Here is a 71441-nt window from a genome sequence, read left to right on the forward strand (position 1 = left end):
ATATTATCCTACAGTCTTCTGGCTTCCGTTTTTGCTGCTAAAAGGTAATCAGTTTGTTGACTTACTGCTCTTCAGAAGGTGACCTCTCTTTGTTCCTGGTTGCTTTGAAGATCTTCTCTTTGTCTTTGATGTTCCACAATTTTATTATCATGTATTCTTCAGATATACCATCATATGTCCAGGTATGGAGTTTTGTTTTTCTTTGTTTTGCTTGAGAATCATTTGAATTCCTGTATCTGAGTATCACTCTATCACTTCCTTTCCACTATTTTCCAAATTTCTCCGCCATTATATTTTTAAACATTGCCCCTTTTCCACTCTATTACCTTCATCTGGAATTTTTGACTCATTCCGCTTCATTCCAGCCCCCAAGATTCATAACCATTCTGTTATATTTCCATTGTGTTGCCTCTCTGGGCTACATTTTGAATAATTTATTTGTAAAAAAAATTTGTGTCTTTATTCCAGTTAACTGATTCTTTCATTGACTGTGTTTAATCTGCAATTTAATTGATCTGTGAAGTTTTACATTTCAATTGCTACAGTTCATTGATTCTGCAACCTTTTTTTTCACATTTTAACACTACTAAAATCAGGATACATCTTACAATTGGTGGCATTGTGCAATGACAATCGGCAGTATTTTTGATGGCACATAAAATTATGATGCATCTTATAAAATCAATCCTGTTTTATAGTCAACACAATATGGTATTCATTTTTCATTTTTGGAAGTTCTACTTGATACTTTTTTTGATTCAAGCCCAAATGACTTGAATTTCTTATCTATTTTAGAATTAGTCAATTATTTCTTTAAATGTATAAGACAGATATTTTATATTCTGTGTCAGATAATTACAATTCCTAGACGTTTTAAGCCTATTTCTGCTGCGTATTCTTTCCGCTGGTTCTCACTCATGGTGCGCTTTCTCTCATGTCACGTATCCGTGAACCAGTCATTTTCCTTGAACATTTATCTGTGGAACTCCCTTGAGGTCTAGGCTGAAGGTGGGTTCTTCCAGAGGAGATTTGCATTTATTTCTGTAAGTTGCTGGGGACACTACCAAACTGAGACCACCCTAAATTAAATAGTTTAAGGTCATTTTTTTAGACTAGACTGCATAGTTAGCATAAACTTAAACCACAAACTCAGGTTGGGGGCTTACTTGTGGTTATGAAATCTTAGGTTATATTTTTCCCAGCATCCTCTAACACCAAAGTTTTAAGTCCCGGACAAGAATAGCATGTTATGTGCAAGTGAGTCGTCAGAGTTAAAGTCTTAAGGTCCCAGAATTGTTGGGAAAAAGGAGAGATACTGATAATTTTTCAGATTTTGGTAAATATGCATGTTCAACGAGCTAGAGCAACAACTAGAAGCACAGGTCGAGTGCATATAACTTCCAAACAGGTAGCAAGGGTAAAGGTGAAATGAGATGAAGGAGGAAACACAAGCCAGAAAAAGATGAGGAAAACAGGTCTACAAAAAGGAATTTTTAAAAGTAGAATGTAAAAATACCCCAGAGCCTAGAAAAAAAAAAGAACAATTTGAAAGGGCATAAAAAGAAGAAGCTTGCCTAAATATAACTGCAATAATACTAAATGTAAATTGATTCAACTCTTCAGTAAAAGACAAAAACAATCAATATTATTTATTTATGTATTTATTTTATTTATTTTTTGAGATGGAGTCGCACTCTGTCGCCAGGCTGGAGTGCAGTGGCACAGTCTTGGCTCACTGCAACTTCTGCTTCCTGGGTTCAAGCAATTCTCCTGCCTCACCTTCCCGAGTAGCTGGGACTACAGTTGTGCACCACCACGCTCAGCTAATTTTTGCATTTTTTAGCATAGACGAGTTTTCACCATGTTGGCTGGATGGTCTTGATCTCTTGAGCTCGTGATCTGCCCACCTTCGCCTCCCAAAATGCTGAGATTACAGGTGTGAGCCACTGTGCTCAGCCCAATATGATTTATTTAAAATGCTAGCTATATGGCCAGGTGTGGTGGCTCAGGCCTGTAATCCCAGCACTTTGGGAGGCCAAGGAGGGAGGATCGCTTGAGGACAGGAGTTCGAGACCAGCCTGAGCAACACAGGGACATCCTGTCCCTACAAAAAATATAAATAAATTAGCCAGGCATGGTGACATGAACCTGTGGTCTCAGCTACTTGGGACACCCCTTCTCAAAAAAAAAAAAAAAATCGGTAATAATTCTAACAAGCAATGTGCAATCCTCCGTGTTCTGAAGTAAGCAGGTATATGCAAACCTGCCCCCAAAGCCTTAGGAAGCTCAGAGATCCAAGAAAGAGGCTGACAAATTTGTTTTTTAGAAAGAAACATTTAATAGGGACTTACAAACAGAAGCCATGTCTGTGTCTTAGGTTTTGGTGAAGCAAGCTGGTAGCTTCCTGCGCCATTACCCCCCAGACCCATGGCCCATACCACAGAGACAGGATAACTCAGAAGGGATGTGTAGGACAGTTGAAATATGACAGCATCAAGCCTGTGCCAAGCCAAGGGTAAGAATCACGGCAAGCACATACTCCCACACAAGGAACAACAGACAAACTGGAAACCCTGAGGCCTTCCCCGATCTGGGGGCAACCAGAAGTCAACATGGCAGATTAGCATCCAAGATGGAGTTTCTTTGGCCTCCATACTCCTTGGAGACAATCAGAAAACTATTGGAAATTGCTAGCATTCCAAACAAATCTAACAGTATACTATATTCTTAAACGAGAAAACTCAATGTCATCACGCCACTGCCCTCCAGCACGGGCGACAGAGTGAGACCCCCAACTCTACAAAAAGTTAAAATTAGCCAGGTGTGATGGTGTGTGCCTGTGGTCCCAGCTACTTGGGAGGCTGAGGTGGCAGGATGGCCTGCACCTGGGAGGTCAAGGCTGCAGTGAGCTGTGATCGCACCACTGTACTCCAGCCTGGGTGACAGAGTGAGACCCTATCTCAAAAAATAAAACAAAAATAAAAAGAGAAACTCTTGCACATGTCACCAGAACATATGTACAAGGTTGGCTGAATAAATGTCGATGACATCGTACAATGGAATACAACAGAGCAGAGAAAAGGGGTCAACTACAGCGCCATGCAGCCACATGGTTGAACCTCAAAAAATGTAACGTTGAGTGAAAGAAGTCAAGTCGGAACACACATAGTGTTTCCATTTATATACATCCACAAAACAACATATCGTTTAGGAATACGTCCATATGCGGTAACTACAAGGAAAAGAAAGAAAATTGTTAGCATGGATTAGTGGTTTTGTCTAGAAAAGGAAAGGGAAGGAGTGTACTTGAGGGACATGTGCAGGCTACTCAATGTTACATTCTCGTTCTTAAGCTGAACAATAGGGTAAGAGTGTTCACTTAATTTGATTTTTTTGTTGTTGTTTTTTTTGAGATGGAGTCTCGCTCTGTCGCCCAGGGTGGAGTGTTGTGGTTGGATCTCAGCTCATTGCAATCTCCGCCTCCCAACTTTAAGCGATTCTCCTGCCTCAGCCTCCCAGTAGCTGGGATTACAGGCACCCGCCCACCACATCCAGCTAATTTTGTATTTTTAGGAGAGATGGGGTTTCACCATGCTGGCCAGGCTGACCTCAAGTGATCCAACTGTCTTGGCCTCCCAAAGTGCTGGGATTATAGGCATGAGCTGCCCGGTCTGGCTATTAATTTTATTGTTAACAGCCACTGAAGTTTTATACAGGATCTTGTACATATGATATACTTCACAATAAAACATATTTTAAAGGAAATATGGGAAATTTAATTTACTTTTTATGGTGAGAATCAATAAAAAATACCCAAAACTGAAAAATCAAGAAGTAGCAATGTAAGCACTTTACCAGTCTTATGAATGTCGAACATCAAGGCTAAAAGAACTCAACATGGTTATTGCCGGAGAGCAAGACCTAGGAAGAAAGCGAGGATCAGGTCTCTGGTTTTTTTTGTTTTTTTTTTTTTTGAAACAGAGTTTTGCCCTTGTTGCCCAGGCTGGCGTGCAAGGGTGTGATCTTGGCTCACCGCAACTTCCACCTCCCGGGTTCAAGCAATTCTCCTGCCTCAACCTCCTGAGTAGCTGGGACTACAAGCATGCACCACTATGCCTGGCTAATTTTGTATTTTTAGTAGAGACGGGGTTTCTCCATGTTGGTCAGGCTGGTCTCGAACTCCCAACCTCAGATGATCCGCCCACCTCAGCCTTCCAAAGTGCTGGGATTACAGGCGTGAGTCACCACGTCCAACCTTCTGTTGCTTTTTATAACAAGTCTTGTAGAACTCTGACTCTTCATACCACGTGCTGTGTAACCCATTTAATTACAGAGAAGTTGTAAAAATGGCATTCAATACCTAGAGTAGTCCAGTTCATGGAGACAGCAAGTGAAATGGTGGTTGCCAGTGGGCAAATGGGAAGTTGTTTCATGAGGATGTAGTTTCAGTTTAGGAAGATGAAAAAGTCCTAGAGATGGATGGTGGTGATGGTTGCCCAACAGCGCAGATATACTTAATGCCACTGAACTCTACACAACAAAATGGTAAATGTTACGTTGTATATATTTGATCACATACACAAAATTAAAGCTTAAAGCAAACAGCTAAACAATAGAATTTGAGCCGAGTTAGGTAAAATGTGAAGGAGTTAACTAGACAGAGCATGATGGGGAGATTGCAAGAAATCTGACTCTAGCCCTGAATCCCTTCCTCATTAAAGGTATTAATTCCCCTGTCTGGCTGGGGACCACCCTGGGGGTCTCCAGAGATTGAATGAGGTGCTCCAATATCTGCAAACAAAAGTTCCAAACTAAATTATGTGTTAGTCTCCGAAAGTCCCCTTTGGGTGCTTTAGGAAGATAAATACATCGAGTGTAATCTTTAAAAACAGAACAGGAGCACGATCGTTCCCATTCTAAAAGCATTCTTTGATTATTGAGAGGATTTGCCACTGTTTCTTAAAATGGAAGCTCTTAAAAAAATACACTCAAAATGTGATTTAATTAACAAAAAATCCAGGCTTATCCCACCTTTCAGAAATATGTCAAGCAGGTGCTTTCAGGAAGTGGAATATTAAAAGTCCAAGAACACAATGAAATGCCAAAAAGGCTGGTTAATACTGCTCTGGACTAGAGTTTCGAAATCTACTTTCTCATGCAAATCCCAGCCTGGGGCCACCCACCGTGGGGAACCCCAGCCTACTGACCCTATCTCCCCAGTTTAACTAACCATGCCTTGTGCCTCCATCACACAAACCAGAGATTCTAATTCTTTACAGGCATCTGCAAACACAAAGTCTTCATAAGCTAGGGCTGCATCATATTCATTTGTGACGTCCCAGGAATCCTGTGTATAGCCAGGCCCAGGACCTATTTGTTGACTAATTTGTTGTTTCACCCATTCCAGTGACTCCCCAAAGCTCAGGGAAACAAGCCTTTGCATCTGGGCCTTCACCCTTGCCTGCTCCACTCAGCTCTGCCTACGTCAGCCCAGAGCTCCTAAATCTTTGCCCCAACCTGCTCCCCATGTTTAGTTACTGGACCTCACTCTCATCCCCACAACCAGGGACCTCCCTCCCCTGGTGTCATCCTCAAATGCAGGCCTCTAACACCAAGGTTTTGCCTCCGTCTCCACCAGGATGTACATCCCTGCTCAGACATGGGCCCAGCAGTTGATATAATTCTTGGGCAACCCTCTGCCACATGGCTGCCTCCCCCCTGCCACCAGCCCAGGGCAGCAAGAGCTGTGGGTTGGAGTGCCAGGGCATGTCACTTGCTAAACCCCTCAGAGATACTGGGAGGAAGTGGGCTGGGGCTGGGGCTCCCTGGGTGGGTGCCTAGTGTCTGGTCCTCTGGGACCTACCTAATGACCACCATGAGATGCCCGAGAGCACAGGCGGAGGGCCTGCTCCCAGTGAGACAGTGGGTTGGTAGCCTACAGGTGAAGGAAGGGGTGCAGCTGCAGCCAAGGCGAGCCCCTTGGACCTGGAGAGCCTCCATACAGCCCCGTGCGGCGCTTTCAAATACCTCACCATGTAGAGGAAAGGTAAAGGTGACCCACACGCTTTCCCTGTACAGGGGCCAGAAAATTTTTTTCTGGAAAGGGCCAAAAAGTAAATGTTTTAGGCTTTGGGGATCCAGAAAGTAAGACAGAGCTACTGTTCTCACTGAAGGGCCTGGTTTTTTCTTTAATTAAAAAAAATTTTTGGCCGGGCGCAGTGACTCACACCTGTAATCCCAGCACTTTGGGAGGCTGAGGCAGGCAGATCATGAGGTCAAGAGATCAAGACCATCCTGGCTAACATGGTGAAACCCCATCTCTATGAAAAATATAAAAAATTAGCTGGGGGTGGTGGTACACGCCTGTAGTCCCAGCTACTCAGGAGGCTGAGGAAGAATTGCTTGAATCTGGGGGATGGAGGTTACAGTGAGCTGAGATCGCACCACTGCACTCCAGCCTGGTCAACAGAACGAGGCTCCATCTCAAAAAAAAAAAAAAAAAATTTGTAGAGATGGGGTCTTGCTATGTTGCCCAGGCCAGACTTGAACTCCTGGGCTCAAGGGATCTCCCACCTCAGCTTCCCAAAGTGCTGGGGTTACAGGCACAAGTCACTGTGCCCAGCCTGAAGGGTCTTTTTTATATTTAAAAATGTAAAAATATTTTTAGCTTGAGGCTAGATTTGATCTGCAGGCCATAGTTTGCCTACCCGGTCTACCTGAAGAGGCAGGCATTCGTTTATGAGATTATTCAAGTCTATTAGAAAGCTCAAGGTAAATCAGAGTCAAGAATTAGAAGCATTTTCAATCAAATCCAGTGATTTCCAAAGTGAGGCATTCATTTCTACCAGGGGGTAACGAAAGAAACTATTAAGACTAGTTATATTTTTATCTCATTCTTTTTATTTCTATTTTTATGTTTTATAAAATACATGAGTGCAGTGGCATTTGAACATAATTTATAAATACATAATTACATATGTTGGGTGTCACAAGCTAGTTTTTTTTTTTTTAATTATAGGGATGCAGGATGAAAAAATCTGAAGACTTCTGCCTAAAGTTCTTATGTGAATTTATTTTGCAAATGTATTTTGCACACCGCCGTGCCTTTGTTTCTCTAAGTGCCTCTTCTCTCACGTAGTGTTGGGTGGCAAAGTATGATTTTTAAAATGAAAATTTATTTAAATTCATGTTGATAGATATTGCAGAATTTCACTGTCCTTGAAAGCTATGTATTATGAAGTGAAAGCTATTTCCTGAGCACCGCTATGAGCAAGGTTCTGCTTTTGTAACCTCATGTCTGGTTGGGAAAAAAAGGGGCAAAAGTTTTACCACTGTTTGATCAAAGTTCACTTTCAAATAATACTAGACCACTTCACATGTAGTACAGATACCTTATAACAAAGTGTTCCCAATTTTTTTCTCCTGCCCCTTATGACATCGCTGAAATTTATTTCACTTATCCATATGTTATAATCACACAATACATTGCTACTATTATTGCTTTAAACAAATAGTTATCTTTTAGATAAATTGAGAAAAAGAAAATAAGATTATTTTACTTTCATTTATTCCTTCTCCTTCCCTTTATGTATATCTGAATTTCTGACATACTATTTTCCTACTCACTGAAATACTTCTTTTAGCATTTCTTGTAGAGCAGATCTGCTGGTGATAACTTCCCTCAGTATTTGTCCGTCTGAGAAAATATTTATTCCTTCACTGTCTTTCTTTCTCTCCTTCCTTCCTTCCTTCCTTTTCTCAGACAGAGTCTCACTCTGTCACCCAGGCTGGGGTACAGGGGTGCAGTGGTGTGATCTCAGCTCAGTGCAACCTCCACCTCCTGGGTGCAAGTGATTCTCCTGCCTCAGCCTTTTGAGTAGCTGGGATTACAGATGTGTGCCACCATGCCCAGCTCATTTTTGTATTTTTGGTAGAGAGGGGGTTTTGCCATGTTGACCAGGCTGGTCTCAAAGTCCTGACCTCAGGTGATCTGCCTGCCTCAGTCTCCCAAAGTGCTGGGATGACAGGTGTGAGCCATCGTGCCCAGCCTATCCTTTGCTCTTGAAGGATAATGTCACTGGGTATACAATTCTAGGTTGGTGGGTATTTTCCTTTCAACACTTTAAATATTTCACTTCACTTTCTACTTGCTGGCATAGTTTCTGACAAGAAGTTGGCTGTAGTTTTTATTCTTGCTCTTTATAGGTAACATGGTAAAGTGTTCCCTCTGGCTTCTTTCAAAACTTCATTTTTTATTTTTCAGTTTATGTTATGCCTAGGTATAGTCTATTGGTATTTATCATTCTTGGTTTTCTCTGAGATTCCTAGGTATGTGTTTGGTGTCTATTAATTTTAGAAAATTCTCAAGCATATTACTTCAAATATCTATTTGGCTCTGTTCTCTCTTTTCCTTCTGGCATTCCCATTACATGTACATTACACCTTCTGGCATTCCCATTACATGTACATTACACCCGCAGTTCGTGGGTGTTCTGTTCTGGGTTTTTTTCTTCCTTTCTCTTTTGCATTTCAATGTGAGAAGTGTTTTTCCCCCTTCAATTTCACTGATTCTTTCCTTGGCCATGTCTATCTTACCAGTAGTGAGCCCATCAAAGGCATTCTTTGTTTCTGTTACAGTGTTTCTGATTTATAACACTTCCTTTTGATTCTTTCTTAGACTTTCCATCTTTCTGCTGCTTACATTACCTGTCTACCTTTTCCCTTAGAACACTTAACACATTTATCATTGTTATTTTATTTTTATTTTTATTTTTATTTTACTTTTTTTCTAGAGACAGGGTCTCACTATGTTGCCTAGTCTGGACTCAAACTCCTGGGCTCAAGCAATCTTCCTGCCTCAGCCTCCCAAGTACCTGAAACTTAGGCATGAACCACCACACTCAGCTTTAATGATTGTTATTTTTAACTCTCTGCATGATAATTCCAGAATCTGTATCATATTTGAGTTTGGTTCTGTTGCTTGCTTCTTCTCTTCAGACAACTTTTGCTTTGCTTTTCCAGAGACAAAGTCATATTCTGTTGTGCAGGCTGGAGCGCAATGGCACTATCACAGCTCACTGCAGCCTCGAACTCTTGGACCCAAGCGATCCTCCTCATCAGCCTCCTGAGTAGCTGGGACTACAGGCACGTGCCGCCACACCCAGCTATAGACAATGTTTTTGATTTTGATTTTGGGTTTTGTTTTGTTTTGCCTTTTAACATACCTTGTGTGTTTTTGTGTTTTTTTTTTTTTTTTTTGAAAGCTGGACATGATATATTGACTAATAGAAACTGAGGTAAATAGGCTTTCAGTGTGAGATTTTATTAGTCTGGCTAGTAGTTGGGCTGTGTTTAATGTTTGCCGTAGTTATTGGTGCCAGAGGCTTCCAATTCCTCGGCGGACTTTGGTTTTGTCTCTCCTGTTGTCTTTTGGCTTCCCTAAGTACTCCTCCTCTGAGAAAGTCAACATCTTGCAGCTCTTTTAGCTTTAATCCAGTTTCATTATACTCGTGCCCTGTTGGTGTGGTGGTAAGATGGGCGGGGGGCGGGGTGAGGGGATGTTCTATCATCTTGTGATTATGAGATGAGTGGGTCTCTGGGCTGTGACTTTCACAAGTGTTTCTTAGCTTCCCCCCCACCTTGGCTGAGATAGGAATATTAGAGAGGATTGGATTTGAATAATTTCCTTTCCACCAAGTAGAGAAGGCACTGGTAAAGTCTTCTCCCAGCAGAGTGGGCCTTTGTTATGAAGAACACTCTGGGCATATTTCAGAATGGTTACCTTTCCCCTACCCTGCCAGAAACACCAGAGAGTTTTTCTTGGTTCTTCATTATGAAAACCTGGTGGAGTTTCTGGAGGTAAGATCCACAATCATATTGGAGGAGCCCCTCGGCTACAGGCCACCAGGAGTTCACACTTTCAAGCAGGTTCACACTCGGGCTCCAATTACATCAAAATTACCATGTAAGTGTTTTTACCAGCTTATGGCGTTAACAGCTTCTGCTCCGGGTACACAGATCACAGCTGTGTACCTGGAGCAGCAGGTTTGCCTGTCTCTCCAGATTTGGGGGTGGCAGTTTGCCTTGGGAGCTCGGTTCTCTGATAGGTCCAAGAAAAGTCATTAACCTTCAGCATATTCAGCTTATTTCTTGTTGAAAGAGTTTAAAAGAGTTTCTGAACTCTTTACATGTCAGCACTAAAGCCAGAAGTCCCCAAATCTTTTCTAATAGGTGGTAAGCCTACCTGCCCTTTGCTCTAGAAGGAACATTACATCTATTGTAACAGTAAACAAATCTGCCCTTCACTCCAGAGGAAAATACTGTCTCTATCTTCCAAGGTTGTTTGTTATTCTAACATCCTTGAAAAGATCATCTGGAATAATCTAGATATGCAGAAGTATAAAAGGCCTAAGGAGAATTGTCTCCCAATGGATGTATAAAACGTTGGGAAAATGGCGCCGGACATAGAGTTTAAAACAGTAGTCTTCAACCTTGAAAGGCCATTAGCACCACCTGGACAGATTTTTACAAAACCAGTGCCGAGATTCTGTTTCCATTGGTCTGGGGTAAAGCTTCAAGCATCAGTAGTTCTTAAAAGCCCCTGTGTGATTCTAATGTATAGCCAAGGTGGAGACCACCTGTCTAAAAGTTGATGAGGTGAGACATAATTAGTCATATATTCTTTAGCTCAGTGCTCCCCAAGCTTTGCTGTGCATGTGAATTACCTGGAATTATGTTTAATGCAGATCCTGATGCAGTAGGTCTGGACGAGAACCACAGATTCTGTTTCTGACAAGCTCCCTGGCTTTGCCTGATATTGTCATTCTATTTGAGCAGCAGGATTTTGGCTCACTGAAAACAGACTTCTCATTATAACCTGTGTCTACTGCTAGACTTGCAGGCTTCAGGCTTTATATACATGTAGGTATACATATATGTTCAGGAATGTATCATGTAGGGAAGGAGAAGATAGCCTGACTCTGGAAAATGGTTCTTGCCGTAAGAGTAAGGCCTGTATTTTCCCAGGACCACAGAAATACCCTGGGCATTGAGATCATGAGAAATTTGAGAGATGCTTCAGGATGTTGAAGGTTTAGAACACAAGGCTGTCAAGTCCTAAGCAACAGCTGCCCTCTGAGCCTTACATTGATCACATATCAATGGCAGCTGTTGAGGAAGAGTCTATGTATTTGGATCCAAGTGGCAGAGAAATAAAAAGTAAAATCTTAATATTACTGGAGTAAAAGCTCTTTCTGGTATGAGCGGCCCAGAAGAACATTGATCAACGTGTTTCTATTTCTTCTACTGGGAGTAAGGGAAACATCTCTGGACATCCTCCTCCCAATCTCCTGATTTAACTTCCAAAGGTTATGATACGCTCAGCCTCCACAACAGTAGGGCTGCCATCTGGGCCTTTCCATCTCTCTGCAGTGCTGGCAGCAAGAGGGAAGGAAATACCCTCTTCCAGGTCCAGCGCTACTCATGAACAGGCCTTCCCCGGCCCAGCGAAGTGTCCACTTTCCAGCTTGAATTAATCTCTTTCTGGCTATACGTGTCCTTCACTGGTTTTCCAGAGTAAACAGAACACTCCTAGATAGGAGTCAGGTTCCAGAAAGCCCACAAGGACATACAGAGACATGTCTGGTAAATACTGATTGTATGGGTGGCCCTGGGGCAGGAGGGAGGGAGGAAGATCTAGTGCCTTCTTCTTTAATGTGTCTTTAACCGAGTTAATAACCTGTCCACCCGCCCGCTGCCTCTGGAAGCATTTTAGAAATACCACTTCACAGTGAGGAGACAGGTTATCCTTTCCCACTGGGCCTCGTGTGTCTGAGCTTTCCAATACAGATTTGCTGAAAAGAGAAGAGAAGGTCTTTGCTTTCCCTGACCTCTGTGCTTCTCGTATCCAACAGAAAGAACAATGCCATGGCGAGGAGCTCAGAGCTGAGGGAGGAAGATTGCTGCAGCCAGTGAGCTAAGCAGAAAGAATATTCCAGGCGTCTTTGGGATCCGATGTGGAATTGGTCCCACTGCAGGTATTCATTCAATACCTTTTTTGGTTTTTTTTTTTTTTTTGAGACAGAGTCTCGCTCTGTGACCATGCTGGAGTGCAGTGGTGCGATCTTGGCTCACTGCAACCTCCACCTTCCAGGCTCAAGCGATTCTCCTGCCTCAGCCTCCTGAGTAGCTGGGACTATAGGCACGCACCACCACACCCAGCTAATTTTTGTATTTTTAGTAGAGACAGGGTTTCACCATGTTGGCCAGGATGGTCTTGATCTCTTGACCTCGCCATCCACCTGCCTTGGTCTCCCAAACTGCTGGGATTACAGATGTGAGCCACTGTGCTGGCCCATTCTTTACCTCTTTATGATGTATCGTTGTGTGCTTAGGTGCCGAGAATTCTAAATGAATAAAACCTTGGCTCTGCCCATGAAGGGCTTAGAAGCCCAAAACTGGGACTAATGGTTTTCTAAGACTAGGCCGAATTGCTTAACTACTCAAACAGAATACTTCTATTTGCTTGTTGAGACAAGTGGACATTTTGTCATCTAAGAATGTGAGAATCTAATAAAAATGGGGATAGGTGGTTCTACAGGCTGTGAATCCCTATGAAAAGACATGAAGTCCCCAAAGCTTGGAAATAGAGTCGTCAGCCCATTCCAGGTGTTTTGCATTAAAATATTAGCCATAACTCTCCCTGGTGGCAATCCTGAGCCCAGACCCTTAGGGGGAGAGCCTGTAGGAACAGCAGGATACCCCTCCACCAGTGAGGCAGACCTAGCTTTTGCTCCCTAAATTCCCTCTCATGAGTGCACAACTGAAAACCGCAAGGTTTCAGGAGCCGGGCACAAAATACAAAAGTGTGAGACCAGAGGAGCTGCAGGAGCTGTGTGTGTTTTAAAGGCATTCAAATTTAAAACCAAAGTCAGCAGAGCAGCTCCTGCCGTTTTGCTCCCTTAGCAACAATCCGTGGAGCTGCTCTTGACAATCGGCTCCGCCATGTCCATCGCCTTCAGTCTGAGCATGGTCCTTTGCCTCTTTAACACTTCAATTCCTCAACAGTTAAATAAGGATGATAATACCCAGCCTGCATCTATCACCTGGTGATTGTGATAATTTAATTATCCGACAGCTATAAAGTTACTTTAAAACTGTAAATCACTACAAAGCTGCAAGCAATGTGTAACCAATATCAAGCCTTCCTTATCTCTGAATGTTTAATTTATGCTCTCTCTTAGAACTCAGGGACATACATTCCAATGTATTTTCCAAAATTCCACTGATAATGTTTGTTGGAAAAAGTACTTTTTTCCTGTTGCCCTGACTTGCTGAGAGTACGGCTTTTGCAATTGTTAACCAGCTGCCCTGCAGCAAATCGAATCAACAAATATTTGCTAGCTGCTGAGCTAAGCCTTGTAGGAGATACAAAAAAGCATGAGATTCACTTTCTGCTCAAAAGGAGCAGATTGCCCAGCTGCACCACAGAACCTGTGTATTGTAGAAGAGAAAGCTGCCTATGCTCCCTGGATGCCCCCAATACACCTGGAGCCTTACTTCAAATACAAGAAACAGCTGGTGTTCATGATTTAAGGCTCCGTACAAATAGCAGAGAGAATTTATTTTACAAGCTGCCTGGGTTGGCAAAATTCCAGAATTCATCAAATAGAAAGATAAGGATGATGATGATGATGATGATAAAAATGATTCTGTATAATTGGTCTTTCCATAGCAACATCAAAGAAGCGCAATCTACATAGGACATTCCAGAGTTGGAGCATGCCCTCAACTTCACCCAAAATCGATTTATCACAGGGCCTTTCCAGGACCTCTAAAACCCAGCGACCCCTGTGTTTGACATAGTTGTGTTTGGAAGTTGGGCCATTGAAGGTTTCAGGCAGTGATCTTTTGTCTTAACCTCTTAAAGGGGCCTCGATATCTATAGAGCTTGGGAAAGTTCCCAGAGAAAGAATCCCAATATTTCAAAACCTAAATAATAATAAAAACTACTTAACATCCAGCTAGTGTTTCCCTGTGATCTGTGGAGATCTTTGTTATTACATTTCATGAACAATCTGAAGCAAATAAGTCTCTCACTTTAGGGAAAATGCTGAAGACCTGATTTATAAATGAATTTCCACCACTCAATGAGAATAATTCTTTTATTATTTGCTTGTTTGTTTTTGAGACAGGGTGTCACTGTCACCCAGGCTGGAGTGCAGTGATGCGATTGTGGCTCACTGCAGCCCCAGCCTCCTGGGCTCAAGCCATCTTCCCATCCCAGCCTCTCAAGTAGCTGAGACTACAGGTGCTCGCCACCACACCTGGCTAATTTTTGTATTTTTTCATAGAGACAGGCTCTCACCCTTTTGCTCAGGCTGGTCTCAAACTCCTGGGCTCAAGCAGTCTGCCCACCTTGGCCTCCCAAAATGCTAGGCTTACAGGGGTGAACCACCAAGCCCAGCTGAGAATAATAATTTTTTTAATCTTTTCTTTTTAAAATTTCACTTTAAGTTCTAGTATACATGTGCAGAACATGGGGGTTTTTTGCAGAGGTTAAACGTGTGCCAGCTAAGAATAATTCTGACACCTACCAAGAGCTTCTACTGCCAGGTAAATAACTGAATGCTTTCCTATTCACTTAGTTAATTCTCTTGATAAGTCATTGCAGATACTATCGTTATTCTTTTAAAGATGAGAAACTAAGGAGTCCAGAGGTTATATCATGGGCCAAAGTCACATGGGTCAGTGAAAGATTTGGTCCATTCCACGGCTTTCCACCACCTGTGATCCAGAATATAGAAGGGGCTATGGCCTGCTCCCTGCCTCCAGGGGGCTGCATCTCAATGAAGGGCACTGATGTCAAGTGGACAACGTATAGACCCCAGCGAATCGCAGATATATCCCTCATTCTGTCAGCTACTTCACAAAGATCTTCTTTTGGTCCCCAAGAGAATTGGGTGCAACACCTGGAGGTGGCTTTGAGAAACCCTCCTCCCCAGTACTGCAAAAAAAAAGAGAACTCAAGACATTTTTCCCATGATTGATAGATTATCCTTTTTCTATCCTCATTGATGTCTTACTGGTGGAAGATTCCCTACAGACTGATTTGATAAGGTATGAAAGCCTTTCTTTTTTTTTTTTTTTTTTTGAGACGGAGTCTTGCTCTGTTGCCCAGGCTGGAGTGCAGTGGCATGATCTTCGCTCACTGCAAACTCCACCTCCCAGGTTCAAACAATTATCTGCCTCAGCCTCCCAAGTAGCTGGGATTACAGGTGCCTGCCACCACACCTGGCTAATTTTTGTATTTTTAGTAGATATGGGGTTTCACCATCTTGGCCAGGCTGGCCTTGAACTCCTGACCTCATGATCCACCTGCCCCAGCCTCCCAAAGTGCTGGGATTACAGGCGTGAGCCACCTTGCCCAGCTGTATGACAGCTTTTCAAACTTAAATGTGTTTTAGAAATGTAAGTCGTTGTCAGGCATGGCGGCTTATGCGTGTAATCCCAGCACTTTGGGAGGCCAAGGCAGGAGGATCCCTTGAGCCCAGGAGTTTGAGACCAGCCTGGGCAACACAGAAAGACCCCATCACTACAAAAGATTTGTTTTAAAAAAATTGCCTAGCAACTCTGGAGGCTGAAGTAGGAGAATTGCTTGAGCCTAGGAGGTGAAGGCTGCAGTGAGCTGTGGTTGTGTCACTGCACTCCAGCCTGGGTGACAGAGGGAGACTCTGTCTCAACAACAACAACAAAAAAGCATAGTTTATAATACTACCTTCCCTAGCTTTCCAAATCTAGACAGGCTCCCCTAACACCCGTCACTCTCCTGACAGCAGTCTGTTTTCTTTTATTTATAGCAGCTCTCCTTACCTAAATTAATGTCTTAATTTAGTTGTTTACTTGAGTACTTCCTGTCTTTCCAACTACAATGAAATTTCATGCAATAACAGATTTTGTCTTTTTGTTTGCCGTTGCAAGCAACTATCTAAAACTGTCTCAGGAGCCAGGCGTGGGGGCTCGTGCCTGTCATCCCAGCATTTTGGGAGGCTGAGGTGGGAGGATCGCTTGAGCCCAGGAGTTCGAAGCTGCAGTGAGCTATGATTGCCCCTACTGAACTCCAGCCTTGGGACAGAGCCAGAACCTGCCTCCAAAAAAAGAGAAGAAAAAGAAACTGTCTCTGGTACACAGTAGGTACTCAATAAATGCATGTCGAATAGTACAATTTTTGTTTGAAATTTGTATCTTTATACACATTTTTTAAATTGGCTTTCAAGTCCACAGAAATAATTACAATCCACGGTTAGTGGTACACTTATCATTGATCTATGCATGGTCCCCTTTTAATTATTTATTTAGCTACTTAATTAGGTTTTTTTCAAAAAATCATACAATAGGCTTAGTACAGTGGCTCACACCTATAATCCCAGTACTTTGGGAGGCCAAGGCAAGAGAATTACTTGAGGCCAAGAGTTCAAGACCAGCCTAAACTACATAGGGAGACCCTCATCTCTACTTAAAAAAAATAAAATCACATAATAAACACCTGAAAAAACAGAATTTAAAGCAAAAGCTAAGGTTCGTCCTCTAACCATAGGGCTCTGTCCCTCTCTCATCCTCTGCCCTTCCCCATTTGAAGGAATCATCATTCTGGAATCCCAGGTTCCTTTCCTGTTGTCTTAGTCAATCTCTCTAGAAGCAGAACCCACGATGGAGAGTCTTATGCAAGTGATATGAAGTGGAATGGTCTCAGGAGGAGAGTGAGGGAAACAGGCGGGGCAGAAAATAACAATAAGCAAGGATGATTTGCCTGAAATCATCTGGAGCTCTAGCCCCACCCCAAGGGAGCTCTGGAACATTCGTTGCACCAAAGTGTTGATCCCACCTTGAGGCAAAGAGCTAGCTGTGTGTACTCCTGAGCGAGTCTGCCATGGGTAGACATTTGAGATGATGGTACAAGAAAAAGCAAGTGCTAGCCTCCTGAATGAGGCAACCCCTATTTGGCCAAGGGCAATTCTCTAGAGAGGGATGCAGCCGTGAACATTGACAGCCAGTGCTTGACAACCACTGAGGATCTGTACACTCAACCAGGAAGAGGGGTCTGGGCATGTCCACTGTGGCTTGCTTCTCTTTTTATAAAGTTTCATCAAAATTTGTATGTCTTCTTTAAAAGTATACATTTTTTTTTTCAGTTGTTTGGATCTTTCCAGAAAGGAAATCATACCAAATTTTGTTTGGACTGTTGTATAATATCTCGGTATGTGAATGTACCACACCTTTTTCACCCATTCTCCCACTGATGGTCTTCTGAGTTATTTTTAAGGTTTTACTAGTGTGAACAGTGTTGCTACGAACATTCTTGTGTATGTCTCCTGTTGCACAATTGCAAGAATTTCTTGAGGCCATGCCTAGGGCGGAATAGCTGGTTCCTAAGGTGTAAACTTGAGAATAATGCCAAACTGTTTTGTGAAGTTGTTTTACTAATTCAGCTGCCCACCAATAAGGAATGAGCCCCTGCCATCCACATGGTCTCCAACTTTTGATTTTTGTAAATTGAATGAGTTTAAAATGGCATCTCAGGCTGGGCGGGATGGCTCAAGCCTATAATCCCAGCACTTTGGGAAGCTGAGGCGGACGAATCACTTCAGCTCAGGAGTTCAAGACCAGCCTGGCCAAAATAGCCAAAAAAAAAACCCCCGTCTCTATTAAAAACACAAAAATTAGCTGGGTGTGGTGGTACATGACTACAGTCCCAGATGTTTGGGAGGCTGAGGCAGGAGAATGGCTTGAACCCGGGAGATGGAGGTTGCAGTGAGCCAAGATTGCACCATTGCACTCCAGCCTGGGCAACAGGGTGAGACTCCATCTCAAAAAAATAAATTAAATAAATAAAAATGGCATCTCTTTGCAGTCTTGATTTGCATGTCCTTTCACATGTTGAGCAGATATGTCTGCTTCTTTTTTTTTTTTTTTGGAGACAGGGTGTTGCTCTGTCACCAAGGCTAAAGTCCAGTGGTGTGATCATAACTCACTTCAGCCTCAGACCCCTGGGCTCAAGCAGTCCTCCCACCTCAGCCTCCCAAGTAGCTGGGACTACAGGTGTGCACCACCACACCTGGATAATCTTTTTCCTTTTCTTGTAGAGACATTGGGGGCGGGGTCTTACTATGTTGCTGAAGCTGATCTCAGACTTCTGGGCTCAAGTGATCCTTCCTCCTCAGCTCCCTGAGTAGCTGAGACTATAGGCGCTTGCCACCACACTCAACTAATTTTTTATTTTCATTTTGTTTTTATTTTCTTTCAAACAAGGGTTTCACTTTGTTGCCCAGGTTGGTCTCTCACTCCTGGGCTCAAGCAATCTTCCCACCTCAGCCTCCCAGAGTGTTGGGATTACAAGCATGAGCCACCGCGCACAGCCTGTGCTTCCTCTTATGTGAAATGCTTGGACGTACCTTTGCCCCATTTTTCTATTGGGTTATTTGTGCTTTCTTTATGGATTTGTTGAAGTTCTTCATACATTTTTTGTCTGTTGCGTGTATTAGGAATATGGTGAATATCCTCCCTGGCCTTTACCATTTCTCCCTTTCTATGGTATCTTTTAATGAACAAAAGTTCTTAATTTCATTATAGTATCTGGCATTTATGTCTTGTTTAAGCAATCTTCCCCTTGGCCAGGTATGGTGGATCACACCTGTCATCCCAGCACTTTGGGAAGCCAAGGTAGGAGGATTGCTTGAGGCCAGGAGTTCAAGACCAGCCTGGGCAACACAGTAAGGGTCTATCTTTCTATAGAAAGAAATAATAATAAAATTTTTAAATAAACCTTTCCCTTAAAGAATCTGAAGGACAATCTCCATCTGAGGGGAGTGATCACAGTTAGGGCCAGGTTACAGGCCAGTCACAGAGGCAAGCTTGGCTATGCTCACCAAGGCACGTCCCTGTCTGAGGCAGCCCTGATCAGCCAGCCCTGATCAGCTGGCTGGCTAGCAGGTGTGCTCTGGCTATAGAACTGGATATATCATGCTATTAGAGCTGGGTGCTATTAAACATTCTAATCATAGACTTTAATTAACTTTCCTTGCTCTGACGCCCGCTCACTAAGCAACCTTTTGATTATAATTTGGCTTCCCATGTATCTTGCCTACAGGGAGAAAATGTTCTGTTCAGGCCGACGTGAGGATCCAATCCACTCAACAGTTACATGCCACGATGTAAATTAATAAATTCGCATTCTGATTTTATCATCTGCTTCATCTGAGCTCTGTAGGCGTGAGTCAGCATCCCCTAGTTTAATCAACACGGACACTGAGACTATCAAGCTTTTGAGCTGAAAAGCTAAGAACCAGATCCGGGACCAGAGTGAAATCACCAAGGTAACGATGCCCTGGAGGCCCCTCAGCCTGATGAAGGAGGACTTCTTACGTGTCATGCGACACAGACAGGGATTAAAATCGACTTCTGACATTATAAAGAGTTGCATATTCAAAACCACGGCTTGCTTCTATTCAGGTGAAGACGAAGAATAGGAGATGATCGTGAAACTCACATTGAATATTTATTGGCTTATAAGCGCACACCAGATGCTATACAAATCCTAGGCAGGAGGATGAGATTTACAGACATGTTTGAAAAAAGCAAAAAAACAAAAACAAAACAATAACAACAAAAGGACAGATGGTACGTGCTGAGGTGAAATTAAACACGAGGCATCTGCTTGATGAATTCTTGTTTTACTTAGGTACTTGTGGTCCGGGATACAAAATAGACACACACACACACACACACACACACACACACACACACACACACACACACACACAGGACAAGGAAACACAGGATACCCCAGAGCCCAAACGGGACTGTGCCAGGCAGTGAGATTATCCAGGCCACAGGAGTGATTTAGGACCTGTAAGATGAGGCCTAGATCTTTGAAGTGAGTTCAAAAGGCAAAGTGGATATGAGCCCATTAAGGACAGATGGGGATGATTTCGCCATCCTGCAATTTAGATCGTCACTTCACCCAGTCTTCCTGGGTGAGTAGCACCTACGGTGACACAGCTCCCCTCCTACCAACCTGGTCACACTAAATAACAAAGGGAAGAGAGGGGTAAGAACTGTATTATCTAGAAATTCTCAGCGCAGTGATGGAAAGTGGTCTTCTACGTTGTATTCAGACCTAAAAAAGGAGGGGAGGGAGGGAGAGACCTATACTCATAGCCCTACAAGATTCGCTGCTTAAAGAAAAATATTTTCCAGGAAGACTGAGAGGAATTAAAGGTAATCCTGCGTCATCTTTGAGACCCACCCAAACACAAGCGGCATCTTCTACGGCGCCGCCAGAGCAAGGTCACTGGCTTGGCTAGATGTGGGTGAGGCTAGAGAATCACCTCAGATGTTCTTTGGTTCTAAAAATGAGGTAGAGAGAGACATGCCGCCCAGGAAGGGGTTATCCTGAGTGCAGCTGCCCAGCCAGCAGTGCGGAAGGAGGGACAGACAAAAGGCTCATCAAAGACAGCGGGACCAAAATTGAGCGGGCTGGCAGAACCGCTCCGGGCAGGGACACCACAGGACACGCGACTCCAGGGAGCTGGCTGGAGAGGGGCAGGCCTGTGTGCTCTACAGACCCAGAGGGCTCTGATTCACACGGGAAGGAATGAGCTCCTTTAAATGAGTGGCCTCAGTGTGGGCACATGTGGGTACAAATAAATGTAAACAGAGCGGGGCGTCGCCTAGTAGAGGTTGTCCCGCACATGCTCCATGATGGTCTTCAGACCCAGCCAGGTCTCCTCTGCTGTGGGGATGATCTGGTTTGCTGGCAGGAGGAAGCCATAGGTCCCGGTATCTCGCAACTCAAATGTGAATGCAAATTTGATGCCGTTATCATAAGCCCAGTCGATGCTGCTCCCACTAGCTGGATCTGTAAGTCAGAGGACAAAACACTCTTGAAGCCCAGTTCCCTCCCGGGTTAGATGGGAAGGGGGCAAGAGCTCTGCCTGCCTGGGATTCCTTTAGGAAACCAGAGTTTGCTCCTCAAGTCATCAGTCCTATGACAAAATCATCAGCCTGATCCCTATGTCTCAGGGCATCCCACATTGGCCTAAGTTGTGCACTGGTCTCAAGCCAAGAGATCTGAAACCCCCTCGCCCACCTTGTTACTAACTTACTGTGTCAGTCTTGTAGGCCTCTCAAAACCAATCTCTAGAGAGAGAGAGTACAGTAGGCAGCCTCCAAGATAGCCCCAATGATACTTGGATCCTAGAAGTCAAGTCTTTGTGCAGCTCCCTCTTACATTAAATAGGGCTGACGTCACCAGTGTAACTGACAGGATGCTGCAGAAATGAAGCCGTGTGATTTTCAAAGCCAGGTTATAAAAGACACTGGGGCTTCTGCCTTGCTGTCTGTTGGATTACTCACTCTGGATAAGCCAGCTGTCGTGGTGTAAGGACATTCAAGCAGGCCTCTACAGAGGTTCATGGTAGTGAGGAACTGAAGTAGTGAATGAAAAATGCAAGCTGACATGGTTTGGCTGTGTCCCCACCCAAATCTCACCTTGAATTGTAGCTCCCATAATTCCCATGTGTTGTGGGAGGGACCCGGTGGGATATAATTGAATCATGGGCATGGTTGCCTCCATACTGTTCTCTTGGTAATGAATAAGTACACTGAGATCTGCTGGTTTTATAAGAGGAATCCCATTTTGCTTGGTTCTCATTTGCTCTTTGCCTGCTGCCATGTAAGATGTGCCTTTCGCCTTCTGCAGTGATTGTGAGGTCTCACCAGCCACATGGAACTATGAGTTCATTAAACCTCTTTTTCTTTATAAATTACCCAGTTTCGGGTATGCCTTTATCAGCAGTGTGAAAACAGACTAATACACAAGCCTTAGGTTGACTGTGGCCTTGGAAGACATCTTGACTGCAGCCTCATGAAGGATCCTGAACCAGAGCCATCTAGCTAAACCACTGAATTCCTGCCCTACAGAAACTGCAAGAAAATGCGTGTTGATTGTTTTAAGCTGCTAAGTTTTAGGATTTTTTTATTTTAACATTGCAAGAGATAATGGATACAGACATGGGGGCACAGCCCTCGGGACTTCCCCTTGCCAAAGACATATTAAAGGCAAGAGGCTCATTTTTCTGCTTCTTCCCAGTCAAATTCTACTAGCTCAGAAATTGCCTAAAAGTGCAAAGCATAGTTTTTTTTTTTCTTTTTGAGACAAGGTCTCACTATGTCACTCAAGCTGGAGTACAGTGGCATAATCGCAGCTTACTGCGGCCTTGACCTCCTAGGAGCAAATGATCCTCCCACTTCAGCCTCCCAAGTAGCTGGGACTACGGGAGCACACCACCACACCCAGGTTATTTGTTATTTATTTATTTATTTATAGAGATGGGGGGTCTCACTATATCGCCCAGGCTGGTCTCGAGCTCCTGGACTCAAGTGTTCATTCCACCTCAGCCTCCCAAAGTGCTGGGATGAAAGGTGTGAATCCCACGCCTGGCCTAGATGATATTAAATAATAAAACAATGTCAAGAGCAGCTACCATTTGTTGAGCATCTACCATAAGCCAGGCTTTATACCAGACACTTCACATTTATGATCTCATAATCTTCCAAAACCCAGTGAAGTAGGTTTTATTGTCCTTGTCTTACAGATGAGTAAATCCAAGCTCAGAATGGATAATTCACCTAAGGAAATACAGATGGAAAATGGCGGAGCTGCAATCTAAACCCAGGCCCATCTGATGACAAAGCCCAGGCTCTCCTGAACCGACCTCAGATCCAGTTAGTATATTGACAAGCCTGTTTCATGGAAACATGGGTCCTTTGGCTTTCCCATGGTTCCTGTGTGATTCCTGAATAGCCTCTGTGATTTTTCTAGAGATGCTTCCAGTGAGACTCTGTGCTTCCTCCCTGTGTGGTTCCCACGGCCTTTCTCTACCTCGAGAAAATGCTGAATGAAAAATAATGGTACCAGAAGTTTCTAGAAGTTACTTACATGGCAAGTGCAAGTATTTCAGAACGCATCTGAGCTTCAGGAAGGAGGGAAAAAGGCTTCTGCTGAGCAGTCAAAATGACCAAGTTTGTGAACTTCACTTTATTTGGGTCCCTGCTCAAATAAAGTGGGTCCCTACCCACTCTTTAAAAAAAAAAACGGGAACACGCTATTAACACTGTTCTGTAGGCTGTATTTTTCAATTAACAATTGGGGAGTATTCCCTTTTACTGCACATAGGTCCACCTCATTCGTTTAAGGGCTGCGCAGCGTTGTATTGTGTGCACACACCAAATGTGTATTCATCCTGCATTCTCCTGATGGACATTTTAGATGCTTACAAGGGTTGGGGCTTAGAAAGTGATACCCCAAAGCCTGGTGTTTTGACATGCTGAGAGCCTTCGAAAGCTGCCTCTGAAACAAGGTCCCTCTAACTTCTTGTTCTCCACACCCCCACCACCAAGCACACGAGGGGCTCTCTCTCTCTGTCTCTGAAATTTCCTCATCTGATGGAGAAAGCGTCTTTCCAAAAGAAACACAGTTGTCTTAAACACCCTCCCTAGAGTTCTCATCAAATTACCAAGAAAGACAAACCACCAGAAGAGATGAGACTGGGAATCATCACCACCCCCAGATGGACTTCATCTATTCTTCTGAGGGCAGCTCCGAGAGACTACCTGAGGGACTCTATCTGCTTAATAAGGCAACTTTTGTTCCCATGCTGCTCTGCTCCCCACCTTCCTGTGATGTCTGCCTCCCACCTCCCCAGTCCATACATTTCCTCCCTCCTGTATGAAGAAAAGTGTATAGGTCAGGCACGGTGGCTCACGCCTGTAATCCCAGCACTTTGGCAGGCTGAGGTGGGTGGATCGCCTGAGGTCAGGAGTTCAAGATCAGCCTGGCCGACATGGTGAAACCCCGTCTCTACTAATAATACAAAAATTGGCTGGGATGGTGGCACATGCCTGTAATCCCAGCTATTCAGGAGGCTGAGGCAGGAGAATTGCTTGAACCCTGGAGGCGGAGGTTGCAGTGAGCTCAGATCGTGCCATTGTACTCCAGTCTGGGTGACAAGAGTGAAACTCGAAGGAAAGAAGGAAGGAAGGAAGGAGGGAATGAAGGAAGGAAGGGAGGGAGAAAGGGAAGAAGGGAGGGAGAGAGGGAAAAGAAAGGGAAAAAAGGGTATACAAGCTTCTGTGCCCCATTGGGTTACTGGGTAGTCATTCTCTTGTGATTCTCCTATGCCGTGAACACTAAAATAAAATTTTGTATGCCCTTTCTCCTATTGATCTGCCTCTGGTCAGTTGATTTTTCAGTGAACCTTCAGAAGGCAAAGGGGAAACTTTCCCTTGGCCCCTATGCACACTGTTTGTGACTGTAGATAACACTGTCGTGAAGACCTTTCTTCCTCCATGTCAGATGGGTAATGGGTAATGCACCAACATTGTAACAAGGTTGGAGGAAGGGGCATGTCACACATGAGCGTGAAAACCCAATCACATTTATGAACCACAAAAGTACACAGAGCTACTCATCCACGAGTCAGATGAACCCAAAGAACTTGTTTCCAGGCCCTTCCTGGAGAAGAACCAGTGAAGAGGAGGGAAAGGGTTGCTAGAGGCTGTTGGCCGGAAGCAGTACAAGCTACTGCTGACAGTCTGGCAGGAGGAAGGAGACCTAAGGAGCACGGTGGCTCACACCTGTAATCTCAGCACTTTGGGAGGCCAAGACAGGAAGATCACCTGAGGTCAGGAGTTCAAGACTAGCCTGGCCAACATGGTGAAATGCTGTCTCTACTAAAAATACAAAAATTAGCTGGGCATGATGGTGGGTGCCTGTAATTCCAACTACTTGGGAGACTGAGACAGGAAAATTGCTTGAACCTGGGAGGCAGAGGTTGCAGTGAGCTAAAATCACACCACTGCACTCCAACCTGGGTGACAGGGCAAGACTCCACCTCAAAAAAAAAAAAAAAAAAGCAGCAGCAGCAGCAGCAGCAAAACAGGTTGTAACCATTTAGCAGAAGGTCCAAACAGTTCAATATGGCAGAGTAGGCCTTTAGCATCTAAGAACTAGGGTTGAGAAGTCCAATTGGCCATGAAGAAAGGGGCTTAAATTTCTTCTACACGCGCTGTTTTAGAAGGCAGAAGAGAGTAAAATCCACCTTAGAATTATTTTCCTCTAAAATGGCTGATCTAAGAAAGGTCAGCCCTTGAAAAGACAATGTCGACTCTGTGTGACACACACCACAACCTATGGCGCTGGCTAGAATGTTGTTATACAAAGATTGATTGCTTTTTTTGGAAAACGAGGAGGACAGACAAGGCCTATAAAGAATACGAATGACAGGCTCTTAGAAAAGGTGGAAATTGCATGTCTCCCAGACAGCCCTCGGGAGAGCTTTCCTCCTCTTCTTTTGGAGGAATCTGATGGGTATCTCCGGGTTTTGACAGTTTATGCTGGGGAGGAGAGAGAAGAATGTGTCTGATGCAGGAGGACAAGGCCATTATTTAAGCTGGTGTTTGACCCAAAGGCCAGGACCCTGATGACCCCCAAAGATCTTTGGAGAGAACGTCCTCAGAGGGCTCCTACCAAGTCTCTTTTAACTGTCTTTGGCCCCTCACTAAGCGCTCTAATTAAGCAGAGGATGGAGAAAGTCTCCGGGTGTGTTCTCTGAAGAGTTCCCATTTAGCCACGCTAATAACAAGAAACCATGAATTATTAATGGATTGTTGCTGCAATTAGCAACACAAACACCAACATCATCTGATGGCATCTGAAACAGAGATGGAGTCCAGAGGAGGGCCCAGGGGGTGGATGGAGAATCTTCCCAGAAGAGGGGGTCTGAAGCAAAGCCAGCTCAGAGTGAGTCAAGTCAGAAGGGAGAGTGAGCGACAGTGTTGAAGAGGAAAGAAACAGCAGCAAGTTTGCAGGGGTTCTGAGGGTGGATCAACTATTGGGACACTGTGATAGAAAAGGCAAGAGAGGGGAAAGAAGGGCGCGGTGGCTCACGCCTGTAATCCCAGCACTTTGGGAGGCTGAGAAAAGCAAATCACCTGAGCCCAGGAGTTTGGGACCAGCCTGGGCAACCCTTTCTCTACAAAAAAAAATACAAAAATTAGCCAGGCGTGTTGGTGTATGCCTGTACTACCAGCTACGCAGGAAGCTGAGGTGGGAGGATCACCTGAGCCTGGGGAAGTCGAGGCTGCAGTGAGCCGAGACTGCGCCACTGCACTCCAGACTGGGCAAGAGAGTAAGACCCTGTCTCATGAAATTCAGAGGAAAAAAAAAGGGAGGGTACCATCTTAAAGGGGATAAGAGCTGCACCTCCCACGTTTATACAGCCAGGCATCACTTCACAGTGGAGGTACGTTTTCATCATCGTGCAATGTACTTACACAAACCTAGATGGCAGAGCCTCCTGTACACCTAGGCTATGTGGCGTAGCCAATTGCTCCTACGCTGCAAACCTGAACAGCATGTGACTGCGCTGAATACTGCTGGCAGCTGTAACACAATGGTATTTGTCTAGCTCAACAAATCTAAACACACAAAAGCTGCAGTAGGCCAGGTGCACGGCCTCATGCCTGCCATCTCAACACTTTGGGAACCTGACAAGGGAGGATTGCTTGAGCCCAGATAAAGACTCCTTCAGGTATTTTCTTCTCACAGTCTAAAGATATGCTCGGCCATGAGGCGCTCACCTCCATCTCATCCTCTCCCATGCAAGCCCTCCATTCAATTCTCCTTCAGCCCTCTATCTGTCTTCATAAATGCTACTCCCCCAATCCCACCACTCTTTTACCTTAAACACCATTTTTTTTTTGACAGAGTTTTATTCTTGTCACTGAGTGCAATAGCATGACCTCAGCTCACTGCAACCTCCACCTCCCGGGTTCAAGTGATTCTCCTGCCTCAGCCTCCCACGTAGCTGGTATTACAGGTGCACATGACACCCAGCTAAAGTATTTTAGTAGAGACTGGTTTCACCATGTTGGCCAGGCAGGTCTCAAACTCCTGACCTCAGGTGATCCACCCCCCCTCAGCCTCCCTAAGTGCTGGGATTACGGGCGTGAGGCAGTGCGCCCAGCCTCAGCACCAATTTTAAACCCCAACGAACACTCATGCTCTGATCTAATTAAAAGTTCTCTCACTGTATTTCACCACCTTACTTCCACTCACATATAGGGAGCCCCAAATTACTTTATAGATGGCAGCACATCGACAAGCCCTCCCTCCAAGCAGGATATGCCATTATTGAGGGATAGCATGATGATACCCACTCTCTCCCACCTATAAGAGTTGTAGAGGCTGCCCCCTTGCCTTTGGGCACATCCTCCCAAGAAGCAGAATCAGTTGCCCTAATAAGAGCACTAATTCTAGCAAAAAACACCCAAGTTAATATACACACCCGTTCTAAATATGCCGATAACATCATCCATTCCAATGCCCAGATTTGGAGCGAGCAGGGTATCTCACGGCTGAGAGAACTCCTATCATTAATGGAAAACTAATCTATCATCTATTAAAGGCCACTTTACTTCCAGAAAAGGTTGGAGTTATTATCCATTGCAAAGGACATCAATCAGATAAGAGCTACATTTCTTTAGGGAACGATGAGGATGATTATTGGGCAAAACACGTCTCAACCAATCATCCTTTCCCTAATACCTATTTCTCCTCATATGACAGATCCCCTCCTTTTATCCTAAACACCAAATACAGCAACTAGCTATGGAGGGGGCGCAAGTCAAATCCCCATACTGGTTCATATGAAACAAATTAGTTCTACCAAACCCTCAAAAAACAACTCTTTTATGGGATATCCACAATCTCTTCCACAGAGCCATTCCCCACTACAGTTCTTAAGTTCCCATATACGCATAACCCCAGATATAAAGGAACAGTTAAAAGCCATTTCCCATCAATGCTCTATTTGCCAGAAAGCATCACCCCATTCCAAAACCAAACCCCCTTTTCTCTCAACCCATCAAGCCAGGGGACACCTTTCAGGACAAGACTGGCAAATTCATTTTACCCATATTTCCCCAGCAAAAAAGATTCCATTTGTTTTTGTTCTGGTTAATACCTTTCGGGATGGGTCAAGGTTTTTCTCATCTAACAAACAACCTTCTACTGTCAGCTCCAAATTAATAACAGAAATCATACCCAGGTTCGGGGTGCCTCTTTTTTTTCCAATCTGATAAGGGTCCTGAATTAACTTCTCAAATTACTCAAACACTTGCACAAGCCCTACAAATCACCTGGAAGCTACTCATCCCCCATCGACCTCAATCTTCAGGAAAGGTTGAAAAAAATGAATAACATTCTAAAAAACACCCTCACCAGGTACTCACCAAACACAGACAAACTGGGTTACACTTTTACCTTTGGCCCTTCTAAAAACTCGGGCACTCCCATGTAAACCTCCAATGCTCAGCCCCTATAAACTCATGTCTGAAAGACCACTCGCCCCTTTTGTTCCACCTAGAGTCAAGCCCCACCTCTTCCCACCTCTCTCATTTCCCCTCTTCTGTACACCATCCACTGTTTTATTTGGGAATATGCTGACAAATGCCTGGCACAACCTGTAACCGACTCTTCTAATCCCTCCCTACAGCCAGGAGACGGGGTTCTGTTAACAGACCCCAGCCCTACTCCCAGCTCCCCGCTCACACCTCAATGGAAAGGACCTTACCAGATCATCTTCACTACGCCTACGGCAGCAAAGCTCCAGAGACTCCCCAGCTGCTTTCATGATACTTCTCTCAAGAAAGCAGGCTTCCCTTCACCACACACCCAAACAACCACGTCTAAAACCCCTTCAGCCTTCTCTTGTATCTCCACATGACCCACTTCCCTTTGCCTCGCCCAAATCCCGAGGAAAAAGGAAGAGAAATCCACATCAGTTGCTTATATTTCTTTCTCTCCCAAATTTTCATACTTCCTAACCAACCTCATTAGAGACCTTCAGTGATACCCTTACAAAATTCCCACTATACACCCTGAACAGCTCCTTACTGGACTATGGGACCTATGGCTTCAAGGAACTTTCCAGAACTTTACTCCTAGGCAAATAACTTTTTTCTCCTTTTGTTTGTTTCTTTCAATATAAATTCCCTGATCCCATCAACCTCACCAATACAACCACTCCTCGCCACTCTCAAACTGGAATGCTCTGTAAACCTTGGCACGATTCCTCTTGCTACAAGCTAACTGTTCCTTTGCTCCGGAATGCTAGATGTGTTTATGTCTGTCTTTTCAGCTTACACAGCCCTTCCTACACCCCTGCATGACCTTTTCACAGGAAACATAATCCTGATTTATAAACCCCCAAAAGGAGCTTCCTTTTTTAAAAGAACTGACACCCTGGTCAGCGATTATCCCACTTCCAGGACCAATCAGGCCAACAAATTATTTCAAACCTATTACAGCTCCCTACAATGCCTCAAGCCCCAATGCCCTCCCATTGAAGGGGCCATAACTAAACATGCCCCCTTTTACAACAGCCTCACTTTGCCTCTAAGGAAAATTTCCCTGTAGGGTTCTTAACACATAACCAATGCAAATGCACTGTCATTATTAAACACGCCTCTGACCATCAAACTAAGTTGACTACCAAGAATCGCCAGAAGCAAACGGTGCAACCCACTGGTTTTACAGCCTCTCCCTCAATCAATGCTTCCAGCCTAACTTGTGCATTCCTAGCGCCCACCCTTTCCCATGGTTCAGTATCAATAGTGCAACATCCAACCGCCTTATTGTGTTAAAAAAAACACTTCCTATTGTCCATCTGGAGTAATAAACCACAAGAAAGAAAAAACACCCCATCTTTCATTCACTTGTTTTCTTTCCGTATCTCCGCCTGTACTTACAACAAAGTCTTGTTCTTTTGGTGAGGCACCAACACATGTCTCTGTCTCCCCACCAACTAAACTGGAGCCTGCACCCTAGTTTATCTTTCTCCCCCCATTAAACTAATTCCTTCTAATCAACCTTTTCCCTCCGTCCAATAAGTTTTTAAAAAGAGGGCCATCCGCGTCATTTCTCTGATGGTGGCCTTAGGTGTGCCCTCCGAACTTGGATTGGGAGCAGGCAGATTGTCCACCTCTTTAACATACTTTAAAATTCTTTCAGCCAGGCTCAGTGGCTCACGCCTGTAATCCCAGCACTTTGGGAGGCCGAGGTGGCCAGATCACGAGGTCAGAAGTTCGAGACCAGCATGGCCAAGATGGTGAAACCCTGTCTCTACTAAAGATACACACACACAAAAATTAGCTGGGTATGGTGGCATGCGCCTGTAATTCCAGCTATTTGGGAGGCTAAGGCAGGAGGATCGCTTGAACCTGGGAGGCGGAGGTGCAGTGAGCTGAGATGGAGCCATTGCATTCCAACCTGGGTGACAGGATGAGACTCCATGTCAAAAAGAAAGACAAAAACAAAATCCAAAAAAACTCAACAGAACTACAGGGTTCTTTAAAAAATATAGCCCAGCCGGGCGTGGTGGCTCAAGCCTGTAATCTCAGCACTTTGGGAGGCCGAGGCGGGTGGATCACGAGGTCAAGAGATCGAGACCATCCTGGTCAACATGGTGAAACCCCGTCTCTACTAAAAATACACAAAATTAGCTGGGCATGGGGACACGTGCCTGTAATCCCAGCTACTCAGGAGGCTGAGGCAGGAGAATTGCCTGAACCCAGGAGACGGAGGTTGCAGTGAGCCGAGATCGCGCCATTGCACTCCAGCCTGGGTAATAAGAGCAAAACTCCGTCTCAAAAAAATATATATATATAGCCAAAGCTTTATAAAAGCCCAAGACCTACTAGACTCCTTAACTGGAGTAGTCCTTCAAAACAGATGGGGAATAAATCTTACAATAGCTGAAAAAGGGAGCCTCTGCCTCTCATTGGGTAAGAAATATTGCTTCTATCTCAACCAACTGGGCCTATTAAGAAACGCTGCTGAAAAACTTCTAAAAAGGGCTGAAAAACTAAGGGACTAGCAAAACAAACAAATTATTGGTTTGGAAACAAAACCATAACACAGGTCATCCCTTTCCTGGGCTCTCTTCTAATAATATGCCTAGGACTAATGTTCTTACCCTGCCTAATCAATCTTTTCCAAAGCTGTTTAATCAACAGAATCATGGCCATCTCACAGACTACTGCCCAAAAACATCCGCAGACAGCGTTACTCCCACAGTCAATCCAGGACCAAAAACCTCTCCATGCCCCCTCAGCAGGAAGTAGGCAAAAAGAACATGCCACCCTTTGTCCTTTTATAACTATAGGGTCTGGATTGACACAGCAGGAGCATCACCATCTTGGGCAAATACTGCCCTTTTAAGTTATCCATGATTAAAAACCAGCCCAAAACATCAGCCCAATAGGTAATGTCAGTGTGACCAGAAATATTCAAACCCTAAGATAAACTTCCCCTCTGACCAGAAACATGCCAACCCGAAGATAACCTCCCCTCTGATCAGAGACATTCCAACCCGAAATAAACTCTCCTTCACACAGAAAGATTCTGAACCTGCAACAGGCTCCCCCTCCCTAAGCCCTTAAATACCCCTAAACTGTAAGAGAGAAGGCTGCTGACTGAAATCAGCCAGAAGCCCCTCTCAGATTTACTCCCAGAATAAATCTGCCTTTGACTGTTAAACCACTTTTCATCTTTCTTTCCTCTTTCTCTAATTCTTACAAGAAGAGGGCTTGTGCAGAAAAACTCCCCCTTATAATAATCATCAGATCTCAGGAGACTTACTCACTATCATGAGAACAGCACAGGAAAGGCCTGCCCCATGATTCAATTACCTCCCACAACATTCAAGAGGAGATTTGGGTGGGGACACAGCCAAACCATATCAGATGGATCTTGCTATGTTGCCCAGGCTCTATGTTTGTTCATCTCTTATAGGAAGGTGAGGGAGTCTCCCCCAACTCCCCTACCACCATCAGTTTACCAACTGAAAGGTAGGTTTCCTTTGAAAATGGAAGGGTGGGCATGAGGAATTTTTGACATGATGTTGATGAAGAGGATTGCATGCAGCAGCTGTCACCACACAGGCGTGACGTAGTTCAGTCTATTATTAACAACAAAAACAATCCGATGACAAATAGGAAGTCTAACTTGCAGCTCTCCTCCTCTGTTTCGAGTCTCCTCCCAAAGCGCTTCCTAAATAACTAATAAACACGGGGAGTACTTACAGACAGTAGTGCAGGTGGGACCCACTTGGTACTCAGTGCCCGACACGGAAGCCAGAGCTTTGGCCGCACGCCTCGCCAGCTTGTCCTGGAAAGGGGGAATCCGCGGAGTGAGAAAGAACAGATCCTGAAGCTTGACCTCCCTCAGCCGCTCTGCTCAGGGATGGTTTGGAAGATTCTCAGCCCCTCCCCTGATTTCCTTTCTGGTTCCCTCTTTCACCTTCGCCCAGACCCAAGGCCCAACTGTAAACCGAGGGAGAGGCTGTGGTTGCTTCAGCTCTTTCTCCCACCACACCCTCAGTTCTTGACTCCCAGTTTGGGGAAGGAGGTGAGGAAGGAAGGGGCAGTCTGTGTGTTATGTACTCGGACTGGAAGAGATGGGGCTGCTCATTGACCCGCTAGGAGTCTAGTAAAGGCACCACCCTCTTCGCCTGTCCTGAGGAGGGGGACGTCACACACAGGGACATGAGGGAGGCCAAGTATGTTCTAGAGAAGGCTCTCAAAGAGTCGGGTGTGGCAGAGTGGAGAAGGAGGAGGACCACCACAGGCAGATGACCGCTGTGTAAAGTGCCTGCCAGAGAGGCTGCGTAGGGGTGGGGCAGCAGAATCTAGCCCCAACTTTGCTATGAGCCCAGGAGGGGCTACGTCTGCCCAAGGTTCAAGGGCTGGCTGTGGCCCTGGGCAGCTACCTGCAGTCACCCTGCAGATGCCAGCCCTGCTCCAGATGGCCCGCGTTCTGGATGACACACAGGGCACCCCAGGCTGTGGCCTTCGCCCTCCCTGAACTCTTCCTTCACTAGAGTGAGGAGCTTTCCCCTTGCCCACCCGGGTGCCTCCCACAGTCCTTGGCAGGCAGTGGGTCCATAATACACTGCAGTAGAAAAACAAGGGAGAAGGAGAGGCAGGGGCGGGCATGGTTCTGGGAACTCACAGCAGACACAGCAGATGACGGCATAACCCACAGGGCAGGGAGAGAAGACTGGGCCTTCGATGAAACATGCCCAGGCTCCTGGACCTTCCCTATAAAGCTGCAGAGCTACCACCTTAGCAGCACCAGAAGGGTCAGGAGGCCCCGGGCTGGGTGGCAGGCAGCTGTGACTCACCAGTTCCTCAGCATCAGGGGCCTTTTTGGCTGTGTACCCATAAGGATACATCATCAGCTGCGAGTAGCTGTGCAGGTCGATGAAACACTTGAAATTCCCATGTTTTTGGATGAAATCTACCACCGATTTCACCTCCACTTCCGAATTGGCATGGGGTCCATGGTACACTTCAGAGCAAGGGTCGTCGCTGGCTCCCTTTCCTGTTGGGGTCAGCCCAAGCAGAAACGTTAACTCATAGTCTAAGAACACAGAAGCTAAGACACTCAACCCAGAGGAGGGGCCGAAGGTATTGGCCACAGACAGGCCACGGAGAGACGGCCCTGAGCGCTAGTCCACGGTGGGCGCGGACTGCAGAGAGGGCCCGGGAGAGGGAGGGTTGGATGTTGGGTCTGCTACAGCTGAGGAGAAAAACTGTTAGAGTTGACCCGGCATTGTACCAATGGGAGTTGTCATAAATAATTAATATCACCCTTGAGAATGAGTTGTAATTAATAAGTAGTCTAGATAATTAATATGAATACCAATAAATAATGGAAATGACTCCATTTATTCTGGTGTCAACTTATTCTCTTGGTTCAGATCTTAAAGGCCAAGTGTGTCAGAAATAATCAATTGTTGTAGCTAAAATCTCGATTATTTGACAGGTATTTAAAAACACTGCCTTCTGTATTACTTCATAATGTAGCTCCCTCAGGTTTCTGGGAAGGGGGGTGTGCACACGTGCGTGTGTGTCTGTGTGTGTGTGTATGAGTGCGACTGAAACCACCCCAGTGGTGGGAATATCTAACTTAACTCTGAAACCCTGAGTTTCAAAGTTTTGTTTTTCCCACAGTCATTATTTTCCCCCAGTGGTTTTTGTGGTATTTCCATACAAGTAAAAGAAGTACATTAAAAACAAACCACCAGGGCCAGGCGCAGTGGCTCATGCTGTAATCCCAGCACTTTGAGAGGCTGAGATGGGAGGATCTCTTAAGCCCAGGAGTTCATGACCAGCCTGGGCAATATGGCAAAACCCCATCTCCACAAAAAATACAAAAATTAGCCAGGCATTCTGGTGTGTGCCTATAATCTCAGCTACTCAGGAGGCTGAGGTGGGAGGATCGCTTGAACCCAGGATGTCAAGGCTGCAGGGAGCCGTGATCGCACCGCTACACTCCAGCCTGGATAACAGAGCACGACCCTGTCTCAACAAAACAAACAACCCATCAGCACAGCCTAGGAACAGTGAAAGAGAACGGTCTAGATTTGGAATTGGAAGGTGAGTTTAGATCAGCATTCTGATCACCCACGTCATCTTGAGATTGTCTCTGGGCTTCAACCATCTCATTTCAGATCACAAAATTCACTCGCTAGGCGAGAAGAATAAATACGATAAATACGGGAAGGTATTTGGTACACAGTCAGCACTTTTGCGGAGGGTGGTTTTTAAATCAGAGCCTAGGTCTGCTAATTCTCTTTTCCTTTCCCTGACAGCCAGCTGCTAAGGTTGACATCTAAATGTACTGGAGTGGGGTTTTCATAGCACAGTCTTGCCTATTGGGGTGACAGTGCAAATTGCTCCCTGGGAGGTGCTGCCAGGGGTCCTTCTGCCCACTCACAGCTTGCCCAGGCAGGGCTGGTAAGGTCAGGGATAAGGAAGCTTCCCTGTTTCGTATGCCTAAGAGTACGGTGTTTTAAAAATATTAGTGTAGACTGCAATCTCAATGTAATGATGCGCTGCCCCACCATTCTCTCGGGAGGACAGACATTACTATCATTCCCTTTCAAAGTAAAAAAAAAAAAAATACATTTTAAAAAACAACAAATGGCCAGGCGCAGTGGCTCACGTCTGTAATCTCAGCACTTTGGGAGGCCTAAGCGGGTGGATCACGAGGTCAAGAGATCGAGACCATCCTAGCCAATGTGGTGAAACCCCATCTCTACTAAAAAATACAAAAATTAGCTGGGCATGGTGGCACGTGCCTGTAGTCCCAGTTACTCAGGAGGCTGAGGCAGGAGAATGGCTTGAACCCAGGAGGTGGAGGTTACAGTAAGCGGAGATCCTGCCACTGCACTCCAGCCTGGCGCCTGGCGACAGAGCAAGACTCTGTCTCAAAAAGAAAAAAAAAAAAACAGCTCAGGTGCAGTGACTCACGCCTGTAATCCCAACACTTTGGGAAGCCGAGGCAGGAGGGCAACCTGAGGTCAAGAGTTTGAGACCAGCCTGGCCAACATGGCGAAACTCTGTCTTTACTAAAAATACAAAAATTAGCTGGGCGTGGTGGCCCATGTCTGTAGTTCCAGCTACTCAGGAGGCTGAGGCAGGAGAATCACTTGAACCTGGGAGGCAGAGGGTGCAGTGAAAGTGAGCTGAGATCCTGCCACTGCACTCTAGCCTGGGCAATGGAGCAAGACTTTGTCTCAAAAACTAAAAAAAGGCCGGGCTCAATGGCTCACATCTGTAATCTCAGCACTTTGGGAGGCCAAGGTGGGTGGATCATGAGGTCAGGAGATCGAGACCATCCTGCCAACATGGTAAAACCCCATCTTTACTAAAAAAAAAAATACAAAAATTAGCCGGGCATGGTGGCGTGTGCCTGTAGTCCCAGCTACTCAGGAGGCTGAGGCAGGAGAATCACTTGAACCCAGGAGGCAGAGATTGCAATGAGCCAAGATCACACCACTGCACTCCAGCCTGGGCAACAGAGCAAGACTTCATCTCAAAAAAAAACCAACAACATGGCCGGGCACGGTGGCTCAAGCCTGTAATCCCAGCACTTTGGGAGGCCGAGGCGGGTGGATCACGAGGTCAAGAGATCGAGACCATCCTGGTCAACATGGTGAAACCCCGTCTCTACTAAAAATACAAAAAATCAGCTGGGCATGATGGCGCGTGTCTGTAGTCCCAGCTACTCAGGAGGCTGAGGCAGGAGAATTGCCTGAACCCAGAAGGCGGAGGTTGCGGTGAGCTGAGATCGCGCCATTGCACTCCAGCCTGGGTAACAAGAGCGAAACTCCGTCTCAAAAAAAGAAAAAAAAAACAACAACAAACAAAACACTAAGTCGGAGCCTAAGGAATGCGCCTCAGTCTCTCAGTGACACAGCAATGAAAACAGAGTAGAAACGGGCTCCATCCCGGCCAGCTCAGGGTATGGGTAGACCAGGCTAGCCCAGGGCAGCAGGATTTGAGAACTGTCTCCCCACACCTACCTGCAAAACTAGCGTTCCAGTTTCTATTTGGGTCAGCACCAAAGCAGGGGCTTCCAGGATTTAGGGACCGTGTCTTCCTCCATAATCGATTCTGAAAAAGCCACCAAGGAGAGGACAAACAACCTGAGGCAGATCAGAGCACTGACGAGGGCTAGGGTAGAGATGACACACGGCCAGGGCAGGCTGCTTGCAGTTCTGCCAGGAGGGCCTTGGGGCTCCAGTCCTCACTGACTGAGCAGTCATCTCTCCTCCGCAGACAGAGGAGTATTTCTCCTTCTGGCTCTAAGAGAAGGACTTCTTCCAAATGTACTGATGAGACCCTTATACGCTAGAACCAGTCAGATACCACCTGAATCCACTGAACAATTTTTGGCTTTGGCAGAAGTGGAACAAATGGACACTGTCAACCTCGATGATAACGGATGTAACTGGACATGCACAGCCCCTGTTTCTTGCTAGCCTAAAAAAGATCCCTGAATCCAATCAGGCTCTAGACCCAGCAATTGGTCAATAGGAAACACAGGGGATAAGGGAACAAACTAAATGACACAACGAAGAAGCCATCAGCCAAATTCAGAATGAGAGACACTGTACAGGACAAATTCTTCTCCCCTAAATGAGTGACACTTTTTAAAGGTGTGTGTGGTGCTGCTGTAGAATAAAAGAGACCACAGAGACACAGCACCAAGTGCATGTGTAGACCTTGTGGGGTCCCCACTTGAACAAATTGACTCTTAAAAGACTTTTTTTGGGGGACGGAATCTTGCTCTGTCACCCAGGCTGGAGTACAGTAGTGCAATCTCAGCTCACTACAACCTCTGCCTCCCAGGTTCAAGTGATTCTCGTGCCTCAGCCTCCCAAGTAGCTGGGATTACAGACATGCACCACCACACCCGGCTAATTTTTGCATTTTTAGAAGAGACGGGGTTTCACCATGTTGGCCAGGCTTGTCCCGAACTCCTGACCTCAGGTGATCTGCCTGCCTCAGCCTCCATTTTAAAGATAACTGTGAGTGTTAGATGATGTTAAAGAACCTCCATTAATCCTTTAAAGGTGATAGTAGCACCATCGGGGTTTTTTAAGGTTTTTTTTTTTTTTCTATCATCAGTTAGAGATGCATACTAAAGTAATTTGACGTGAAGTAACATAATGTGTTGATTTGCTTTAAATACGTCAGGAAAAATGTGTGGGAGGGTAAGGGATGAAAAGAAGATTGGTAAAATGTTGGTAATTGTTAAGATTCATGATGGGGGTTCATTAGACAATTTTCTCTAAGAAAAAATATCCCTTGGTGATTCTCAGCTCTGAGGATGACTAGAAAATGAAATCCCAAGGAAGCTCATAACGTGCACATTTGTGGAAATCCTCTCCAAGGTCAGACAATTAGTTCCTGGCAAAGCAAGGAATTCAACAATCTCCAAGCCCGGCCCACTTGGGACTACTCACTTGAGTCTGAGTATACACATATCCATCAGGATTGGCCACGGGCAACAAGAAAATATCCATTTTCTCCAAGATGGAGGTGATAGCTGGATCCCTCTGGTAATCAGATGCAATCTAAGCAGAGACAACATGCTTGTCAGCTATCCCGTCGCAGGCTGGGTCATTAGGTCTGAACCATGTATCTTCTCAAGATGCCTGGCAACCAGCTAGAATGGATGCTCCTAGAACGGCATCTACCCTCAAAAGCCTCCCTGCCACCCTCAGAGGCTCAGCTCTCTGCACGGCTCTCTGAGCCCTTCAAAGCCTGGAGAGGCACGGCTGCTTGGGGACATGGCTGCTGATGACATCAATGGCAATGAGTCCTGGGGCACATGCTTTATTCCTTCCTTCCAGGAGGAGGGAACCACACACATCATCATAGCTTTCAGGAATTTGAACCTCCAATGAAGAAGGACGGAAGATGTGTTCTCCACATGCACCCCTCCTCCACTCCCAGCAGCCTTTCCAGGAGGTGGAGATGGCACGAGGTCCCCGAGGGCCTATGGGGCCTCGTCTGGGTGTTGCTTTGCTCCCTTTCTGCAGGAGCACAGGCTCAGGCTCAGAGGCTCAGGCCCACTTCTGCTGCATATCAGCTTGCTCACCACCACGAACACAATCATTTGGCCGCAGTGAGCTGACCAAGGGGCTTTGACCATTTGCTTCTCCAATCTGAAAGGGCCCACAGCAGAGTGGGTCTTAGCAGAGCACCCTCCCACCTCATGCCCCAGGCCCAGCCACGTGGTATGCTTCAGGGCACCCCGGGCCCATCAGCATTCTTGGCGAATACCAGGCGACATGACCTTCCTTGCCGTCCAGATTGCAGTGGCCTGGGAGATCCACTCTCGGGAATGGATGCCTGCATTCAGCCAAATGGCCGGCCGCGGCACGCCTTCCTCCGTGCTGAACTGCGGAAGGGAGAAGAAGCTCGAAAATGACCTGCCTGCCCACACCTCTGCTCCCTTTTCCTCTCCCTATCTCTCTCCCATTCATTTAATTCATTTAAGATAATTCAGGGACCAAATGTTCCTAAGGGCACCATCTATTTATTGAGTTTATCCGTGACCAGGAAGCTTAATTGGTTGGCTGCGGGGCCAAGTGCAGCTCCAGGCAGCCTGAATCTCTCCAGCATTCGGAGCAAATGGAAGAGGAAACAATCGTTACTGTGGATTATGAAGCCGGTGCCATTAGAGATAATGTCATGTCTCTTGAAAGACCTCAAATGGTATCCCAACAGCGAGAGACAGAAGGGTACACGAGCCAGGCTGTTTGGTCGATACAATAAATGAATTTGTTTTAAAATTAAAAGAAGGGAGGCTCGCCATAGCTCTTTGTAAATGACAGTCATGAATCCTGGCTCCTGCCTCTGCCATAGTGTTGGGCCCCCTGGGGTGAGAGCTCGATGCTAATGAAGCCAGGGTCTCCATCAGATTGGCAAATTATTTAAACGTAATTATTCTAGAGCAACCAGCTCCACAGCAGGTCTCCTCCCACACTGGTCACTTGCCTGGTACTATAAGCCTGAGTTCTTTGGGACTTATACGAAGCTAAGGGTTTGGCAGATTCTTAGCACCATCAGTTGTTCCATGGGTTATATGCCCAAATTCCTTCTTATTCATTCAGCTGGATTATTTATGTAATTTATGTCACGACCATAGTTCTCTACCTCTTTTAGACCTGAATCTGTTAGAAATATTTGGAAATGAGGCTTTGTGCAGCCAAGGATCAGAAGCTGGGCTTAAAATTACACCAACCCTCCAAGTAGCTTCCTAGATTGATTTTCCAATAAGTACCCCCTGAAAACAGAATAGAAGTCTCAGGCCTATCCCAACTTGTCCTGCTATTTACAGAGGTGAGAATGAAAGCAAAAGACTCTGTCCCATCTGAGAGCTTTCTGGAATACTAATCGCCTCCTTCTGATCCTGTCTTTCAGCCACAACTTGGAATGGGATGCGTTCCTTCTAACACCCCCCCATTAGACAAAAGCAGGGGACTCTGTCAGACCAAGTTCCACCCCAGGTACAATGTGTCCTGACCTCGCATTCCTCCCTGAAGTCAAGGAGTTCAAAAAGCTGCCCTTTGCAGAGGTCTGAGGTTTGGGTCTTGGATATGGGGACCCAGGAGATCCTTCCAAGGGCATGTGGCCTTACCTTCAGTACATACATCGGCCGGTTTTCAAACGAATGTCCAATCTTCACCCTGCTCGCCAGGTCAGGAAAGTCTGAGGCAATGTTGTCCATCTCGTGGTAAATCTGAAGCACGAAACAGTGAAGCCAGGGACATTTTAAAAATCTGCTCAGCTCTGGCTGGGTATCTGCAAACTTTACCTTTCCGGTCTGAATTACCTCTTCCAGTACCCTGATCTTGGAGTTGACCATATTATCGGCATGAAAATCCTGATCATGAGAAGCGCTTGAAGAGTCCTTTTCTACAGTCTTCTAAGAGAGTAGCACACTTTATTTGTTCACAAAATCGTAGTCCACTAAACTAGGTATAGAGACTTTTCCAGACATTGCTCTAACCGTGTGTCCTTTTGCTCCGTACTAGACTGGACAGTGAAAGACAAGAAGCCAGGCGCAGTGGCTCATGCCTGTAGTCCTAGCACTTTGGGAGACTGAGGCAAGAGGATTGCTTGAGGCCAGGAGTTTGAGACCAGTCTGGGCAACATAGTGAGACCCTGTCTAACATTCAAAACCAAAAAGTATTCATGAAAAATGTGGAGGAGGGAAAAAAAGAAAGAAATTTAAAAATGTAAGAAGAATAATAAAATAAAAACAAGCCAAGTGCGGTGGCTTATGCCCATAATCCCAGAACTTTGGGAGGCCAAGATGGGAGAAGCACTTGAGCCCAGGAGTTCGAGACCAGCCTGGGCAACGTAAGGAGACCCCCCCAACTCTAGAAATAATGAAAAAAAAAATTAGCCAGCCGCAGAGGCATGTGCTTGTGGTCCCAGCTACCTGGAAAGCTGAGGTGGGAGAATCGTTCGAGCTTGGGAGGTTGAGGCTACAGTGAGCCGTGAATGCACCACTGCACTCCAGCCTGGGCAACAAGTGAAGCTTTGTCTGAAAAATAAAAAAAGAAAGAGCTCCAAGGCTCTTAAAAACAGTACTCTCCAAGCCGCTGTGATCACATTCTCTACTCAAAAAAAATTAAAAATTAGCATGCACCATATGTATGTACACACACACAGACACACACACACACGATGATACAAATATATTATGTACATTATTAAACAATTGAAATGGTTGTGTTAATAGTACACAGAAATATATGTAGAAATATAAATAGAAGTTGTAATCATTTCTTCCTTCATCCTAGTGGACTATCTTGCTTATACCCCATGGATACACATGCCCCGCTTTAGAGATAATTCTCTAAAGGCTTTGTGAACGCAGTGAAGAAAGGTAAATAAATGGCTAAGGATACCCTTATTTGCTCTTAGGAAAAAAGTTTGATATAAATAGAATTTATCCATCTTGGTTGTTCAAACCACTTGAGGGCCAAAAGAAAATAAACAAATGTATTTGTTTTGGCTTTAAGACTAGAAGAAGAAACTCTACGGAGGAGGAAAATGTGTAATTGATACAGAACAAAGTCAAGTTTAAAGGGTTTCAGATTTGCCATCAATACGGTAGACTGAGCCGCAGCAAGAAACCACCTCTAAATACACAGGCCAGCCAGGTGAAATACAAGAAAAATGATTCACAGCCAAGTTTAAAAGCTGAACAAGAGGAAACTGTAGGTGCCAGAAACAATGAAGGAGCTAACTAGGAAGGTGGAGAGTGAGAGCTCATGCCACAGAGCCCCATCTCCGCCTTGGGTGCTGCGGGCTTAGGCAAACCTAAACTAGGAGAGGAGACACAGGACCCAGCATGGGACAAAGAGCTGGAATTTGAGAGCTTGGAAGGGGCAATTTGGGCCTCAAATAGGGCCTGGAGATTCTGCCCACTCTACCCACTGACCCTAGAGAGTATAGGAAAAGCAGGATGGCTGCTTTGAACCTTGAGAAAAAAGAGAATCACCAGGAAAAGTTAAAACACCAAGCTCCTGTAATCCCAGCACTGTGGGAGACCAAGGCGGGTGGATCACGAGGTCAAGAGATCGAAACCATCCTGGTCAACATGGTGAAACCCCGTCTCTACTAAAAATACAAAAAATTAGCTGGGCATGGTGGCTTGTGCCTGTAATCCCAGCAACTCAGGAGGCTGGGGCCGGAGAATTGCCTGAACCCAGGAGGCGGAGGTTGCGGTGAGCCGAGATCGCGCCATTGCACTCCAGACTGGGTAACAAGAGCGAAACTCCGTCTCAAAAAAAAAAACAAACAAAAAAAAAAACACCAAGCTGTGTCCAGGTGTGGGGTGCAAATTCACACTGCCCGCCACACAAATAATGGCTTTGGAACCAGAATCTCTGGCGGAAACAAGCATGAGGTTCCCACTAGAGACCTAAGAAAGCCTAAGTGGTTATAGACTGTGAGGTTTTGTTTGTTTGTTTTTTTGAGACGGAGTCTTGCTTTGTCACTCAGGCTGGAGTGCAATGGCGCCATCTCAGCTCACTGGTTTCAAGTGATTCTCCTGCCTCAGCCTCCCAAGTAGCTGGGACTACAGGTGCCCACCACCATGCCCGGACAATTTTTGCATTTTTTTAGTTGAGACGAGGTTTCACCATGTTGGCCAGGCTGATCTCGAACTCCTAACCTCAAGTGTTCTGTCTGTCCCAGCCTCCCAAAGTGCTGGCAGTACAGGTGTGAGCCACTGCACCCAGCCTAGAATACGAGCTCTTAAAAGCTGTTTTTAGAAAGAACTGCATATAACCAAGCTGGGAGGGTGGTGGCACACCAGTCCACAGTAGAGGGTGTCACAGTGTGAGGACAAGATTGCTGTAAGCCAGGCTGCAAAGGGCACCTCAAACCGGAGAAACCAGAGGTGAGTGGGTGAGACAGTGAGGCTCCAGCAGCCGGCAGATGAGGGGATGGCCCCTCCAGGGTCTTGGGTGACATTTGCAATTGGTTAGCTCAGCTGGCAAGGGCCCCACATTCATGAGGCTGACGTCATGGGCCTGATCCCTATGTGGGCTCTGAGCTCTGCATTCGTCCATGGCCTGGGACTGAACTCCTAACTTTATCCAGCTGTTTCGCACATGTATGCCATTGGTCACAGGGGGATGAAGACGCAGTGCAGTTGGAAGTGTATTCCATAAACAAAGCTACTGACAAGCATGGGAAAGAAGTGGAAATAGTCAACCTTTGAAATCCTCTCTCAAGAAGAGAAACAACTCAAAGCATATGCCTTGATGTATTAAGGTACACGAAGGGGAACACTCATTTAGATGTGGGGGTGTGTTCCTGAGCGCGTGGTCTGCAGATGAATGAAGACGACGACCCTGAGGGGTGTAAGAGAACTGTACCACGTTCATGATGCAGTTCGATTCGACAGTCTCTCTTGATTTCCTAAGTTCCAGTATCCTAGGAAATTATTCTGCCTCAAGTTTTTCATTTGAAGGTTTGGCTTACCTCGACAGCCATCGATATCAAGTGGTTTCTAACTAAACATGGCACCAAAATGCATGATGGAACAAATATATACATTATAAGTAGTCATGATAAATGAGTGGAAATATTTGGTTAACCTTGGAAATCGCCACTTGTCTATCTGCCTGGAATAAGTAACATTTTATGCTGGGTAAGTAAAATAGAGGGCTTATGGTAGGGTAGAAGAAGGTTGAATTACGACTAGAAATGATTGCAATTATTTTCATGGTGTTCTTAAGGAGTGGCTTAAGGAAAGACGGATGGCTGAGGGGGGAAATGTCAGGTTGTATTTCATGACACTCTTAGGTGCTGGTAGGAGTTAAGCAATCCAAGAACTAGAAAGGAATTGAAATGTACATATTTTAGCCCCTCAGTGAGGGGATATTGTGCTGAAGACTAATGTCTCCCGGAAGTAAGGCGGTAGAGAACCTTGATCTTAACTCACTCTGAAACACTTACAGCTTCCAGAGAATGGTAAGCCCCATAGTTGAAGTTATTACTGCTCCGTTCTTGCCCTTCATTCTGTTGCATTTCTTCATCTTCATTGTCTAAAAGGGTCTGAAAACACACAGCAATGTTGTGAACTGATGCTCTACAGATGCAGGTTTATGGTTTTTCTGCCATATCTTGGCACGTGGGCCAGCCAAGATGGCGGCCCCTTCAGCATATCAAGCAGTGCAAATGTCAAGGTTTAAAAGAGGGTCAGATTTCTTTCATATCTTTCTAACATTTTACTTCTTGGGCCGTGGCTGGTGCCTGTAATCTCAGCATTTTGAGAGGCTGAGGTAGGCGGATCATGACGTCAGGAGATCAAGACCATCCTGGCCAACATGATGAAACCCCATCTCTACTAAAAATACAAAAATTAGCTGGTCATGTGGCACATGCCTGTAATCCCAGCTATGGGAGGCTGAGGCAGGAGAATCGCTTGAACCAGGGAGTCGAAGGTTGCAGGGAGCCAAGATTGCACCACTGTACTCCAGCCTGGCGACAGAGCGAGCCTCCATCTCAAAAAATAAATAAATAAATGTACTTCTTGGTTTCCAACTTACATCACCTAATTCAAAACCCACTTACTCCCTGGAAGCAACATATGTGCTCTTTGGTTATTCTATAGTATGAATTCTCTAGACATCAGGCCGCATCTGGTATCCAGTGTCTCTGAAATACGCAGCTTGGGAAACCATTCAGAAACAAAGACATTCTTATAACCACTCATACTTTGAAGGTTCCTGGCAGATGTCTGTGACATGTGAGGATGATTAATAAGCTCATAGCTGCTAACGCCATCAGGAAACTCCCAGGCCAGATCACCAATTAGTCCACAACCCACCTCGGCGAAGGAGAGAGCATGAGCCAGACCCTGTCCTGATGTTCAGATATAGGTCGTGAGGCCAGAGGATGGTGTTCCCTCTGCTGGGGGCTGTCGACATTCCCCCTGTCTCAAAGGGTGGTCCCCAACCTTTGGCTGGTCCCCAACACCCTCCCCCTGCTGTGCTCTTGCCACCTGACTTCAAAGAAGAAAAGAAAGAGGGACTTATGACTTAAGGCTCATCTAGGATATGCCAGGTACTGTTAGACATTTTACATACATTTAATCCTGAATCTTCTCAACAAATCACATGACGTACGTCTCACTGTCACCATTTTACTGATGAAGAAACAGAGGCTCTGCACGTTAATAGCTTGTCCAAAGACACAGCACACAGTACTAGCAGTTGGCAAAATCAGGATTTGGATCCAAATCTGTGTGGCCTATTTATGCCCTTTTTACAATAAAATGTCGTTCCTCTAACAAGTCACTGCACTTTACTTCCATTTACCTCAATTTCCTCATCTATAGTATAGAAAAGGATAAAACCAGACCTTGCAAATCTCTCCCGTCTACTCTGGACTGGCTGCGTGGCCCTATGCGAGACCAGGAGGCAGGGGACTTAGTGTACCTACCTGCAGATCCTCAATTGTCACTTCGTACTCCAAGCCCTGGGAAGTCAGGAAGGATTTAACTGGCTGCAGACTGACAGATGGGACCAGGACATCCATGGGCCGATTGAAGGTGGTGGGAGATTTCCAGACATTGAGCTGAAGAGAACAGAAATGAAACCAGATTAAAGAACAGTTCAGGTAAAATGTCCAATGAGCTCATTCTTCTAGGACACTGCCAAAAGCCAGGGTGATCCCTGAGAGGCTGGGCTCTGCCCAAGGGCAAAGTCTGCCCATTTCACAATTGTGTCTGCTCAGACCTGCCCAACAAGCAGTATCTGACAGAGACCAAGTGTCGTAAGTGGATGGCAGCTAGAAGGATGGAGCCTGCTGTTCAAGCATCTCTTCTCCCAGGACTCCACCGCCGTGACGTGATCTACGGTGCTCCCTCTCTCATCGGCCCCCCTCAATTGTGTAAAAGGCAAGTGGACTAACACGGGATTATATTCAGAGACTCTTCGGAAATAAAAATAATCACACCAGGAGAGCAAGAGTCTTCTCCCATCAAAGTTAGAAGACACTCAGGAGAGCTAAGAAGAACCAGGTACCTTCAAGTTGTTGGAATTCACTAGCTGACTCAATTTGCTGATCTCGTCTCCATTCCTGACATTAATCCTAAAAACTTGGTCCCTAGAGAAGGAGAAAAAAAAAAAGAGCAAAAGGTAATGATGAGCGTTCAGCTGGCAAAGAAACCCCAAGTCTCCTAACCCAGACATAACCAGGCTGAAGGAAAGGAAACGGTCTAGTCTTTGGTTATAATGTATGGCCATTAAAAATAAGGCTACATGGCAACTATGAAAAAGTGCTTATGGCATAACTTTAAGGGAAATATTAAGTGAAAGAGCAGGACACAAAATTGTATGTATGCCATGATTATAAGTATGGAAATAGCAGATGCATTGGAAGAAAAACAGACAGCGGAAATATACCAAATGCTGACAGCCCTTATGTTCGGGTCGTGGGATTATGGATGACTTACTTTTTTCCCCCTTGTATCTGTTTTCTGTAATGTGGTCATATTACTTTATAATGAAAAACATATATATTTTACAGGAAGGAATGTGCCTGAGTTACACGCAAAGCTAATTCAAGACATAAAGAAGCACTTCTTCACTGTCAGGGCTGAGGACTGAAACCCTGGCGGAGCCTCCGTGCTGGAAAGGAAACAGCATCTCCATGCTGGGAGGGCGAGCTGTGCCCTCTTAAACCCAGGAGAGGAGGCTGGGTCCTCGCTCAGTCCCTTCCAGCTCCAGAACCCCATACACAGGCTCGTTTGGGTGGACACTGATCATGGCCCATGGTGTTGAGGCTGGGTTTGGGATCTGCTCCTCCCCACAGGGAGAGAAGGGACACTTAGAGGGCACAGTGGGGGCCGGCAAGTCTCAGTGCCATTTGTCGTATGTCCTGAGCTTGCTTCATGTACATGATTTAGCTTCCGCAGAGGGGGTAGGTGTAGTGGACCCCGAAGTCCTGTGTGTGGGTGGGAGAAAGCGGGGCCTGAAAAGCTGCCTTTGTGCTCTCAGCTGGCTGCGGAGACAGGGGAGCCATTAGGCCGTTGCTAGGAGACGGCTCCAATGAATCTGCACTCGAAGCTGTGACTGCGTCACGCCTTTGACACAAGTGAATGCGAGGAGGGCCGCTGTGGGCTCAAGGACCTGTTGAGAGTGAATGGCTGTCACCGGGAGCTGAGCATGCAGCCTCATGGGGCAGCTCCTCATCAGAAAACCGATTTCATCCAGACGGTCCTTCAGGGTTTTGCTGGGTTCTGGAAGGTTCTAGGGGCTCTCCAGTAGGTCTAGGCCAGTCTCAAGGAGGCAAGGTCCACTGCAGAGCCACTCCTGCTGTAGGTGGCTGGTTTAGAGGAGATGCCAGTGCTGAAGTTTCTGTTTCTCCCAACTCGCCTGGTCCCCACAGGGTCCTGGAGGTGAGCGGGTAACTGCACCCTGTGGGCACTGCCAATGGCCCTGTGGAGATGCCACTGGCTGGGCAGGTCTCAGTCTGAAGCCAACAGGCTTCAGATGAGGCATCAAACCTGGCCTTTCCCTGACCTGAGGGAGCATCCTTGAAAAAAAGGGACCGACGTAGGGCAGAATGGAGCCAGGTGTGATGACTCACACTTGTAATCCCAGTGCTTCAGGAAACCAAGGCGAGAGGATTGCCTGAGGCCAGGAGGTCAAGATCAGCCTGGACAAAATAGGGAGACTTTGTCTCTACAAAAAACATGAAAAAAAATTAGCTGGGCATAGTGATTCATGCCTGTAGGCCCAGCTACTCAGGAGGCTGAGGCAGGAGGATCACTGGAGCCCAGGAGTTCAAGGCTGCAGTGAGCTATGATCGCACCTCTGCACTCTAGCCTGGGCAACAGAGCAAGGCCCCCATCTCAAAAAATTCACATTAAAAATAAATAAATAAATAAATAAATAAAACAGAAGGGAAATATTTACTCCTGGATGGGGACGAGGACCTGTCTACTGAACCCCTGCTGTATCAAAACCTACCTCCAACACTCCAGAAAGGGGGTATTTTTAAAACGGGATTCTCTTAAAAATAAATAAATAAAATAAAATAAAATAAAATAAAATAAAATAAAATGAGGATTCTATACTCAAGAGGTTGAGGCAGGAGGATTGCTTGAGCCCAGGAGTTCAAGGCTGCAATGAGCTATGACTGCATCACTGCACTCCAGTCTGGTTGACAGAACAAGACCCTGTCTCCAAAAAAAAAAAAAAAAATGGGGGTTCTAGAAAGATCTTGCATGTCGACATATTTATTAGCGCAATTAGGCATATGTAAAACACAGCACTGGCTACAGCAATCACAAAGAGGAAAGGGAGAGAGAAGGAATAGAAGAAGAAAAAAAGGAGGGCATAAGAAGCAGCAGCTCTTGGAGCATAAAAATCATGTTACACATTCACCCAGCATGTGCATTTGAGTTTTTCCGAAGTGGTGATTTCACAACAGAACCCGTGCACATTCCTGGGCGTGGTTCAGGACAATGGGACACTGTGTCTCCACCTGGTCCTGAGTATGATTAAATCCGAAACCCCATTTCATCCTGCTCTAATCAGCCAAGCTATAGAGGTTAAAGAAATGTCTGTAGCATGTAAAGAGGCAGGGCAGAAGGGCAGGTGCAGAGTGGAGCCCATTCCATCTGTCTCTTCTTCACCTCTGCCTTCTACCCCACCTTGGTCCCAGCCCAAACTCATTGTGTACTTTTGTACATGCTGTTCCCACTGCCTGCAATCCATCCTTTTTCTCATCTGTCTGGCCCATCTAGTCCCACCGAATCTTTAGGACCCACTCACATCACCCATGAAGCTTTTCCTGACCAGTCCTAGCCGTCTTCAGTTAGCGCTGAACATTGGTGGGGTAGTGGGGTAGCATCATCCTTATGAACAGAAGCACAGTGACACCCGAAAGCAGGAAGGACGTCTCGGGGTGCCACGCAAAGGGCAGCCTTCTTCTTGCCCTTACTGTCCTCCTCTCTGTTTGGAATATGCCCTCTTCTGTTCACGAGGCTCAAGATGGTCGAGCATATCCTATCTCCACTATCTGGAAATTCACTCAAAGACCTTGAACTCTTCCTGAAGATGGAAGATTGGCCTGGGAGGGGGACGTGTTGGGATTTACAGGTGGCCACGTTTGCCTCTCCTGTTCCACGCAGGTGTTCTCGCAGCTCCTCTTAACTCAGTCCTCTCCAATAGCCAGGGGCGTCCAGCTGCTGCCAGTGCAATGGCTGGCACCGCCTCTCCCTTACCCCCACAGGCGTCTGTGCTCTACAGAGTCCATACCCACTTTGGTGGCTGAGCATCTATCCCTCCCCTTTCACCGTGCTGGCAGCCAAGTGTCCCGTTCTTTGTGCCTTTCTCACCTGCCTCCCCAGCCAGGCTTAGCAGCCACCACAGAGTATTTAGAGATGGTTTCACAGAACTCTTAGATGCCTGCCAGCTTCCCGCTGATGCTGATGCTGTAACTGGCTCTGCAACTGCTTCCTGTTCTCTGCCTGCCTGGCGCCTCTAGGCATCCTGGCTATTGTCCCATCCTGAAGATGTCTGAAGACCAGGGCAGAAAACGCCAGTAGAGCAAGAGAGGCTGGGGAGATAGGTGAGGCGGATGGAAGGGAGAGGAATGGGTGGTGGGTGGTAGGTGGTGGGGAGAAAGCATCATCCTCATCTTCAGCAGCCAATCCAGAGCCCGGCTTCCCAACAACTTGAATGCTCAGAGACCCCCTTCCCCTTGCTCTCAATGTTCCCGTTCCTGTAAACTCTGGGTGTCTGGAACGTCTCTAGAGAGCCCAGGAAGAATTCCACTACCTTTGCTAGGTTTGCAACTGTGGCGTGAGAACAGATATGGGGATGAGAATGACACTATCAGTTAACACCATCTGCAATCAGCTCAGGCACACAGCTTTTTCTGCGTAGAATTCCTGCAGAGAGCATTCTAGGGCTTGGCCCAGCTGTCGCAGCCCAGGTGCCCATCGGATTGCAAGAGAGGTCTGTATCTTGCGAAATAGAGATTCTTTTCAGCCACATGAATAGCTGCAGTAGGAGCCTGGTGGATCCATGAGTCAGCCCACATGGCAGCAAGTCTAGTCACTACACACCTACTGCTGAGCCGCCTGCAGGAAAATCTCCCTGGCCACCTGCTAACCTAACCCCTCTGAGCTATTTGGCAATAGAGACACAGGTGTGAACAGAAGTCATCACCATAAAAATTAGTCAATCTCATATAAGTAATTACCTCGAAAAACAACCCAAAGTTCCATTAGCCAGATAGTAAAACAGAAAGTGAACTGAGATAGATCCAGGAGACACAAGATTTTATCTGGAAATAAACTTGTGTTATAGCAAAAGAATGCGAGTTTTACATTCAGAGTTCCAGCTCCCCCGCTTCCCAGCTAAGTGGCCTTGGACACGTTCCTTAACATTTCTTAGGCTGATTTTTTTTTTCATGTTTAAATGGAAGAAAATAACACCCCTGCCTGGCAAAGTGGTTGCGTGACGCAAAAGATAATGTACATGAAAGCTCTTTGCAAATGGCAAAGTATTATGCAGTAATGAGTTATTATAATTCAGTCTTCTAGCAGGGCACCATGGTATCCTTTTTACCTCTCCTACCACCCAAATGTCACTCCTTTGCAAACCTCAAAGCATTCTGCTTGGAGTGTGCTGAGCACATGTGGGTATATGCACGCGCGCGCACACACACACGCGCACACGGTGTACATGCATGTGTCTCTGCATGTCATTTTCATAGCTGTGTCAAGGCAAGACCTGTGAAATCACATCCCAGAAGCCAGTGGGAAAGCACCAGCTCAGAAGGGGTATAGCTCAGGGGTAGAACACTGGACTGCAGATCAAGAGAAAGCACCAGCTCTGCAAAGCCTTTGCCATTAACAAAGAAGTGAAATCAACAAGCTTGAGACCCAGGTTTTCCCTGTAAGCATGGCAGAAATTGGAAACAAATCATTTCTGGTAACCAGCAACTCTTGGTAATTAATAACGTAGCTCTTAGTAACCAGTAACTCTTAGTAATTAAAAATGTAGGAGTAAGAAAGGAGATGCCTGGAACTGACCTTATAAAAAAAAAAAAAAAAAAGAACTAGGCAGAAAAAGAATGGCAGGAGACGAGGGAGCTGGGGAGAGACCGCAGCGATCATCTAGTCCTGATTTCACAGATGAAATCGGGTCTCAGAGAAGAGAGTGGACTTGTCCAGGATGACACAGGGACAAAGCTGGCACAAGAGTCCAGCTCTCCTTCCTCCATGTGAGCTATCATCAGCCATTCGTTTTCAGTCCCATTTGGCTCCCACATTTCTGAAATAACCAAATAAGAAGAAGTCCAAAAGGAACTTACCCAAAAAACTTTTCTCGGCTACAGATGCTGGACCCAATAAGGGCCCCAATGAACAGTATCCACCTCATATCCCAGGGGAGTCAGTCCTACAGGGGCCAAGTCAAGCTGTATTTATAGTCTGTGGGTGACTCAAGTCCTCAGAAATGCTAATTGATTCCCAAGCACCCTTCCAACTCTGACAGTGCGACAGGCAGGCCCTACCAATGCTCTTCTGTTCCTTTCAAGTGATAAAGATTGAGCCTCTCAATTTACAAGGTCAGGAACTTGCTCCAGGGGCTGGAAAGTGTGCCAAGGGTACCATATTGCTCATCACTTGGCATTTAAATAGTGTTTTTTGAGTGAATAAGAAAGTCTCATGGTATTGGATGGAATTTATACTAATAGGAGAGGTGAGATTGTAAACCTGGGATGGGGTTACCTCTAGAATTAAAAAAAAAAAAAAAAAAAAAAAGTTGGCTGGGTGTGGGGGCTCATGCCTGTAATTCCAGCACTTTGGAAGGCCGAGGCGGGTGGATCACCTGAGGTCAGGAGTTCGAGACCAGCCTGCCCAACATGGTGAAACCCCATCTCTACTAAAAATACAAAAAATTAGCCAAGCGTGGTGGCAAGCACCTGTAATCTCAGCTGCTTGGGAGGCTGAGGCAGGAGAATCACTTGAACCCAGGAGGTGGAGGTTGCAGTGAGCCGAAGTCACGTCATTGCAGTCCAGCATGGGCAACAAGAGCGAAACTCTGTCTCAAAAAAAAAAAAAAAAAAACGAAGACTATCAAAGCAACCCTGAGCTGGTCCAAGACCACACGCTTGACAACCCCTGCCAGAGAATTCACCAGGGCAGGTCAGGATGAGGAAAGAGGTTTATGGCCTCTTTTATGGATCTGAGGCCTAAGTCTTAAGACTCCACTAAGATAATAGAAATGTATCAGGCAAATGATACAGAAAGGATGTTTTAGTCTGAATGAATTATCAGTATTCCTTGGAGTCTGAACTACAGGAAGGCTTACACAATATTACCAATAAGACTTTCTTATACTTCTAGGAAGTATAAGAAAGTGGGTCTGGTGTCCTTTGTGCCAAGTCACAGCTGAATAAATGGAAGACGCTCATGATCTCCATAACTTCTTCAGGGACTCTGGGGCCATTGAGTCTGTCCTGGGAGCTCAGTTCCCACAGCCTTTCCCATCCCACGCTCCTTACAGTCTACACGCTTTCCATACCCACCCAAGGGGAGTTGAGAGAGTTAAAGAAAAACTATTCTGACCTGTGTTAAAATGTAAGACCTAGGCCGGGCACAGTGGCTTACTCCTATAATCCCAGCACTTTGGAAGGCCGAGGCGGGTGGATCACAAGGTTAGGAGTTCAAGACCAGCCTGGCCAACATAGTGAGATCCTATTTCCATTAAAAATACAAAAAATTAGCCAGGCGTGTTGTGGGCGCCTCTAATTCCAGCTGCTCGGGAGACTGAGGCAGTAGGATTGCTTGAACCTAGGAGGCAGAGGTTGCAGTGAGCCGAGATCGCACCACTGCCCTTCAGCCTGGATGACAGTGAGACACTTCCTCTCAAAAATAAAAATAAAAAAAAAGGTCGGGTGCAGTGACTCACGCCTGTAATCCCGGCACTTTGGAAGGCCGAGGCAGGTGGATCACAAGGTCAAGAGATAGAGACCATTCTGGCCAACATGGTGAAACCCCATCTCTACTAAAAATTACAAAAATTAGCAGGGTGTGGTGGCATGCACCTGTAGTCTCAGCTACTAGGGACGCTGAGGCAAGAGAATTGCTTAAACCCAGGAGGCAGAGATTGCAGTGAGCCAAGATTGCACCACTGTACTGCAGCCTGGCGCCTGGCGACAGAGCAAGACTGTCTCAAAAAATAAATAAATAAATAATTTTAAAAATGTAAGACCTAATTCAAGATTATTACGATTGGGACCATGGCTATTACCATAGGAGAGACTTACTGTGCTCAACACCGAATACAGCAAAGAAAACAGGGAAGGTCCGTGGGATTACTAAGAGAAGACATTGAGGTAGGGGAATTCTTGCTAAAGGCAGGCCAAGGACTTGGACATCAAATGTAGGAATGAGGAACTTGATCAGATATCAAAGTGGGAGGAGTGACTTAGCAGGATCTTTGCTCAGGCTGGCTTAGCCAGGGCTCAAGAACCAGCCAATCAAAAAAAAAAAAAGCACAGAATCTCAAGTGTGGTCCCGGAGACAGCCTTTGTCGGGAGCTCTGGAGCTAGGGGCCATCATCTTCTCTTGCTCCCTCAGGGTCCTTTTGTCCTCTCAACACTTAAACTGAATTCCTACACACACCCCGTCCACTACAAAGGTTGCACTCAGTGTCACTGAGATCGATGTCAGCTTTGAAGTTAGAACAAAAGCAACTGAGCCCCAAATCTGTAAAAGATGTGAAATGGAAGAATCAAGGACCCAGAATTCTAGGCAAGCTGAAATTTAGTTCCTACCTTTTTCTCCCAGGGAAAACCGTCAACATGAAGAAAGCCTAAATCCCTAATGAAAGTCAGTATCTAAAGAGAAGCTGTGTGCAACCTAAGACCCAGGCTCGATAGGGCAACCAGGAAGAAGGGATGTCATTGGCTTGGGTCCCCATCAGTATTTTTTGTGTTTGTTTTTCTGAGACAGGGTCTCACTCCGTTGACCAGGCTGGAGTACAGTGCTGTGATCATAGCTCACTGCGGTCTCGAACTCTTGGGCTCAAGTGATCCTCCCACCTTAGCCTCCCAAGTAGCTGGGGCTGCAGGTGTTTGCCACCATTACAAGCTTTTTTTTTTTTTTTTTTGGTAGAAATGGGGTCTCACTGTATGAGCCCAGGCTGGTCTCATACTCCTGGCCCCAGGAGATCCTCCAACCTCAGTCTCACAAAGTGCTGCGATCACGGGCCTGAGTCACTGCCATGCCCTGCCCCACCAGTCTTCATAAAGCAGCACACCAGGAAAGGAAAAGCCAAAGGCAACAATGGAACCAGGTATAGCACCTAGCACAAGGCCTGGCACAGTGCAGCTGCTCAATTAGTATTTATTAAATAATAAATGAACTTGAAAGTCCACTGTTAGCCCTAAAAAGCTACACTCTGAAGATGGAGGGGCTGACACATGCTACACCATGGAAGAACCTTGAAAACATTATGCTAAGTAAAAAAAAAATGCTAGACACGGCCAGATGCGGTTGCTCATGCCTGTCGTTCCAGCACTTTGGGAGGCCAAGGAGGGCGGATCACAAGGTCAGGAGATTGAGACCATCCTGGCCAACATGCTGAAACCCCATCTCTACTAAAAATACAAAAATGAGCTCGGTGTGGTGGCATGTGCCTGTAATTCCGGCTACTCGGGAAGCTGAGGCAGGAGAATCACTTGAACCAGGGAGGTGGAGGTTGCAGTAAGCTGAGATTGTACCACTGCACTGCAGCCTGGGCAACAGAGCCAGACACAAAAGGGCAAAAACTATATAATTCCACTTATGTGAAGTACCTAGAATGGACAAATTCATAGAGACAGAAAGTAGCTACTAGTTGCCAGGGGCTGAAGGACAAGACGAATGGGAGTTACGGTTTAATGGGAAGAGTTTCAGTTTGGGATAATTGGAAAGTTCTGGATGGATGATGGGCTGGCATAACATTGTGAATGTACTTCATGCCACTGAACTGTACTCTTAAAAATGATCAAAATGGTAATTTTATGTATAATTTCTTTTTTTTAGATAGAGTTTCATTCTTGTTGCCCAGGCTGGAGTGCAATGGCATGATCTCGGCTCACCACAACCTCTGCCTCCCGGGTTCAAGCAATTCTCCTGCCTCAGCCTCCCAAGTAGCTGGGATTATAGGCATGCACCACCAGGCCTGACTAATTTTTTGTATTTTTAGTAGAGACAGGGTTTCTCCATGTTGGTCAGGCTGGTCTCAAACCAACCTCAGGTGATCCTTCTGCCTTGGCCTCCCATAGTGCTGGGATTACAGAAGTGAACCACCACCCCGGGGCAGTTTTATGTGTAATTTAACACAATAAAAAACTGTTAAATGATGTTGGGAGCACTCTGCTCAGGATGGATTTTTTTTAATATTATTATTTTTAGAGATGGGGTCTCCCCATGTGGACCAGGCTGATCTCAAGTTCCTGGGCTCAAGCAATCCTCCCACCTCAGCCTCCCAAAGTGCTGGGATTTCAGGTCCAAGCCACCACGGCTGGCCTCAGGATGGATTTTTAAAAAGACAAAGGGGTACAATGCCATGACTTGCTGTGTTTGAGGGCAGCAGAAACCAGAGAAACGGTGCTCCCAGATCAGGCTTAGAAAAATAAACACAAGCCAACTTGCTTCAGACCAAAGAGATTTTAATGGCTCCTGTTTATTCACCGGGGGCCTAATAGGGGTGGTCTCGCACATGCTCCATGATTGACTTCAAGCCAAGCCAGGTCTCCTCGGCCGTGGGCAGGATCTGATTGGCTGGCAAGAGGAAGCCGTGGCGCCCCGTGTCTCTCAGTTCAAAGGCAAATGAGTACTTGATGCCATAATCATAGGACCAGTCAATGCTTCCTCCACTGGCTTGGTCTGAAGGGCAAATGAAAATCAAGTTTGGTTACGCAACTCCCACTAGCCTTCACAGCAATGGAACCTCTATAATAAATTCTACTACCATAGGTAAGCCAGGCCCCTAGGTGTGAACTATAAGAGAGGGGAGAGTTTAGCAGAGGGTCACGTTTATGAAAAAATACAAGAATAGTTTGAAAAGCAAAAGGTGTTATTCAGCAGACACTGAACTGAGCCTTCCTTTGGTGCTCTTAGGAGCCTCTGGCTTTACCCACGCCACCCTACGTGGCAACTTCTCCACCTTATGTAGGCGACACCACTTCCTTCTTTAGAAGGCACAGACACGGTTTGCCCTAGTGGGAATGGAGAGATTACAAATGCAGTAAGAGATTCGGTCCCTACCCTGAGGGCACCTTCAGCATTAAGGGTGAAGCAGGGTCTGCTGTGCGTGGTGGGTTCGGCCACCACAGTAATGTGCACCTGAGATCCGTGTGGCAGCTGATGTGACAGATGACGAAGGAAGATGGCATTAGCCTATATGTCAGTCATGACTCACAAGAGACAAGCAATGGACTGCCCCTGAGGCCCCTCCCAGGAAGGGCAGTTAGAGGCCACATGAGGACTTGACCAGGGCACAGATGGTGGAAGCCACCTAGTCCCTAAGAATGGGGCTGGAAAGACCAGGGAGGTTGTACCACAAAAGAATAGGGCTAGAGATTAATATTGTGAATTAATATTGTCAACTCCCATGACTTTTGTCTTTGCCTTCACGTAGCAGAGCAACTTGGAAATGAGTGCCTGGTAAAAATAAATTCTAAATGGTTGCTGATTTGAACTGAATCTTCCCTGGACCAAAATTACCAACTCATATCTTTTGGTGTGGCTACATGACACAGCCAATCACATTAAGAGGTCCACTGTAGACAGAATACTGGCTTCAGATAGAATCCCAATCCTATAAATCGTTATCTGGGTGACCTAAAGCAAGTCATTTATTTCCAGATGCTTCACCTGCCACATGGGGATGATATTACTACTTGTTTCACAGGGCAGTGAGAATTAAATGGCACAGTGGCTGTGATGACACTAGCTGGCCACGTACTTAATGTGTTAGGCACTATGTTAAACTGGTTCATGAATCTCTAGGTACGTGCTAGCATTATTCCCATTTTCCAGATGAGGAAACTAAGATTAAGAGATTACGTAGCAGGGCATCGTGGCTCTCTGCCAACACTTTGGGGACCAAAGCAGGAGGATCACTTGAGCCCAGGAGTTTGAGACCAGCCTGGGCAACATAGTAAGACCCTGTCTCTACAAAAAAAAAATTTTTTTTTAAAGAGCTGGGTGTGGTGGCACATGCCTGCAGTCCCAGCTACTCAGGAGGCTGAGGCGGGAGGGCTGCTGGAGCCCAGGAGGTCTCGGCTGCAGTGAGCCATGACCTGCCACTGTATCCAGCCTGGGCAGCAGAGTGAGACTCTGTCTCTAAAAAGTAAATAAAATAAAATAAAAACAGAGATATTAAGGGAAGGAGCTACGATAATGTATGTAGAACAGGCATTCAATAATGTCAGTTATGATTTTAACTACCATCAATAAATGACCAGGATCCGATCTTTTTCTTAGGCCATGTTAAAGATCAGAGTTATCTGTGGGAGGGCATTCACCGGGAAACTAGCAATCACCTTGTATATGGTGCTTTAGAATTAGGGAACACTTGTATTCCACATAGTATCTTTTGAACCTCTCAACAACCTATTTCATAGATGAAGAAACCATGGAGAATAAGTGACTGGACCATTGGCTACTTGATTCCAAAGTGGCAGTGCAGTAACTCAGACCCAGGACTCTGTACCCAAGCTCTGTGGGTTTTTTCCCCTATGCTTCCCTGAGAAAGAATTCAAAGAACAACTTCTGGGCAATATCTCAAAACACAAACAAGGCCGGGCGCGATGGCTCACGCCTAGAATCCCAGCACTTTGGCACTTTGGGAGGCCAAGGCGGGTGGATCACAAGGTCAGGAGACTGAGACGATCCTGGCCAACAAAGTGAAACCCCATCTCTACTAAAAATACAAAAAATTAGCTAGGTTTGCTGGTGCGTGCCTGTAGTCCCAGCTACTCGGGAGGCTGAGGCAGGAGAATCACTTGAACCCGAGAGGCAGAGGTTGCAGTGGGCTGAGATTGAACTCACTGCACTCCAGCCTAGGTGATACAGTGAGACTCCAGTCTCGAAAAAAAAAAAAAAAAAGAAAGAAAGAAAAGGAAAGGAAAAGGAAAGAAAAGAAAACCATGACTAACACGGTGGATTCCTGCGGATTCCCAGCATCACCCTTCCCATGGCTGTAGCTATACCCGTGTCCACAACACTTCCAAAGTCAGGCTCTTCTCATTCCATCCTGAGCCACAACTCCCGCCCACCTATGTTTGTCCTCCTGTCCCCAGCTCTGAAACTCCACTTCACTGGTCATCTCCTCTCTCCTCTATCTTCCACCTCCCCCTCTTTGTTTGTTCTTTCCCACAGTCAATAAATCTATTTCTTATCTCAAAAAGAAAAAAGCCTTCCATTCTGCTCTCCTTCCCTTATCCGCTCTTCTGAAACTGCTCTGGGTTGAGGTCACCAACAAACTACTGATGAAAATTCAACAGAAAATGTTCCGTCCTTATCTTTGTTGACTTTTCATGGCCTTCACCGTTGTTGGCCGCTGCCTCCTGTTTAATAATTGCTTTTCCCTTGGTTTCTGACATTCAGGCTTCTCTTCCTTTCTGCCTTGCCCTCGTGCTAACCCCTTCTGCTGCCTAACACCTTGCTCCCTGCTCTGCCCACATCTCCTCTCACTCCAAATGTTCTCCCGGCTCTACTGGTCCAACCACCCGCTTTATGCCAACTCTTTCCAAATCTCTCTCTCCACAGAATCCCAGAGCACATAGTCCAAAGCCTATAGACCATCTCCATGTGAAAACCCTACAAGGAGATCAGCCTCAATATGTGCACAACTGAACTCACTATCTTTGCGACCTCACCCCTCTTTCACCTCCCTGGACTTCTCCTCCAGTGAGTGGCACCACTGAATGACTTTCAGTGACCATCTCTCCCCATCCACTAAATGACAAAGCTTCTTGACTTTACCTCCCAAATCCCCTCCGTCGTCACTGGCCCTGCTGTAGTTTGGGCCATCGTCTCTCACCTGAACTCTGCCTCCTCTTCCTATGGGATGTCCCCACTGCAGTCCCTCATCACTCCATCCTCCACACGACCGCTGTTTTAGCTAAACAGAATGACTCGATTCCCTCACTGTCCTGCTGAATCCCACCCCCCACCTCCAAGTGGCTTTCAGAATCCTCTGGGTGAAACCTAAACTCCTTACCATGGCACACAAAACCCTGAACTTCCCCAACTCCTTTCTCTCCCTCTTTCATTTCAGCAATCTCAACCTACTTGTAGCTTCCAGAACCCATCACGCAATTTTATACTTCATGCCTTTGCATATGCTGCTGACCATGAGAATGCCCCATCCTTTTTCCCCTTCTCTAGCTACCTGGTGATCAGTCTGATCAGTCTTTACAACCCTCCCCTCTTCCTACATGAAGTTTTTCCTGACTCCGCTCCCATCAAATCCCCTCAACTTTCTACAACTTTTGTACCATGTATAGCCTCCTATTGCACACATCATACAAAAGTGCATTTGCCTTCCTGTTCATCTCTTTTATTAAAGAGTTCTTTGTGGGCACATTATGTCTCCAGTACTTGGCATAATTCTTAACATATAACAGATGCTTAATTTTAAAGTCTGTTAAACAGAATGGGTGGCCGGGCATGGCATCTCAAGTTTGGAATCCCAACACTTTGGGAGGCAGAGGCAGGCAGATCACTTGAGGTAAGGAGTTCGAGACCAGCCTGGCCAATGCAGTGAATCCCATCTCTACTAAAAACACACACACCAAAAAAAAAAAAAAATTAGCCAAGTGTGGCGGTAGGCTCCTGTAATTCCAGCTACTCCAGAGACTGAGGTACAAGAATCACTTGAACCTGGGAGACGGAGATTGCAGTAAGCCAAGATGGCGCTACTGCACTCTAGCCTGGGTGACAGAGCAAAACTCCATCTCAAAAAAAACCCAGAATGGGGCAGTGCGTAGTGGCTCACGCCTGTAATCCAAGCACTTTGGAGGCCAAGGCAGGCAGATCACCTGAGGTCAGGAGTTCGAGACCAGCCTGACCAACATGGTGAAACCCGTCTTAAAAAAAAAAAAAAGAAAAAAAGAAAGAAAGAAAGAAAGGAAAAAAAACCAGAATGGGTGCCTGTTAAAGGCATTGGTTTCCAAAGGATCCTTGGGCATGGGAGCACTAGGGAATTCTGGGGCATGGAACTGTGTGGTCCTGAGTTTCCAGCTTTGTCCATAAGGGACTATTCCTTTGAGGGATTCAGACCCTGCACAAGGGTGCACTGAGATTTCCCAAAGCACTGCAGTAGTTTCTTGTTTTTACCTCAATCCGCTGGGGAAGAAGGGGGCCTAGAAAGTCTGATGGCAGGCTCCCCAGACTTATTCCTCACACTGCCTCTATTCCTGACTTCTCCTCCCTCTCCATATACTCTGCATGAACACATGGCTGCAACAGAGTCTATCCACCGAACCACCTGGGTCCTCTTCAAGAGTCACGCCCATTCTGTCCCCACAGTCCATGGAATTCTCAGGGAATGAGCCCCTCTTAGCCAGGAAAGGGACGATAACAAAACAGCCAGTTCTTAGGCCAGGTGCAGTGGCTCACATCTCTAATTCCAGCATTTTGGGAGGCTGAGGTGGGTGGATCACCTGAGGTCAGGAGTTTGAGAAAAGCCTGACTAAAATGGTGAAACCCCATCTCTATTAAAAATACAAAAATTAGCCGACCATGGTGGTGTATGCCTATAGTCCCAGCTACTTGGGAGGCTGAGACAGAACTGCTTGAATCCAGGAGGTGGAGGTTGCAGTAAGCCAAGATCACGCCACTGCACTCCAGCCTGGGGACAGAGTGAGACTCCATTTCAAAAGAAAAAAAAAAGAGCAAGGTCTTGATAAAGGCTCATTTTTAGACAAAGAAAATCTACAGAATGAGAATGAGCTATAAGGATCTGAACAAGTACAGAAGAGGGCAGAAAACACATACTTAGAGAGTTCTTTGTTCTGGCCATCACACAGTAAGTATCTCATGAAGGACACTGAGGGAAACTGGGGACGGTTGGGTTCCATGAATGAAGACCTATCCCTTTCACATGAAGGCATTTGAAAGTCTGGGCCCAAACCCACATGGTGCCTGCCATCTTAGTGGGTCATTCATAAAAACTTCCAGCACATTAGATACTTACAGATGACAGAGCAGATTGGTCCCACTTTGTACTTGGTGCCATGCAGGCTTGTCAGAGACTGGGAAGCCTTTTGGGCCACTTCATTCTAGAGTAAGAGAACCAAAGAAAGTTAGGAAGATAACACTTGTCTCTTGGGAGATCAGTTGCCCAAAAGCAGAACATCGAATGCTCTAGTTAACCAGACTATCTAGGTACTTGAGATGATGACACAATACCCTTTTTATTTCAACCATTTTCACTAAGAAGTAAGCACAAGTTCACTTCTGTTGGCTTTGAAGATACAATATGAAGGTCCTTGTTATCTATTTAAACATCTTGGTGTTTGCAACACTCAAGGATTCATTATTTTGCCACCAGTTCTCCTAGTTCAGGGATGTGGATAGAAATAGGGTAGATTTAAGGGTGCTAAGGAGAATGTGGACTGGCCCCAGGACATGCGTGGGAAGTTGACTTTTCTTTTACTAGATCCCTACATTGGCTTATTTCCCTGTGGTTGTCTCTTTTTCCAAGAAGTAGAGCCCAGAAAAATATTTTCCATTATTCGAGGGTTCCAATTTTGACTGACTGAGGCTTTACTGTCCTTGTCAGGGATAAATGTAAGGTCTTGAACTTGGGTCCAGGAAAACAACTGTACAATTACCAGATGGGGGAAACCTGGCTTGGTAGAATCCTCGGAGAGCCTAGGGGTTACTCTTGTCAATGAGCCCGACATGAGTCAACATCACAGGGCTACTGCCAAAAAACTAATGTGATCCGCAACTGAATTTGCCCAAGTGCACTGCCTGGCTGAGGGTAGTTATGCTCACGCTCTGCTCTGTGCTGGGTAACCCACAACACACGTTTCACATTCACTTCTGGGAGCTACCTGCTATAGTTTGGCTGTTTATTCCCCTCAAGCCTCATGTTGAAATCTGATCCCCAATATTGGCGGTGAGGCCTAATGGGAGGTGTTTGGATCATGGGGACGGATCCCTCACGAATGGCTGGTGCTGTCCTCGCAATTAGGAGTGGGTTCTTGCTCTATTAGCTCCCTCGAAAGCTGGTTGTTAAAAAGAGTCTGGCACCTCCCCACACTCTCTCTTGCTTCGTCTCTCACTGTGTGATCTCTGCACATACCAGCTCACATCAGTGAGTGGGAAACAGCCTGAAGACCTCACCAGATGCCCAATCTTCCAGCCAGTGGAATCATAATCCCAGTAAAATGTTTTCCTTAACAAATTACCCAGTCTTAGGTATTTCTTTACAGCAATGCAAACAGATAAAGACACTATCCTTGAAGAACACAGACAAACAAAAGCATATTCAGAAAACAGCAACCAGAATTTAAGCCCATCATATGAATGCTCGAAGGAACTGAGGTTATTTAGAAGGAATAGGAGCTAGGAAAAGCAGGCTGGTGGTCTTCAAGCAATTAGTGGATTCACCTCTCAAAGGGAAATAAACTTGCTCAGTAGAGCCAGATGATAAACTAGGGCTGATGGGTGAAAACTGTACAGAGGTTTTGGCTCTCTATAAAGAAGAACACTAACAACCTAACAACCTTCCCCAACACGGAAGACGCTCCCTTGAAGGCAAGAAGCCACAGGCTAGATGACTACCTGCTGGAGGTTTGACCACCAGGTTTAGATAATTTAAGGTCATCTAGGTATACAAAAAGAACGTCTTAGAACATTCTTTTTCCCTGATATGACCTTGAATGGTAATACCATCAAAACCTCACGGAGCTCAAATCTAACTGACAAGATGAAAGGCACACTTGAATTGGAATAATTTAGTCTATTTCTGCATGGGGCTGCTGAAAATAATCTAACTGAAGGTAAATTGACAAAAAAGTCCCAATTCTGGGCTTATCTCTAGCACATGGGTTTCACAAGCCAAGCCTAAAAGCCAAATTGGAAATATCTGCACATTCTTTTCAGCTGGGGATAGCTCTTGCTCAATTGTGAACAGCCTCCTGAGATATCACCATCTGACCTAAGGCTGGGGCCAACTGGCTTATTCCTGAAACAGGAAGGATGACAGAATGCATCAAGTTAGGGAAGTGAGTGTTTTACCTCCAATGTCACACGTCAGTGCATTGTCACGGTAGATCATAGAGCCAAAGGCCCCAAGAAAGTATAAGGCAAGTTGCTGAGAAGAATTGCTTAGCTTAGAGCATGTAACTACCAATCCAAGAGCCTCATATCCAAACCCAAGATTTCCCCCACCCACCCCCCACCATGCAACAGAAAGCATGTTCTGGGAATTTATGATCAAACCAGGCTCCTGCTCATCTAGATTAAGGTAACAATAATTTCATGAATTCTATTTCCCAAAAAAACTTAATTTAGGAAAGCTCATAACCAGTCATTCAAACCTTTGGCTGCACCATAATCTTCTCAGTGGTTGAATTTATGTCTCATTTATCGTTGGAATGGTACACCTCCACCTCAGGGCATGACTTCATGCCTGAAACTGACTTGTCCCCACCATGGATGTTTGTTGCTGGGCTGAAATTAAGTTTCAGAAACTCACCAGCTCATTAAAGTCATCTGACTTGGTACATTTGTACCCATAGGGGAACATCAGCAGCTGGGAATAGCTGTGGAGGGTAATGAAGGCCTTGACTTTTCCATGATTCTTGATGAAGTCCACTATGGATTTCACTTCAACTTCAGAGTTGGCACTGGGTCCATGGTATGAATCAGAGCAAGGGTTGCTGCTGGCTCCAGGTCCTGGGGAGATGTAGAAGTAGCTGAGTGAGGACAGGGCGTGCTAAGAAGACACTGTAAGGAAGAGGTCACCATGCATCACTAACTTTTTCCTTTGGAAGTCAGGGCAAGATTGTCATTGTGTTAGATCAAATCTCTTCCAAAGGTTATAGTCAGAAAGCCTAACTGAAGTGATTCTTGACACATTTCTTTTTCAAAAAATATGGTTCCTCTATACAGTAGAAAGAGCCATCTAATTAGATCATCTCCTCTCTATAGGAGTTGTTGGAAGAAAAACTAGATTTAATATTATAGATGGAATTCCTGCATTGGGTGGGAGTTTAGCAAATCCATTTTCTGGGATCTCATCCAATTCTTATAGTCCAAAAGTAGAAGATTCTATGCATCTGTACTTCCAAGGCACAAAGCCACAAATGCAAGGAACCTCTGAAACCCTTTCTGCAGTGAGGAAATCATGACTACATTTAACAGCAAGGCTACCTTTGGCCTTGATTGTCTCAGCAACTAGAGTGGCTCAAGACCACTGAAATGGGTCCACTGTAGGCCTGGCCAGGGCTCTCACTGCTAGAGAAACCTCCAGGGGACGAGTAGGGGTTAGATTCCCTAGGCTCCCCATCTGATACAGACAAAACATCACCTTATTTTAAAATTACTTAATGAAAATAATATTTGGGGGGAGACTGACATTGAACTGTGGAGAATTGCTCAGTATTGTGCTTCATTTTTTTCCCTTACACTAGGAAGAACTGTAAAAGCAATGAATGAAGTTGCCACTCATCCATATCCTGTAGCAGTTCTCTAGAGTGTCCTGTCTGAGTTCCACAACTCTAATTAATTAATTTGCCTTACAAATATGTAGTGATTGCCTTCCAAACTGCAGACACTGTGCTAGGTGTTAGGAATACTACAGTGAAAAAGACCCAGCTCTTGACCTCACTCTTACTGTAGCCTAGTGAGGGGGGGAGAAATTTAATTTTATGGTTACTGAAAAATAAGGAGTTGCCTTATTTCTTTTATGCTGAAGGCATAAAGAAGCCCCTAACTGGCCTGCCATGGAACTCCAAAACATAAGAGCTGTCACAGAGTCAGGGCGGCAAGCTCACATCTTATTTTTCAATCTATTTTGGAAGTCAGTTTCTTCATCCTGTGTGTACTGCTTTTTAGTTTTCCTTCTCGAAGCATCCATAGATGATGTAATGCTTCTCCCCAGAATAGATCCTAACCCCCTCTAGTGGTGGGCTCCGGCCTTCCAGAGTCCTCCCGCCATTGCGCCAAGCATTGCTCCGGCTGCTCAGGAGGCTCACCGGGCGACAGCTTGTGGGAAAACCAAGATGTGAGATAAAATACATTAAATGCCGCTCAGAGCTCTGTGACAGCACTGTGCTCCTATGAGGGGAATTTAGTTAAGTGTTTTTCAAAGAGATTTTTAAATGGCTTAAATCCTGAATGGGCTTAGCCGGCTGACGCACGGCAGAGCCATTTGAACCCAGCTTGTGGGCCAGACCACGGGCTGACCGTCCCTGGGGGCAAGTCCCCCGCTCACCTCCAAAACCTGCATCCCAGTTCCGGTTAGGATCCACACCAACGCAGAGGCTGCCAGATACCTTAGACCGGGTCTTCCGCCACATACGGTTCTTTCAGAGCCCACCCAAAAAGCACAGGGAAAAAAGAAAGAAGGTCACTCAGCCTGATCAGAAGGTTCCTTTAGAATTCTGTCCGTTTCATGCCGGGCGCGGTGGCTCACGCCTGTAATCCCAGCACTTTGGGAGGCTGAGGCGGGTGGATCACGAGGTCAAGAGATCGAGACCATCCTGGTCAATATGGTGAAACCCCGTTTCTACTAAAAATACAAAACATTAGCTGGGCATGGTGGTGCGTGCCGGTAATCCCAGCTACTCAGGAGGCTGAGGCAGGAGAATTGCCTGGACCCAGGAGGTGGAGGTTGCGTTGAGCCGAGATCGTGCCATTGCACCCCAGCCTGGGTAACAAGAGCGAAACTCCGTCTCCAAAAAAAAAAAAAAAAAAAAAAAAGAATTCTGTCCGTTTCCCTGGTTCTCTGGGACACTCGTTTCCCTTGGCTTGGGGAGGTGGTGGACAGTCCTCATACAGGCTCTGCTGGGAGCTTCTCTGCCATCTCACCAAAGGGAGACGTGAAGACGCCCCCATCTCCTCAAACGAACGCCTGCCAAACACGTGCCATGGAACCCTAGTTCTGTCCAAGGCCAAGGGCAACAACAAAAAGCAGAAGAGAGGGTTCTGCAATGACACTCTGCGGAAAATATGGGGTGAACTTGGTAAACTTACTTCAGAACTTCCAAGGATTGTTAACGTCTTGCTTTTTACGAACCTCTAAGAAACGGATATGGTGGGCGGTGTTTCCTAGGCTTGACTGTGGAACCCTTGATTCACACACTATCTCATGGGATGAGTACTAGTATTAGTATGAGTTTCTTTGAAAATGCTTGGTGGTTATTAGTTACCTCTAAAAATAAACTTGAAGCTCTCATTCATTTTGAATATGTGTGGGGTCATGGTTGCTACGATAGTGTATTGTAATGAGATTTTAAAGGAAAGAAAAAAACTACGTAACTCTTTTTAGTGATAGCAGGAAGGATTTCTTCCACAGATTGTAAGTAAAATGCTAGATGCACTGTACTGCCCACCTAAATCCTACCGCAATCTGACTGTCAGCAGGTAACATCCGCCTCCTCTCTTCTATCAATCTGATCACAAAAAACGCAGAGATAATTGGAACAAATCTCCTAGGTGACTCACGCTGAACACTGAGCTCTAATAGCCCAGGCTAACAGCTGAAATGAGCTCTGGCTGAGGCAACAAGTAAAGACGTCATGTGTTGGAATAAAATGTGATTATAACCACTTCTCTATCCCTCATTTCTGGGCCACTACTGAGAAATTAGGCATTCCATTTAGAGTAAATCAAGAAATGAATCATGACTTTTATTTTGCTTTTAAAGTTCCTACGCACCTCCTTAGGTCCTTGCTGAAAAAGGGAAAAAAATCCAGGCTTACTTTGGTTTGAGAGAACACATATCCATCAGGGTTTGTGACTGGCAGTAGGAAGATATCCAGGGTGTCCAGAATGGAAGTGATGGATGGGTCCTTTCCATAATCAGAGGCAATCTGAGCAAAAACAACATACATGTCAACCTCACACCCCACCCCCTTTTTTGTTGAGACAGAGTCTCACTCTGTCGCCCAGGCTGGAGTGCAATGGCATGATCTCAGCTCACTGCAGCCTCTGCCTTCCGGATTCAAGTGATTATCCTGCCTCAGCCTCCTAAGTAGCTGGGATTACAGGCATGTGCCACTATGCCAGGCTAATTTTTGTATTTTTAGTAAAGACGGGGTTTCACCATGTTGGTCAGGCTGGTCTCGAACTCCTGACCTCGTGATCTGTTCGCCTCAGCCTCCCAAAGTGCTGGGATTACAGGTATGAGCCACTGCGCCTGGCCTGACACCCCCCTTTTGTGGGGAACACGGGACAGAATAGTAAGGTAGTGTGTCTTATCCAGATGTGAACCAGGGGATCACTATTGGTCAAGGAAGGTCTTCCAGGCACCCTGCAGTCCAGCCTCCGGCAGTGCTAATGTGTTGACTATGCTAGTGTCTATACTTTTATTTCTGATCAGAATAATTTACTTCTATTGAGTAAAAATTAGATATCATGTATCTACTCTTTCTCAAAAGCAATAGCATACTTCTTATTAATTTTGCAATAGCTGGCAATGATATATGTTACTTATGTGGACCTATACAACAAAGAAATTTTGTTTGGTATTCCTTAATCCCTACACGGGATAACTTTCCAAAAGAACTCACAACCAACATCAGATTACTTAAATATTTAGAGACATTGTTAAAGACACAGAGAACCAGTTAAATTCCATTTGGGGAATTACACTTTTACTTGCCATGAACTCCAGCTGAGTTGAAGTTTCTGCTGGATTAAAATTTATTCATTTCCTGTGCTCAGCCATCCTAAGGCATTATTATTCAACTGTTAAATATCCATTTCATAATACCCTAAAGGTAACCGCATTTTAATTGAAGGGAAAAATGTATCAGTCGGTATGCACGTGGTTGCACATGCTTGAATGATCTGATGTGGATTGATTTCCTCTGCTCATGAATTAACATTCTGATTTATAGCATGTCATTTTTGAATTACTTACAAAATACCAGACTAGGTCACACCCAGCTCTATGTCCCAACTCTAATGCCAATAAACTTGTGGAAGAGAGGTCTTACTCTACCCTACTTTCAAAATCAAATTTGGAGAAAACTTCACAACAACCCAAACACCCTTAGCTAACTTTACTTTGGATCTGTGGGTTAGAGTAAACTCTTCTTGCACCTGTTTGTATTTTCCAGCTGAGCCCCTTTCATGATTTTATAAATTTCCAGCACATCACGCCTCAGCCCTCGGGGTTCCAGGCAGCAAAGAGATTTTTCTCTAGTCGGTTCTTATGCTAAAATCTGGCTCCCAAGGGTCCTCCCTGGCCACCCGTTCGATCTCTTTAGCTCACTGAGTCTTCCCCCCAACCCCCGTCTCTCACTCATCACATCGTCGTGCCTTTTAACAGAGCACACAGTGGCCTGCCCAAGGGGAGGGCACTGGGGTGCTGGATGAGGCAATGCCAAAAAAGGCTGCAAGGGTTTGTTGCCAGCCCGTGCGATAAGAGAAGGGCTTTGGCTGAGAGCGCTAGCCATCGAGACCACTGGGACTGTCGTGGGTCTCAGTGGGCCTGACCCCAGAAAAGCAAAATAAGCAAGGAATGTTAGGCAAAATGACCTTATTTGCTGTCCACACTGCAGTAGCTTGTGTAACCCACTCTCGAGCATGGATCCCGGCATCCAGCCAGATCGCTGGCTTGTCTCCTCCCGTGCTGAACTGCAAAAGCAAGTGTGGCAATGTGAACGGCTCCACCGGCGCCATGGCACCCAGTCGCCTCCTCTGTACCCCAGACCATCCTTCTCGGTCCCTCTTTCTGTTCTTGATGTGATTGACAGAGAAGGAAATACACACAGTGATGATGTCAACTAACTCTTCTCATTTAAGGAGAATTTTCTCTCGTCCCCTTCTTTGAATGCAAGCGTAAATGCAGGCTGAGGGGTATAGACCACTTCTCCTCCGACGTTTGTAAAAAAATCCTTGTAGATAATGTAATGACATGAAATTATTTTCATATGCTGAAAATTGGGAGGAAAATGGATTACAGGATTTCATTTTTATTTTTAAAGAAACTAGTTCATTTATGTACATACATACGAGAAAAAAGGGAAAGGAGAGGAGGAAGAGCGAAAAGAAAAAAGAAAACAGAGAAAGAAGTAGAAAAATATACAACAGATTGTTAATAAGTATGGTCCCACAGTTGTGGAATTAGAATTATGAGGATATTTTTCTTTTCTGTTTCTTTTATCTATATCCCAAATGTAGGCAATAACACTGTTTTGTTATAAAAATGCTTGTGATAACCTTTTGAGACCTTCATAAAAACAGGATAGCAAGCCTCTCTGGAGGTACTTTCCAGAGTTTTAATTTTATGATCTAAGTGGCTTCGTTTTATTTGAAACAGTGGCTTTGCCAATTGGATCAGCAAATGGGGAGGAAAAGATTATTTTTGCACCATCAACTTCTATCTCCGTGCAGCGTTCTAAACACAGCAGATAAGGTAAATGAGAAATGCAAATCCTTGCTAAAAATTACAGTTCATGGGTTCTAGGAGTTTTAGTTAAAAGGGTTTTGTGTCTTTTCCTCTGAAGAGCTCAAATGTAAAAAGCAGGGAACTTTCAAAAACACAACATCCTCCACCGCCAAACCACCCAGGAAAAGGGAAAGCCAGGGAGGCCCAAAGAGGAAGAGAATCTGGGGTGTTCTGACCCAACTGGGGGGAAGGGGTAGAGGAAATAAAAAGAAAGAAGGGAGGTAAACATTAGCAAATGTAGCCCAGTGGTATAAAGCAGGCAAGTCACTCCTCTCAGGCCTGCTTTGGGAAAAAAGCTCTGGGGAAAAACGCTCTGGAGAAATCCATCTGTCCCGGTTAGTCAGTTGGTTCCCAGCCATAACGTTTCCAAATTTAGCAAGGAGTTGTGACATTACCTCTTTTTGATTTTTTTTTTTCTCTTAACAAACTCTTTCTAGGAAATCTGGGTGAATATTTTCACTGTTTTTAAGGCAAAGTGTAAATCTTGAAATTATGTGCACAAAGACTGTCAGAGATTACGAGATGGCGTAAAACCCTACCCTTTTCTCAGCTATATCCTTTTTCAAAAGACCTTCGTTCAGGGCATTTGTCTTTGCGGTTTAGGGTTTAGTTGTCCATCATCCTTCTGCATACTACGAGAACTCTTCTTTAAAAAACAAAGCAAAAAAAAAAAGAAGAAAAGAAAAAATGCAGCTTAGGCAATTAGTGCTTTTTCTTTTTTAACTGGTGTGTGTGTGTGTGCGTGTGTGTGTTTAAAGAGGAAAGAATAAAAGAGAAGAAGGGGAGGCAGAGAACTCCCACCTTGATGAATTACAGACCCCAACCCCCGACCTCCCCGGGCCCGCACCTCCCCCTTCCTCCGCTCCTATTCGTCCCGGTTCCCCGGGAGCGCATCTCTCAGTACGCAAGCATTAATTCACTTCTGCAGACCTGCGTCAGCTTGCGCAAGAACAGAGAGAAAGAAAAAGAAGGGGGCGGGGGTGGGGGAGTGGATGCTGAAAACCAGCAAGGACCGGTTAGGAGGAAAAGAAAAAAATAAGATAAATAATAAAAAGGAGCAGCTCTGTAGCTCGAGCTGGGACTGCCAGCCAGCCTGGGAGGAGGGGGATTCTAGAAACACAGAGAGGAAGAACCGCCCCTGCCCCGTGTACCTTGAGCACGTTCATCGGCCGGTTCTCAAAAGAAGAGCCAATATTCACTTTGCTCACTAGCCCAGGGTGCTCAGCCACGAGGTTATCCATTTCTTGGGAAATCTGAAATGTTTCAAGTGAATAAATAGACATTTGCGAGTGAACCATCTGATGCATGAGATCTGATCCCCCTGGTGTTTTTCCCCATTCCCTTGGGACACAGCGGAGAGGGCAGCGCCTCCTGAGGGTTTGGATCCCAGCTGAGTGCTGCTGAGTCCGCGTCTGCGGGGGCTGCAGCCCAGCCAGCTCTTTGCAGTTTTGTGCAAAGCAAAATGGCACACTTCCCCTGGCGTACTTGTGGCTTTTGGCGACCCCAGCCCTGAGGTGGGGTTTCTCACCCTTGCTAGCAGAGGAACAAAAATAGCAGTGCCCCCTGAACCCCAAAACGGATGTAGAGGGAAGCGCTACAAAATGTCTCCAGGCTGTCAGGCCTGGGGACAATGGGGTTTTTGCCGCAGACGCATTAAAGCCACTGGCTACTCCAGCTCCTATTTGCAAGGCTGATTGAAATTTTGTGCATGAGGAGTCCGAGCTGTGTCCATTGCTAGGACTGAGACGTGTCCGGGCGCGTTTGGAGAGGTAG

At 45.7% G+C, this 71441-nt stretch overlaps 2 protein-coding genes and 1 non-coding gene across 3 annotated transcripts in view; all 3 read right to left on the reverse strand.

Annotated features, from left to right (window-relative positions):
- Window positions 1-19533: 19533 nt before the first annotated feature.
- Window positions 19534-51457, reverse strand: CPA4 (carboxypeptidase A4). The gene is made up of 11 exons (XM_032275975.1): window positions 51343-51457; window positions 46035-46116; window positions 45451-45585; window positions 43963-44061; window positions 40121-40222; window positions 38774-38878; window positions 37938-38048; window positions 36492-36582; window positions 33303-33502; window positions 32203-32287; window positions 19534-20914 (listed from the first exon to the last, which is right to left on the reverse strand). Exons 1-11 carry the CDS (start codon window positions 51408-51410, stop codon window positions 20727-20729), a joined length of 1266 nt encoding a protein of 421 aa, XP_032131866.1. The 5' UTR covers window positions 51411-51457; the 3' UTR covers window positions 19534-20726.
- Window positions 24407-24514, reverse strand: LOC116550484. Its single transcript, XR_004268445.1, has one exon. It is a non-coding gene; the product is annotated as a small nucleolar RNA U13 (small nucleolar RNA).
- A 4214-nt stretch (window positions 51458-55671) lies between the features above and the next one.
- CPA2 (carboxypeptidase A2) overlaps window positions 55672-71441 on the reverse strand; it is a 22406-nt gene continuing 6636 nt past the window's right edge. The window contains exons 6-12 of the mRNA XM_032275976.1: window positions 70820-70921; window positions 68756-68854; window positions 66973-67083; window positions 65484-65574; window positions 63744-63943; window positions 61230-61314; window positions 55672-55909 (exon numbers count right to left, since the gene is read on the reverse strand). Coding sequence (XP_032131867.1) covers window positions 55722-55909; window positions 61230-61314; window positions 63744-63943; window positions 65484-65574; window positions 66973-67083; window positions 68756-68854; window positions 70820-70921 — 876 coding nt within the window. The 3' untranslated portion in view covers window positions 55672-55721. The remainder of the gene's footprint in view (window positions 55910-61229; window positions 61315-63743; window positions 63944-65483; window positions 65575-66972; window positions 67084-68755; window positions 68855-70819; window positions 70922-71441) is intronic.

The sequence above is a fragment of the Sapajus apella genome, unplaced genomic scaffold (assembly GCF_009761245.1).
Source record: "Sapajus apella isolate SASKATOON/1434 unplaced genomic scaffold, GSC_monkey_1.0 scaffold7, whole genome shotgun sequence".
Classification (NCBI taxonomy): Eukaryota; Metazoa; Chordata; class Mammalia; order Primates; family Cebidae; genus Sapajus; species Sapajus apella.

Coding starts and splice junctions, on each gene's coding strand:
- CPA4 (XM_032275975.1), bottom strand. CDS start 51,410: ATGAGGTGGATACTGTTCATTGGGGCCCTTATTGGGTCCAGCATCTGT. Junction 46,117..51,342: donor AGCCGAGAAAAGTTTTTTGG/GTAAGTTCCTTT, acceptor CTCCTTCTCTAG/GGACCAAGTTTTTAGGATTA. Junction 20,915..32,202: donor TCCCACCTGCACTACTGTCT/GTAAGTACTCCC, acceptor TCTGACTTACAG/ATCCAGCTAGTGGGAGCAGC.